General features: G+C 40.9%; 2 protein-coding genes and 1 long non-coding RNA gene across 3 annotated transcripts in view; 2 read left to right on the top strand and 1 right to left on the bottom strand.

Moving 5' to 3' along the window:
- LOC117822858 overlaps positions 1 to 7,680 on the top strand; it is a 17,569-nt gene extending 9,889 nt beyond the window's left edge. Inside the window, exons 2-3 of the long non-coding RNA XR_004633264.1 lie at positions 4,295 to 4,362; positions 6,305 to 7,680. This is a non-coding gene — a long non-coding RNA (uncharacterized LOC117822858). The remainder of the gene's footprint in view (positions 1 to 4,294; positions 4,363 to 6,304) is intronic.
- A 35,010-nt stretch (positions 7,681 to 42,690) lies between these two features.
- Positions 42,691 to 55,179, top strand: LOC117822302 (melanocortin receptor 5-like). Its single transcript, XM_034696970.1, has 5 exons — positions 42,691 to 42,751; positions 44,329 to 44,558; positions 45,063 to 45,169; positions 48,777 to 48,965; positions 51,134 to 55,179. The coding sequence occupies exons 1-5, from the start codon at positions 42,718 to 42,720 to the stop codon at positions 51,702 to 51,704; spliced, it is 1,131 nt and encodes a 376-aa protein (XP_034552861.1). The 5' UTR covers positions 42,691 to 42,717; the 3' UTR covers positions 51,705 to 55,179.
- A 1,643-nt stretch (positions 55,180 to 56,822) lies between these two features.
- Positions 56,823 to 71,044, bottom strand: mc2r (melanocortin 2 receptor). Its single transcript, XM_034696969.1, has 3 exons — positions 70,944 to 71,044; positions 59,828 to 60,726; positions 56,823 to 58,184 (listed from the first exon to the last, which is right to left on the bottom strand). The coding sequence occupies exons 2-3, from the start codon at positions 60,220 to 60,222 to the stop codon at positions 57,626 to 57,628; spliced, it is 954 nt and encodes a 317-aa protein (XP_034552860.1). The 5' UTR covers positions 60,223 to 60,726; positions 70,944 to 71,044; the 3' UTR covers positions 56,823 to 57,625.
- Between the last annotated feature and the right edge of the window lie 1,045 nt (positions 71,045 to 72,089).

Below are 72,089 nucleotides of genomic sequence, written 5' to 3'. Positions count from 1 at the left end.
CCTCACGTATAGTCACAAGCTGTGGGCCTTGACTGAAAGAATGAGATCGCGGATGCAAGCCGCTGAAATGAGCGTCCAGTCTTAGAGAGAAGGTCAGGAGCTCGGAGTAGAGAAGTTGCTCCTTCACATCGAAAGGAGTCAGCTGAGGTGGTTCGGGCATTCGATGAGGATGCTTACCGGATGCTTACCTTTAGGGGTGTTCAGGGCACATCCAACTGGGAGAATTCCCCCGGGTAGACTCAGAACTCATTGGCGAAACTACATATCCTACCTGGCCTGGCAGTATCTCCAGATTCCCAAGGAGGAGCTATAAAGTGTTGCTGGAGAGAGAGGGATGCCTGGGTCAATCTGCTTGGACTGCTGCCTCTGTGACCCAACCCCGGATAAGCGGAAGAGATCGATGGATGGATGGGTGGGTTGTATTCACTTTCTTATCTTTGTCCTTTGTGCCATGGTGATGGATGGTGTGTATAATCATAACCAGTATAAAGAAACGAAAGCACAAACCAAAGGCCTCGTCACATGAGGGTGATGGCTGTGTTTTTTCAGGCCTGTATCTGGGATGAGCATCATGGGAGCATATTTTTCATTTCATGTTCATTAGTTTCTCATGTCAGCTGAACACAGAAGAGGAGTCTCACTGTGTAACATCATGTCCTGTGAATACACAGCTCAATGCCTCCTTTTTTCCACCCGAGCCACCATTTAGTCTCACCAGGAGCATCAGGCAGGATATGAAGCATCTTACTAATAAGCAAAATTACATGTGCTTCACATGCAGGTTATGAAACTGAAGATGTCAGCTCTTTCATATTTGTTGGCGTCTTTGTTACGTCTTTTTTACCAACCAACTAATTACAGCGGGAGCACAGCAGATAAAAGAGTCCTGCCTTTTTTTTAATCAGTGGAGTACTCAGACCTTTTCAGCACATTGTAGCCCTGCACACTTCACTTTCAAGAAGGATCACCAAGAAATAAACAATGAACCTGATTCACCAAAATGAATTCACCTGTCATGCTCTTGGTTCATGCTCTGTTATTATCTCAGGCGCAGGATGGACTTAAGGGTCAGCAGGAGCTCAGTCTTTGGGGAACTAGAGGTCGCCAGTTCAAGTACCGCCCAGGCTAAGTTGGGAAATTGGGTTGGTTACTGCAAAGGTGCTAGTTCACTTCCTGACCTGGAACCTCCATCCCTCCATTGGTGCATTTTCTCAGGGCCCTGTTTGTGCATGTTGGAGTGTGTTGTACAATGTTTTAACATGATGAAAACAATGAATCTCCCCTGTGACCTCAGTCTGTGGCTGCGACCTCCCTTTGGTTATTTGCAGAAATCAGATAAGTCCCTTCAGAGGGCGCTACGTCTGAGGTGTCAGGATTTAAAATAAACAAGTTGGATTCTTGATTAGTTTAATATATGGTTATTAATACATTTCATAGGTATCAAATCTGCCTCAGTACATTTTACAACCATGACAGAATCAGCAGCATCAAATCTTGGCCTATGTATGACACGTGTACTTGCAAAGAGGTCTTTATAACATGAAGATGAGGGTGTGCAGTAAAATTAAGGAGGCATTTCTTGAGATATTTATCAATCATTTTGCATCAATAAATCAAATACTCAGCTGGAAAAAAGCTGATTATCACAGATCAGCTCTTCAGCTCAACACATGAGCACAAGATGAGTCTTCAGCTATTCTCTGGATACAATGTGCATGCTTTGCAAATAGAGATCATGTGAATCATCAAAGATTAAATGTCAGTGTCAACTTACGCCTCGTTTTGCACATTTAGTATTTTCAGTGCTCAGAGCGCATAAACACGTGGAATAAGCTATTTTTTGTTGTTGTGCATGTGTTTCTGGAATGCTGCAGTGCCCATTAGTTTGACATTTCTATCGCAGATCCATCATTGGGGCGGGTCTTCATATTTCAGCTTTATCAACGGCAGAGGTCCGTACGTGTGGGTGAAACTAACCAAAAGTGTTTTCGAAGGTACCATTACCAGGTTTAGAGCTGATGATACAAAAGGATTTCGATCAATTGTTTTTACATCTTCTAAGCAAATATAGGGCAAAAAGATTATTTTAAAACAGACTTAAAGTTAGTTAGAGAAAGAGCAAGGACAACTTTTATATAGGCAACAATAACCAACAATAAACAAGCAAAGTTCTGAAATTGAGGGTGTAGGTTCAGCTTCTGCACAGAAAGCAACAGCCTCTGTCGGTATCAGCAGCAGCTGCAGAAGTTCTTCAAATAAATCCCCTGCCCCTATTCTATTAAAAAACTATAAACCTTCATGCAGCAGTCTTCCAGATTCACCGGTCCTGAAGCTGATCCAAGGAACTTTTGGAGAAGGCCGTCATGCTGAATTGGCCATCAGCTGCTCGTAAAACCAGATAAACTTAACCCATTGTGAAGCATAGGAAAGTTAGTCAAATGCTAAGTGACAGCTCTGTCTTGCAATCAAAGATGTGACTGTAGTTTTAGATCGGACCAAAAAAGCTGGATTGCATCCCAAGGAAAGGAAACACTACAAAACTTTGAGTTTGCTAATTAGCCTCCAGCCCTCCGTATTGTGACAACTCATTTACTCAGGAGAAACAAATGACTTCACTGACATAAAAGAATAATTCATGAACAATCACTCTGACTTATTTCTGAAGCCAGGCCTGAGGGTGAAACATTGCTTTAATTAGTGTGAGAAGAGCTGCAGTCTGTCGACACACCTAATTAATTTTTTGTTTCCCACACAGTCTGCCTGTCTTCTCTCTGCTTTAACTTTACAGCCAGATCTTTAAAAGGTGCAGCTGCTCAGGTTTCCTCATCTGTGGTGAAACTCACTGTGAATGGAAAGGTGACCTTAATGAGACTTTAACAGAGATAACTGATGGTTTATAAAGTGCTGAAAGGTTCAGAGCCATAATACATCAGAGATATTCAGATGCAGAAGGAACCATCCAAGGCTGAGACTAACATGTTCACAGCTGCCAAAGTATAATAAATATATTTGAATGACAATTTTAAATGTACAACACTACTGTAAATTCTGTTTTAGCTTTATTCGAGAGCTTGTCTTTTACTCTCTTGAAAACGCTCTTTGTCAGTTGCATAAACATAAACTAAATATCTATTCAGTCTGGCTTGAGGTTTTTTTTTTGTTTTTTTTATTGATTTTAAAGCTCTTTTTTTATTGATTTATTTATTTTTAACTACTTGTTTTTTTAATTATTTTTCTAATCAGTTTTATTGATATTTTAGTGCATTTATTTATATTCAACTTTTATCCTAACTCGATTTTCATTTTTTATTTAAATTTTTTTATTTTAATAAGGTTTTTCAAATTTGAAGTGCATAGACAGAAATAGAGTATTTACTTACTGTTAATATATCTAAAAAAAAGAAAAAAGAAAACTACTGTAAGAAAAAGGTTATGATGGAATAAATACAGAAAATAGATAATAAAAAAAATATAGAATTTGAAATTAAATGTATTTGATTTTAAACAAGAAATGTTACCAAACTAGACAACGAGAGACAAACATAGAAACATAAATGTATTTATATTATTATTGTTTTTTTTGATGCCTTAACTTAGCTAATTAGTCTTGCATTATTCTCTTATTCAAAATCCATTTTTCTTTTTTAATCTGTAGTTTGTTTCCCCCTTATTTTACTTCTACTGCTTTCTTGTTATTCAATCACTGTAAAACACTTTGAATTGCATTTGATTTGTATAACAGGTGCCTTATAATATAAAGCTTGATTGATTGATTGATTGATTGATTGATTGATTGATTGATTGATTGATTGATTGATTGATTGATTGATTGATTGATTGATTGATTGATTGATTGATCGATTGATAGATACTCAGGCTGCTTGAGTGGCAGGGGCCATAAATTAAAAGGTGCACCTCCTTTACAACCTCTGATACTCACAGTTTAGAGATAATTTAAACAAACTGAGGTAGAAGTAATAGGATTGAGGTTTGGTGTCCACCTTAATTTCCTGCTTTCTGGTGAATATTTATGCAACAATCCATGGTGGAAATTAAATTATGTGAAAGAAAAACACAAAAAGATTGACTCATAATTAAAATAAAATTCAATTGAACCTCCTGCATGAAGCTTCTAAGATTTAAAGATCTTTTATTTTTTCACGAGGTCATTTTGAAACTGAAAAGTTCAATAAAAATCTAATTATAGACTCTAAACTGATTGAACACTTAAATAACAAAAGATATATAATTGTTGATGTGCTATAGAATAAACTTGAGCTCCTTTGTCTTGTAGATTTTCTGGGCCATTAATGCAGACGACCTGCTGTTGTGAACCGGACTCCAGCTGCGACATCTGTTAGTGTGAGTCTCATCTTTATTACCATTGTTATTAGAATTACATTTATCAGTCTTTGCCAATTTATCAACATATTGGTTGTCCATATTAATATTAAACTGATCTGTGGATTATCAGACTTTGATATTCCTGCAAACCTCACACACACATTTATCATTATTTCTGCTATTGTGGCCATATATCACTTATATCTGTTGTTGTTTTTGTTGCTCTGTTTATTTGTCTCTATCCATCTACAGGGTGTCCGCATCTTCCTCTATCCCGCCTACTAACTATGGCACAGTCTTACAGATGGCCGTTCAAAATGAGTCTGGTGTTGCTCAACAAAAAGTGCAGTCTAGACACTCTTTCTGTAAAATGTCTGGAGTTAATGTTTGTTATGATTTAGAGCTAACACAAACTTTTACATCCTTGGACTTAAGCTCCACATGACTCAATAAGCTTTAGAATGCACAGAGGTGATAACAGAGCGGTGTGAAGTAGGGATGTACATTTTAAGTATTTTCCGTGATCGATTTTTGGAAATGTTAACGATCAATTATCGATTAATTGATAAAAAAAAAACCATTATTATTCTTACGTCAAAAACATGGCCAAATAGGTTGTTTTCCCCCTAAATTATATTTTCTACAGCAACAAAATGCATATAACTGACGGGATTGAATACTGGTACATGTTTGACACGCAGAATATCAACGATCAGGCTCATAGAAATATTCTCCGCGGACATAATCTTATAAAGTGAAGGCTCATAATACTAACAGAAAAGTACTTCAGACTCAGTGTCCAGTTTTCTGTCTCATGTCTGAAAGATGGGACTGGATCTTATCCGGCCTTGATGTTGGGACTTTGTTAGTAATAGAACATAGAGTACGGTCTAGACCTGCTCTGTTTGGAAAGAGTCTGAAGATAAGCTTTTTGTGAAGGACAAAGGCTACTAATCAGGCTGCTAATGAATGGAATGACTTCCCTCAGCAGCTCAGTTGGAATAAGGTCAGAAAGACAGCTTGACAGAAACTCTTAAAGTTGATTTAGGATGGTTAAATGTTGAAAAACATTCAAGGTAAGTATCAGGTTTTAGAGCTGCTTTCAGTGTTTCAGTGTTTGAAATGACATCCAAAGCTAGAGGTTACTATTTGTGTCTCCAATCTTTGGGTTGATCCGTTACAGAAGCTCTTGAGGTCACTGCTGCCGAGGGTTGCAGCATGACATGGCTCATTCAGAAGACATTTACCGGTCATTAGTTTTGTCATCATACATCATTTCTCTGGGTTTTTATGTCTTGCATTGTTTTACAAACTCTTACTGTTAACTTTAACCATCATATAATTTTTTATGGTTTGGAGCCGGAAGTGTAGAGCTGATATTTATTTCCATTTGATCACTGCTCTCAGCTGGTGAGGAAGGAGACGCGTAGGCTGCAACACTGGCTGGCACAAACTCTGCACATCAACACGGGTAGTGTTTGCTCAACAAAAGTTGCAGCATACAAATCATACACATTTTATTCAACCATAATCTTGTACCATTACAATTTTGTAGGATTTAAAAGGTTGCATGCCAGAATCTCATCTCATCTCTCCTCTCCTCTCCTCTCCTCTCCTCTCCTCTCCTCTCCTCTCCTCTCCTCTCCTCTCCTCTCCTCCCCTCCTCCCCTCCTCCCCTCCTCCTCCCCTCCTCTCCTCCTCTCCTCTCCTCTCCTCTCCTCTCCTCCTCTCCTCTCCTCTCCTCTCTCTCCTCTCCTCTCCTCTCCTCCTCTCCTCTCCTCTCCTCTGCATTTACAGAGAGATTCTTCAGTGTCAGACAAACAGCACTGCCTTCAGTCAAACTGAGAGTACAGACAGTGGTGGTTTTCATTATCAGACTGCAGCAGAGCCTCAATGAGAAATGAGTGCATGTTATAGAGATCTTCTGTTTGTGTTACAGCATGTATTTCCTGATCCACAGAACAGTTCTGAGGACGGCTTCTCTTTCTTCTGGCAGCGAGACCTCAGGTCAGTGTAGTCATTACAGCCAAACACTGAAGGAGTGTGTGCTTCTCTGAGTGGAGTCCTGCAGGCAACAGATGCAGAAGTCACCCCGCGTCCTCGCTGAAATGAGTGGTGAGATATGGGATCACAGGAATTCAAACTAAGCAATGTTTAGCCAAAAGAACAAAAGGTTAGAAACATCCGGAGCAGCCCGAGGCTCCCTGCCACAGACCGAGGTCGGGTCATTGTTTTGGCTCAGGTAAAAGATTTAAAATTTTCATGGAGTTGATTTTACTGTCCTCGAAGAAGAGCTGACCAACAGTCCTGTGAAGTGGATTCTGAAATGGCTTTTGAAGGATACGCTGTGACGCTTTAAAGCACCACTTTTTTGTGTACTTGATGACTTTGTAGTGGGCACAGACACGGCACCTACATCATTTGCGGCGGGAAAGTGTTGCACTTTCAGAGCAGACCACTTAACTTCCCCAGGTGTGAATAGACATTTTCAGCAGGTACAGATGAAAAAATATCTCCTGGTTTTTAGTAGATCTCAGCACGTTCATAGCAGAGAAACTTCTTTCTTAACGAACAATTCCACTAGATCTGTCTCCACTCCATCAAAGCACTGGATCTGATAGGTTTCTATTCTTATCAATGTGTTAACTTCCACTGGATCCACTCTGTTGCGTTTTCTTTTTATTTGTGCTTTTGTGTATTTGTGTTTATGTGTATGTGTGTTGGTTAGTGCATACTTTATGATGTACTATATCCCCTGCATAAGTCAGCCCCCCGGCCGGACCACCGCTGTCAAAAACAGTCTGGATCTCCTCCTGGCTGTTTCCTATCAGTGTTTGTCATTGAAAACCTTTAGCAGCAGCTGAGTTAGATGATCACAGAAGTCATAAAGACATATCCTCTGGGTATCATGACTTTTCTGAACTGCGTCCAAATCCATCCCCAAGTCGATGACATTCTTCAGCCTGATCCATCAGTTTCATCAGCCTCAGCTGAAGTCAGAGGCCGTCACCTCCACCACTACTCGCTGCTGTGAGGGAATTAAACTGGCTGCAGCTCAAAACAGATGCTCTTTCATTAAAAAGTCCTCCTGAAAAGTTGAAGCTCCAAAGACCTCCTGGCGGGACTTAATTACCACATCATCTGTTCCAACAAATAACTCCATTAGCTTCATTTAATTGTTTCCCCTGATTGAAATTTAGAATTAAACGATTGTTTGTATGTGCATGTTTATCAAACTGGGATCTCAGCTGTGCTGGTGACGTGGGGAGCTGTGGGCACATCTGTGTGCAGCTTGATCAGATTAAACGATTGTATGAAGAAAGACACACTTTGAAAACTAAAATGGGAATTATTTTTGAATTAAAAATTTAAATGTGGGCGTCCTGACTGAATAAATCTCAGCTTTATATTTACTGTGGGTGTATTTTCTGAATACAACAACATTAACAGGATGATACTCTTTGACATATGGGTGATTTCCTCAGTCTGACTTTCAGTTGCATTATTACCCGGCTCTCTTACTGATCATCCAGCTGTGTAAGATGCTTGATTCTGATTGGTCAAAACCCCTTGACATTGGTTATTAACTTTACCTAACACGAACAACACCAGATCTCAGAGAAGAAGGAGAGCTGAATGAGGACAGTTTCATGTTAAATTGACTGCAACAGGCAGATAAGAATCCACCTCTGTGGAATTACTGGGAACAGTTTTTACAAACTGTACATAAATAGTTTAAAATCAATAAAATAATCTTTAAATTCAAATATTTTGACAACTTGTATCTTAAGTAAGTTGCTGGGTAATTAGCTTCACGTCTGGGTCTTGTCTCACCCTGTCGAGATTCTATTTCCCATAACCTCCTCCATACATTATCCCTTACTTAATAAACAGTGCACATGAGCAACATCATGCCATGATTTAATCACCTTTACTCCGATACATTTGTACACCAAAGGGTTAATTACAGCCCATTTGTATAGAGACAAGACATGTGCATTCTAATGAGGCGTTTAATATGAAATGTAATGCAGAATGGGCTCCAGATGATTGCTTGTTATCTATGGTTTGTTTGAACCCAGAGGGCAGGAAAATGACAAATCATGAGAATGGCAGTCATTTGTTGAATTAAATGTTGTTCATGAGAACCGGAGCTGCAGGCATCGATCTAACTTCTAATTGTTTCATTTCAGTTTTATATCATAAAGCTGGAGCATCCAGCCACCAATTGAGCTCTAGCTACTTGGTGTAAATCCTGCATGGATCTTTCTCATCTGCATAATAAGGATACGCTGCTTTCTCTATAATCTGCGCTGTTGGCATTCTGTTGGTGGTAAACAGACGAGGCCTTGGAACCAACCCACTGGGGACTTATCATCATATATGACAGCTCAGCTGTAATTCCTGCTGCATGATATTATGAGTTTATGTTTAATAGGCTCTGCGGATGCATCTATATCAATGCATTTACACACTAAATGTCATTGCTTGTTTGTTTCCTCTGTGTTTTGGATCTTAGTTGTTATTTTGCTGAGCGTCTCATGTCTTGTGTGTATTTTTATCCATGTTTCAGCTGTTTAATTTTGTACTTCTGATTCTTCCTTACCTTGTGTTTCCCTCCGCTTTGATTGCACCCTGATTAGTTCCACCTGTGTCTCGTATCACACCTGAGTTGGATTACCCTCAGTGGATTTAGTCTGTGTCCTTCCTTCTTGGTCAGTTCATTAAGCATCTTCCCTGAGTTTCTTCCCCTAAGTTAACCCACGTTCCTAGATTCTTGGGCTTTTGTCTTTTGGATTTTTGTTGAATTTTAAATTGTGCCCTTGGACTTTAAAAAAAAGCACATATTTGTTTTTAGTCTGCATTTTTGGTTCCCTTTCTTTGTGTTTTGGCTTTATATCAGCACTACTAGTAAGCAAACATATCCACAGTATTAACTAATGAGTAAAAAAGAATAATGCAGACTTGAGTAAAAGACAGTCTAATTACCTTTTGTTTTATTTTCATCCTGCTACATGTCGGTTCACTGGTGTTCCATCAAATAATTCTTCGTTCCTACGCTAGCTTCCTGCTAAGCCTCTCTGTGCATGCATAGAGCCCAGAATCCTGGGCACTTGACACCACTGAGAGTATGATTTTATAGAGGACAACAGTCAATCAAAATACGCTTGAGCTGAAACCTCAATGGAGGATTACGAAATAGAGTATCAGAACATGCGCCCCTTACTCTGACGATGCAAATGGAGAGCGTAGTGTTGTGATATGAAGTGATTTAGTACTTGAGGCATTTTTTAAAAGGTGATATTTGTGTATTGAGATACACGTCTCCTGAAGTCTTACATAAAGTATTCATGTTCTCACAGCACACTTAACCCTGTTTGTGACAAGAGAAGCATCAATGAATGTCACTCTGCTGTTGATTTGCAGTACTGTAGCATTTTTTGAACGAGCAGCATCACTCAAGAGAACATCAGTCACATTTTATAAGGGACATCAGCCCCACCTGATGCTCACTGCGAATTTTCCTGAAGACTTCCTGTTGTGTGCTCTCCAAGTGACAACCGCCTGGTCAAGAGAAATGAATCTTTATAACACCAAATCACAACAACTGTTATCCTAAGACTCTTTCCAAACAGTGCCGGTCTAGACCGTACTCTATGTTCTATTATTAACAAAGACCCAACATCAAGACAGGATAAGATCCAGTCCCATCTTACAGACAGGACTCAGTCTGATCTCATCTTAATCCACCATGAGCAGAGCACTTTGCAGCATTTAGCAAGTTACAGCGGCAAGGACAAACTTCGTTTAACAGGCAGAAACCTTGAGCAGAACCAGACTCATGTTAGACACACATCTGCTGAGACCATGTTGGAGAGAGGGATAGAGGGAGATGAAGACAGAGAGAACATAGTGGTGAGACGGATAGTAGTAGTTGTAGCAGCTGGAGACTGGAATGTCCACGGCAGGACAGTCTATGGCAGAGATCCAGAGGAACCTACAAGACAAGGAAGCTCTTGGACTCCAGAAAGGTCTCTGGTTAGTAACTTTGTCATGGAGAGTTAAAGTAAGTGATGGGAGAGAGGGGGAGTCAGGACAGGCAGTCTAATGGCCCAATTCCAACAGATCTGTGCCCGGTCGGTCTCCAATCAGCACAGCACTGGATCTGATAGGTTTCTCTTCTAGTCAATGTGTTAACTTCCACTGAATCCACTCCCTTGCATTTCGGCTCCGTCTCTCGGCAGGTCGGGCCCTCGGGATCAGATACACACGACGCATCAATCTCAACAGAGCAGATGGAGCTGGACAGGAAGTCAGGCACCAACAAAAAAAAGTGATGAAAACATCTGGTTAATATTCAGAATTAAACACTCTGTGTTAATCGTATATCGTTTTTAACTTAACTACAACAACAAACCGTCATGATGAGCGGAGTCAGGCCTAGAATCAAAAGGTCAGAGGTTTTTAGAGGACCATAAAGACAACATGGATGAGGAGAGGAGAGGAGAATCCTTGATTCAGTTATTACCGCGGGAAAACCTCGGTCACATGACTCCAGCTGTCAGGCGGTCCTGCTCTGTGTAGCGTTCTGAAAACACAACCGGTGGGTGTTGACGGACGAGAGAGCATGAAGCCGGACCGCAGCGGATCGGAGATGGACCAGACACGCATCTGGTGGAAGTCTCATGTAAGCCTCTAGCAGCATAACTAAGAGCTTGTCCAAGCCTGACCCAGCTCCAACTGTAAGCTTTATCAAATTATTCTATATAAGGAACTCAAACTTATTCTTCAAAAGGGACAAATCTTAAGTCAATGCCAGAGGAAAATCATCTAAGGTGTACAATCGATACAGAGAATTGCACATTGAGTTTAAACCAGCAGGTACTTTGATAGATGAATTCAAAGTGAGGAGATTTAGTTACAGTATGTTTGTTCCAACTTTAATCAACTTTCAGTATTGAGTTTCATATCATCAGACTCTCTGCAGCCTGTTGCAAAGAAAGAGTGATTATAGACGAGAGCTTTTCAAAGTTTGTACTTGGTTTGACTTCCACTGCAGATAACGAATGCCTATGCCGTGTTGACTCTTTGGAAACACGTCTTATCATCATTAATGATTTGGTGTGTTCTTCGTCCTCTCTGAGCTTTTTTTTTATCTGTGTTCTCAATATTCCCCTGAAGACTCTGTGTTCTTCATGCTCGGGTTAACAGTCTGCTGTGCTGTTTCTTGATCCCTTCAGCCAGCTCCAGGGGTTCGTTATGAAGTTGTCCTGACTGTAAACTGCCGTCATTTCAAGGACATGCAATCAAGACATCCAAGCCGTCATGCTGCCCTAAGACACAATTTGTTCAAAGTGTTATTTCTTTGTGTGCCCTAGACACAGACAAGAAAAAAATAATTTATGCGTGTCCGCTCTGTAGATTCTCATCAGCTGACATGATTTGCATTTGCAGAGAATCTTTAGAATAACAGAGTATGGTTTAATAAGACATGCCTACTTTATTCAGTTAATGCTGTTATATTTAAGAAGAATGCCGTGCAAAATACCATAAAAGATTTCTACTTTTTAAAGTTGTAGCCGTCATTCTAAGCCTACACTCCTCCCCTCTCTTCTAAGCTTTCCCTGCAGAGCGTCATCTGTTGAGGCTTTTTCAATACAGCGAGTGCAGTGACAGTGAAGAGAACAATAATGAAGAAGTTACTCTCAGGGTGGATCAGAATGAGAGTGATCAGAAAGGAGGTGAGAGTGATCAGCTGAAATGACTCAGAGAGATCGGGAGGAAGGTAGTGGTCGGTTGAATACCCCAGTATTAAAGGTGTGGCTGATCTGGCTGATTGATCGGAGGTGGACAGCTCTAAGCACAGATGTTTACACCTGGCTGGATCGGCATCTCCAATGAATCTGCAGTAATCACTCGTGATGGTATCTTATTTTCAAGCTTCATGACCTTCATTAGTCTTTAACAATAATGAGAACTGACTGTGAATCACGTGCAGTGGGAGAACTAGGATCTAATTCAGACCAGGGTCTAAATTTAGCTCTGGGGTAGTTGATCTCTGCAATGCTGACTGTGTCTGACCGCAGTGTTTTTAATTCATCTGCTGTCCACAATAAAATTTCACACAACTGTGATTCACTTAGTTTAATAACTCCTGAGCATTTGTATCCTCTGAGCCTGACGGTGTGAATGCTTCTCTGTCAGCTCCCGGTGTTACAGTCTGAAGAGTGACCCTGTAAACTGGAGACCTTCAGCTGAATGTGTCAGTTTTTGTTGAAGGAGTCCTTGGGAATGCATCCAAGTTTAGTTTTTATTCAAATGTTAAAATATCCTCATTAGGTAAGTATTTAATGATCATCTTAAGACGTTTATGAGGGATGCATCCGGCTGAAAGTCTACAGTTAACAGGGTCGCTCTTTAAACTGAAACACTGGTTGTTCTCTACCATGGTTATAAAAAAATTGCAATTGTAAAAGCTGTGTTGAAATGGCTTTGCTACTCACAAATCAAAAACAGCACAAGAGGAATCTCCTCGATGCTAACAGGCTAATTGTTGTGTTGCACATTACTGCCCTCTACTGGCCAGGCAGTGTAGTGCAATTCCTTTTCTTTTTTCTGTACGTCACCGGCTTTATTTGCATAATCAATTTTGTGTCTGGATAAAGCACCTTAAGTGGTACCTTAATCCACCATTAGCATTGCACCCCGCAGTATTTAGAAAGTTACAGTGGCGAGGAAAAACTTCCTTTTAACAGAAACCTCGAGCAGAACCAGACTCATGTTAGACAGCCATCTGCCTTGACCGCGTTGGGTCTGGAAAGAGGGATAGAAAAGAATAAGAGAGAGAGGGAGTGGTGATAGTGATGAGACGAGTAGTAGTAGCTGTTGCTGCTGGAGTCTGGAACATCAACACCAGGAGGCCGTCAACGGCAGCTCAGAGGAACCTACGAGACAAGGGAGCTCAGGGACTCCAGAAAGGTCTATGGGTAGTAACTTTAATGGGAGAGGAAGAGTTAAAGTAAGTGATGAGGGGGTTGGGGGGAAGAGGGTGAGATAGGATCCCAGTGTGTCAATTATGATGATATTTAAAAGAAAGAAATCAATGTAGGAAACTGTCAGATTCACGTTATCAAACCTGTTTAATTACAGCCCGCTTGTCACATCACCTGCCTGTGTTATGAAAGCATGCAAGGACGTAGATGATGTATTACATCCGGTTATGCAGATGGGTCAGATTGTGTTGTTTATGCAGGAAGAAACAGTGCGTGAAAAAACAAACAGATCAGCTTTATCTCTACTCGTTGCATCTCTGATCTGCCCTGAGAGTGACTTCTTCATAAATGTCCTCTTCACTGATGCTGCGGTCGCTTCATTGAAAAAGGCTCAACAGACAACGCTCTGTAGAGAAAGTTTAGAGGAATCTGATTGTGATTTTCTGAGTTTACAAAACAGAACATCCTCTAAAGTTGTTTTAAACTCCTAGGGCCTGACCTACTAAGATCTCAAATAACGAGCGCAAACTAAAACATTGCACATGCTATTTCTGGGCGTGTTGCGGGTGATCTATTATGACTGCGTGCGCAAATGATAACAAGTGCAAAAGTGGTGCGGACCGCCCTAATTTAATGACGATTTTGCGTGTGCTATCGGCTGTCACCATGATGAGTAAGAGGGAGCAGAGTGGCTGCCAACGAAAAATGAAGTTTAAAGCCATGGAGTTGGAGGTCTTTGCGGAGGAGGCAAATAAACACATTGGTGAACTCCAGCAGAGTTGATCTGCCGATGCAATAAAATATTGGAAACATTTAATTAGTTCAAAATGAATTTGCTTTGTGCGTCTCGTTGAATATAGAATGGGAAAGAATTGTGATTTCATTATTTGAAAGTGGTTTAGTAAGTTGTCCGTCATGACCGTGCAGCAACAAAGAAATCAGACGGATGGGTTACAGGCCATTGATCAGGAGGTGAGAGCGGTTGCACACTCGGGCTATCGTCAGTGCTGTGTCTTGACTGACAATGGCCGTCAATGCCCAGACAACAGTCGGGAGGTCATTCAGTGGCAGTCCTTCAACTGGGCAGCCGGCGAAAGAAGAGGGAGGGGAGAGCACAGGAGATGAACGTTCATTACGCACAGGTGGACACTGGGAGACCCCGACACTAACTGCGATGGTGCGCTGGAATGATCCAGATGCAAGAAAATGCAGTGTTGCAAGGAGTTTCTCCATAGGAGACATGGCTCCTTTTTGTGACTGGCTCCAAATCAGCCCTTAGGTCATCCAGCAGCTTAAAAATGGCATATCTGGATAGACGATATGTCTCCACTATTTTTTATTTCTGACAGTCCAAATATGTTGACACGCGCACGGAAGATTCTCTCTCTCCGTCGTCTGTCATTGCACCCTTGCCTCCTTCTTGACAGAGTGACCACAGCCATTTGTGCGTCACACTGAGCCAGTTTGCACTGCCTTTCAAACGTGCTAAATGTACATGCAAAAACGCTGCCCGCTATCTGTTTCAGGTTTGATAAATCACATTGCATGTGCTTAATGATTACATTTGCATCTCCTCCTCCCAGTATTTTGCGCGTTCTGATAATCTGTATGTGTTCTGCATATTCATGAAGGCAAACATGGATAGCAAGTGCTATTTTGCTTATTTGACAGACGCAATCCTCTGTGCTCTCGATTAGTACATCAGCTTTGTGTGCGCTATCAAGTTTGCACGTGTATTTATACATGCAAACCTTTAGTAGATCGGGCCCTTAGTGAATACTACATAATCCGTTCCTTCTTGAAAGCAGAAGGGTAAGACATCCCAACAATAAGTGTCTGGTACTCACTTAGCATGCAAAGTATACTGCAGAGGTGATTCCTAACATTTCCTCTGTCTTCTCCTTGGAAGCTTGACATCACTCATTGTGACTGAAGTGCTTTAAAACCTCTCTTCTGATGTGTATTAAGAAGCGAGTACCCACTCTCACAGCCAGCTTTCACACTGAGCCCAGGGTTTTAGATGATTGAATAATGTTTTTTGTTGGATGTGACTTGAATAGGCTCTGATGTTAACAACAATGTTCAGTTTCTGTCCCTGCAATTAGATTAAAACCCTGTCCTGACTTTGTTTGATTGCACATTTATATTGTTTATGTGTAGAAGAGAGCAAAAGAAGGCATCTAAGGACAAAAGAGAGACATCAAGCTTTTAATCGCAGAGAAACTGCAACATGTGGCAAGTGTGCTGGTTGTTCTGATACACAATATAAAGCCAATTAGGTTTGTAATGATTCTCTCACTAAAAAGCAAGACTGAATAAAAAAATCATGACTGTATCTCCATCGTGTAATTGCTCAAGTTGTTGTTTGGAGTTTAAAGAACAAACAGATTAGAGAGAGCTCTGGCTGAAGATTGCACTCTAATCTCTGTGCCACCTGGGATGCTCACACATGGTTATTGTAGCCTCATATGAAACTTAATTAAATGCATGTGTTGGCTTATGAAAGGAGGGGGTGTACACTTTAGCCAATGCAGGAGCCGCATCATCTCATCTAGTGCTAACATACTGTTGCAAATGTAACACAGGACTTTCACCAGATCTATGTCCGGTCCATCTCTGATCCGCTGCAGTCCGGCTCCATGCTTCCTCATCCGTCAACACCCACCGGTTGCGTTTTCAGAAGAACGGAGCAGGACCGCCGGAAATCTGGGGTCATGTGACCGAGGTTTCCCTGCCGTAGTTACTGCAATAATTCATATCTGACTCATCTCCTCATCCATGTTGTCTTTCTGGTCCTCTGAAAACCTCTGACCTGTTGACTCCAGGCCTGGCTCCGCATATTGTGACGGTTTGTTGTTGTAGTTAAGTGAAATACGATCTGGTGATAACACAGAGGGCCCGATCTACTAAAGGTTTGCGTGTATAAAAACATGTGCAAACTTGATAGCGTGCGCAAAGCTGACATACTAACCGGGAGCACCGAGGATTGCGTCTGTTAAATGAGCAAAATAGCACTCGCAAATCATTTAGCGTGTTTGCCTTCATGAATATGCAGAATACATGTAGATCATCAGAATGCGCAAAATACTGGGAGGAGATGCAAATGTAATCATTGTGCACACGCAATGTGATCTATCAAACCTGAAGCAGATGTGCGCTGTTTTTGCGTCTATATTTAGCACATTTGAAAGGCAGGTGCAAACTGGCACATTGTTACGCACACTTGGCTGCGGTCACTGTAACACTCATCATCCCATCGCTTTACAACATGCCTGCAAAAGCGGTGCTTACAAGCATTACTAAATGTTTTAGTCAATCAAACCAAGATAACAAAATAATAATAATAAAACAACACAAATTCAAAGCAGTTCAGCACCACGGATAGTGACCGCATCATTCTGACACCCACTTTAACTTTTTCAACTAATGAGAGCACAGTAGGTCACTGTATCAACAGCTATAAAGATTAGTCAAATTGGCACAGCGGCCCACATGTTCACATATAAACAAAAAATCAATATGAAGTACTCGGCCTACTCACCACTGTTTGGACGAGCCTTTAGCTCCGCGGACTTGTCCACGATGCACTGTATGTCCATTTTCTTTGATCTGTCATTCTCAATAAATAACATGACATGTCCACTCAGTCTCTCCTGTCCCATCGTGCTCATCAAGGGGTTTTAGTTAGTTTTAACGTGAATGAGCGCTCACTGAGCTGCGCCAGGCAGCTCTGCGTAACTCCTCATCTCGTGCTTGCAGCAGTGTGTTGGGGCGAATTGAGTCAAACATGTTCCCAGTTCCATTTAAGCTTGTGAATCTTTGGGACAGTTGCTGGATGATGATATCAGGCATTGAAAACGTTCACCCGAAAGTTCCTCCCTGGGACAGTGAGGCGACGGTCTTCATCCGAGTGACGCCTAACTTTTCTAGAGCAAGAGTTGCAGACTAAGCCTCATCAAATTGCTCTCTAAACTCCATCAGAACACTGATTGCATTTTGGAGTAGAGTAGATGCGTTTATTTCATTGGCAGATCTTCTGTTTTTTCTCACAGCATTCACCTTTTCACAGATGGCCTCCCAAATCGCGTTTCTAACGCTTAGATGTCTCTGCTGGAGTTCACCGATGTGTTTATTTCCCTCCTCCACAAAAACCTCCAACTCCATGTCTTCAAACTTCATTTATCGCTTAAGACCACTCTGTTCTTTCAAACTCTCCATGGTGACAGCCGATAGCACACGCAAAATCCTCGTAAAATAGGGAGGTCTGCACCACTTTTGCACTCGTTATCATTTGCGCACGCAGTCTTAGTAGATCACCCGCAACACGCCCAGAAATAGCACGTGCATAATTATTATTTGCACACGCAAATTAGCGCTGGTTATTTGGGATCTTAGTAGATCAGGCCCAGAGTGTTTTATTCTGGAAATGAACCAGATGTTTTCATTTTGTTTAGTGCCTGACTTCCTGTCCCGCTCCATCTGCTCTGTTGAGATTGATGCTGGCAGGAATCGAAGTCTTGTGTATCTGATCTGTTGCAGATCCAGTGTGCAGGATCAGAGACGGAGCCAGAACGCAATGGAGTGAATCCAGTGGAAGTTAACACATTGACTAGAATAGAAACCTATCAGATCCGGTGGCGTGACGGATCAGAGACGGACCGGACATGGATCTGGTGGAATTTGGCCATAAGAGAGAATGAGAAAGATGTGAGTGGAGTTGTCGTTTCTCTAAAGATAACAGACCTTTCCCAAAGTAGACGGGGTGTTGAAGGTTTCAGACTCTGAGGACTCAAATTAGCATCATTTCTTTGAAGATTGAAGCAAATAAGGCTGAAAGAAAACATAGATTTACAGTGACTGAAAAGAGAACAAGAATGAATGACTGAACAAATCGTGTGCCTGTAGGAGAGAATCCATTCAGAAGAAAATCAATGTGTTGATATCAGGACAATTAATGTCATCTTCTATTGTCCTGAGTGTCCTCTTTACGTTGACAGGACACTCGTTCCTTGGCATTTCCCCACAATGTTACCTTTGTTAGTTTTAAAGAGGCTTATTGTTGAAGGAAAGACAATCACAGGATGAGCAATAAATGCTCGTGAAGACAGAGAATATTTTCATTCAAACAGGTCGATCTTGTGTTACTGCAAATATTTACTGCAGACCCAGACAACTACTGTGAGCACAAACATTAAAGAGGAACAGCAGTATAGGAGATATACTGAACCTCTGAAGGAACTCAGTGACCAGGACAGATAATGAACTAACAAACAGAACACACACAAACATTTCTTTGTCCGGGAAAATGTGCGCTTCATTGTGTTATTTAAAGAGAAACTGTGACTGTCTGGACTATCTGTCTGCTTTGCTTTCATTGAAGTCTCCTTCACTGCATGGAGATAAAACAGCCAATGCAGAGGGTGAAGAAGTCTAAGCCTCCAAGCAATTCTTTAACAGCCAGCTCACCTGTCTAGTAGTTCATCTTACAGAACACTGAGAAAGATGTTTATTTTATGGAGAGTATATGTCATGTTTGGTTTTACAGGCAGGAGGTACAGATGCATACAGGCAGTCACCTGGAATTAATCGTACGTTTGTTGCTTACAGGCAGTTGGTGTCGAGCAGACAGACAAACTGGATATAGGAAAGAGACTGGTCAGGGATTTAAATACAAAAACATCTCATTCCAAACCGTTTTGAACTTCTTTACTTATTTTTATTGTTATTTTTATTTAGTGTTTGTTTCTTATTGTATTCTTACTCTCTATTGATTTTGAAAAGCAAACTCAGGACCATAGACTGTATAAAATATGGACGTAGTATCCGTGACGTCACCCATCTGTTTCTGAAGCGCTGTTTTGAGGCCAATCGTCAGCGGGAGCCATATTGCTGCTGTTGAGCCAGTGTGACGTAAAGAGGCGGGCTTTGAGCCTCCTAGCCAACAGCTATAGTCTTCCCGCCTGTCAATCAAGTCAGCTGTGCCACTCATTGGAAAACTCGTAATTTCAATATCTTCGAAATTGCCACATTAGAAAAAAATTCACTTCCCTAACATTGTGTGCCGATCGAGAAATGAGCTATCCAGACTACATTAATCTTTTGTACCAGGCAGTAAACATGTTAATTTCTGCTGTAAAGATCAGCTTTTTTGAATTTGTGTGTATGTGGTTTCCGGTACTTCTGGAGCCAGCCTCAAGCGGATCCTCGATGAACTTCAGTTTTTAGCACTTCCGCATTGGCTTCATATTTTTAGACAGGAGGTTACCACTTGCCCTAGGACCTACTTTTTTAGTCTCTCTCTTTACTCTTACTCCATCTTAATTTTTTAATTTATTTATTTATTATCTAGTTCAAATTTAAGTAAATTCTTAAGTATATACTGTCTTATTTTAAATGATTATAGACACATATATACATCATTTATTCAGTTAATAACTTGTTTTAAGTTGTATTTATTTATTAATTTATTTGGTTTATTTCATTATTTATTTAGTTATTAATTCAATCTCATTCCAGTGATTTTTATGTATTACCTCTAATTATTTTAATATTTTATTCTGTTGTACTTTGCTGTATGTACTTTAATTGTAGCATGTTAGTTTCTTTTACTGGTTTCAGTTTTAGTGTTTTATTATCTTATCAATGTGTTGATATATTGGTGAGCTTAACCTACAGCGTTTCCTCAGTTCATCAGCAACTTTTTATTTTATTTTATTTTATTATTATTATTATTATTATTATTATTATTATTATTATTATTATTGTTATCAGGGTCTTCTTTTTTTCTATTTTATTACTCCTATTATTATTTGTTTGTACAGCATTTTGTGTTACAGTAACATTGTAAGAAAGGTGCTTACAAATAAAGTCTAATTGATTAATTAATACTCTGATATTCTTACTTTATTGTGGAGAACCAGCTGTAGTGATAGTATTTCCCCCGGGATAAGTGGTTCTGATTCTGGCTCATTAAACCACATCACTAGCCTTCTTACGCTGGCCTTCCTCTAGGTCCGTCTCCGTTGTGACAGCTGGAGTCATGAGACCAAGGATTTCCTGCAGTAATTAATGAATCAACAGATTTCTGTCTGCATGATAAGCATCTCCTCATCCATACTGTATTTGCTGGCCTCTGAAAACTCCATACCTTAGATTAAATCCTCTCCATGTAATTGAGTTAGAAGATGTGCTTCAGTGCTTATTTCATCCCAGCAAATCCCATGAATGCATGTATTCATGTCAGTTTCCTGTCCCCCTTTTATTAGGAATATTTTGCTAAAAGTCATCCCTGAAAATTTCGACAAAAATACCACACAAATTTCTTACCCCCTGTTTCCTGTTGCAATTTTTTAGACCCTGCACTCGTTTGGGAGGTAAGTGCTGAGATTTCTTGAGGTTATCCAAAAGCCACTTTTATTATCCTCCAGATTTTTAGTGTGACTCTGGTTTGTCCAACCATTTGAATTTATTTTAATGAGATGTCCAAGAAAGGCGGGGTGTCCCTAATTAGTGTTGCCCAAAAATAGCGCCTTAGATTTGGGACTTTGAGACCTCCATGTGGTTTGGATAACTGAAATGTTTGAGTCAGATTCTTGGTTGCCATTTCATTTTGAAATAAGCTTATGCAATTTATCAAACATGGATATGGGATTACAGATAGGTCACATCTGATATGGGTAGAGAAGCTTAGATTCATGCGTACACTTTCAATGTCAAGGGGATTTAACTGCAAAGATATTTGATGCCATCTTTCGGGCTTTTAACCCCACTGAACAGTTTGACTGGGAGATTTCCCCACCTTCATCCATCACCATGATTATGTCTGCACTCACTTTGTATCCGCAAAAGATCCAATGTTTAGAAAATAAGGTTTTAAGTGAAGGATTTGGGTTGCAGGTTAGTCTGGATACAAAAGAACATTATCTGCATACAATGATAGCTTTCCATTTAACTGTTTGTCCCTTTTTTTTATTGTTGTCTCTAGCGAGCTGTGCTATTGGTCCAATACAGACATTAAATCCTCTGGAAATGTAAATGGAATATTTAAAATTAACATAGAGTATCAAAATTAAATGTGTAATTAAGCTTCAACAAAAATCTGAGTGAAGATAAACATCCATAACTATGAAAAAACTCTGTTGAAAAACTGTTTACAGTTCAAAGCATTTCTCAGGACTGTGTAGGTGTGGCCTAACTCTTTGATTGACAGGTCAAGACAGAGTTCACAGCCTGCATGTTTGACTGACTGACTCTGAATATAAAGACATAAAAACTCCAGAATCTGAAAATTATTTATTGTAAATGGTCTCTGAGTGCTGGGTTACAAAATACTTCAGAATCAGGACTTATATACCAACCTATAATTTATTAGTTTCTGGTCTAATAACCGGTCCTGGGGAAAGTTAGCAAACCGGTCCTGGGGAAAGTTAGTGAACTGGTCCTGGGGAAAGTTAGTGAACTGATCCTGGGGAAAGTTAGTGAACTGGTCCTGGGGAAAGTTAGTGAACTGGTCCTGGGGAAAGTTAGTGAACTGATCCTGGGGAAAGTTAGTGAACCTGTCCTGGGGAAAGTTAGTGAACTGGTCCTGGGGAAAGTTAGTGAACTGATCCTGGGGAAAGTTAGCAAACCGGTCCTGGGGAAAGTTAGTGAACCCGTCCTGGGGAAAGTTAGTGAACCCGTCCTGGGGAAAGTTAGTGAACCGGTCATGAGGGAAATGAGCAGGGCATGTGCGGCACTGCTTTAGCCACTCGGCCGTGGCTCAACTCAATCGTGTCCTAAAGTTTCCCCAAATCCACCGCAGTTAGGAAAATAGAAGAATGACAACAAGCTGTCATCTTCAGCGGTGGATGTGCAGACAGAGACACACAAGCACAGCGGGGCAAAGAGCAAAGAGACAAATGGTCTCTGAGTGCTGGGTTAAAAAATACTTCAGAATCAGGACTTAAATACCAACCTTAAATTTATTAGTTTCATCACTCTGTAGTCTCAGGGCATTAGGATCATGGGACGCCGGGAGCAGCGGAGGCTGAAGTGTAGTATGTGCACACAGAGGAGCATGGCTGCGGGTGTCAGACTGAGCTGTTGTCTAAACTCTGAGCTGTTTGGGGAAAGTTAGTGAGCCGGTCCTGGGGAAAGTTAGTGAACTGATCCTGGAGAAAGTTAGTAAACTGGTCCTGAGGAAGTTTGTGAACCGGTCCTGGGGAAAGTTAGTGAACTGGTCCTGGGGAAAATTAGTGAACCCGTCCTGGGGAAAGTTAGTGAACTGGTCCTGAGGAAAGTTGGTGAACCGGTCCTGGGGAAAGTTAGTGAACCTGTCCTGGGGAAAGTTAGTGAACTGGTCCTGAGGAAAGTTGGTGAACTGGTCCTGGGGAAAGTTAGTGAACCTGTCCTGGGGAAAATTAGTGAACCTGTCCTGGGGAAAGTTAGTGACCTGGTCCTGGGTAAAGTTAGTGAACCTGTCCTGGGGAAAGTTAGTGAACCCGTCCTGGGGAAAGTTAGTGAACCGGTCCTGGGGAAAGTTAGTGAACCGGTCCTGGTGACAGTTAGTGAACTGGTCCTGGGGAAATTTAGTGAACTGGTCCTGGGGAAAGTTAGTGAACCCGTCCTGGGGAAAGTTAGTGAACCCGTCATGAGGGAAATGAGCAGAGCATGTGCAGCACTGCTTTAGCCACTCAGCCGTGGCTCAACTCAACCGTGTCCTAAAGTTTCCCCAAATTCACCACAGTTAGGAAAATAGAAGAATGACAACAAGCTGTCATCTTCAGCGGTGGATGTGCAGACAGGGACACATGAGCACAGCGGTGCAAAGAGCAAAGAGACAGCTATACAGACAGATTACAGGCAGTATGTGATTGGCAAAAAAGCTAACAACTAAGACAACACTGAGGGGAGCTTGCTGAGACGTCAGGAGACATTCTGAGCAGGAGCGGAGTAGTTTTGTTGAAAATGTGTACACGTGACTCAGTGTTTCATTTATAATTGATTGGATATTTATTACGTAATAAATATCAGGTTAAACCAGCCCCCTTAAAACCCAGTGTGAAAAAAGGACACATATTTCAAGGGTACTCTTTATTTATCAAAAGATGGTATCATAACTTCTCCCATCTTCCTTCTGTGAGTCATTATACCTGGACTTCTTATCAGCTGCCTGTACTCTTTCCTGTCCTCTGTGTGTTACACTTTCTCTTTACAATTCATAACAGCACCTAAAATACATTATGAGACACCACATGACGCTGCTGTTACATGACTCCCTTTTGTCTGTTTTCTCCTGTAGGTCTGATGACCTCTTTGTACCACAAATCAAAGCTCCTGTGTGTAGCTCATGGTTCTGATGGAAAACTGGTTAAGAGCATGGGGATGTAGAGATGCAGATAGTCTTTGTCTGGAGGACACAAAAATAGCTTTTGTTTGATAAATGTATGTTGAGAAAATCTTCCATTATCTCTTATTTGCTGTAAAGATGTAGAACATTTTACTCAGGATTTACTGATGCTGGCTGCAAGATTCACTCACCAGCAAGAATCAGAGGAGTATTTGTTTCCACTTAAAGCACTTCTCCTAAAGACGTGTTTTGTCTGCTGACTGTCTTTTTTCTGAAATACAAAAGATTTTATTTCTTCCTCTGAGCAGAATACATTATTTCCTCTTCTTCCCCCTCTTCCTCTTTATCTAATCTGTTTGCTTTTATCTGCTTGCTGCTAGCATTGTTTGAAAGTTCAGGATGATGTGCAGCAGTGATTTCAGACAAGCAGTCAAATTTCATAATAAAAGCCTGTCTTAATGTTGATCCGTGTTAAACTTTCCATCTATTTGATTGGATCATTGTGCAACCAATCATTGGATTGATCTATATTAGGGGTGGGAATCGCTGGGTGACTCAAGATACGTGATACTTGTCCCACGATAACGATAATGTCACGATACTGTCATTATCAATATATCCCAAAAGAATGATGTAATGATGTATCACGATATCCAATTCAATCAATCAGAAGAGTTTTCAGCGTGTCTGGCAGTCTGGTTCATATAAAGGAATTATGGCGGGATCATCTTGGGTGATATCCAGTCCTTGAATAGTATTGGCTCAACAGGTACACTGAACTAAATCAGTTTCGACAAACCATCCATCAGTTTTTTTCTTCACTACAGAAGACTTTTTACAGTTAAATCAACAGATTTGTCATAATTTCCCAGAGATTTGAAATCCTTTTTAGTCTGCACTCTGAAAAGTCCTCCGTGTGATGTGTCACATTTAAGTGCAGTGTTGTTTTTTACACCATGTTTGTTGTTGCCTGCAAAGTTAGAACAGAATTTGTTATGAGCCCCCTTCACACTGTCTCCCCAGACACATTAACAGTGCTCCTACAAAATAAAAGCATAAAAGAGATGTCATTTTTTTACTTAAACCTGCTTACTTTACCTGAAATCAATCAATATGACATGAAGAAAATAAATCAACCTGAAATAGCCAGACTCTTATTCCTTCAGCAAAGAAATATTCACCTGAAACAAATGAGTAAATCACAAATAAGAAGGCTGATTATTGATCACTGCTCAGTTGCTCCAGCTCCTCGCCCACACACCTCATCAGGCCCTGCTTCTTGCTGTTTCTTCCTCTGCAATGTCTGTACCTGTTGAATTTCTCTATCAATTGCAGAAGCTGTGAAGTTGAAGCTTGACTTAACAGGTATACAAACAGCTGGACTTCATAATGGTATAAAGTATCAATAAACAGGAGGTTAAAAAAACTCATTTACAGGAAGGGTGTTACTGTGCAGCACCTCATAATCCCGCGTCTCCTGAAGTGTTCTGTGCCTGATGTGGACTCTGATATCAACGCGTTAGGACGATTATCTTAACCTACATCCTGATGTTTTCCTGAACCCAGCATTTTCCTTTTGTACCCAAACAAAGGGTTTAAGTAAAGCTTATGTTTAGGGCTAGAATAGTGTGTCAGTGTTTGAGTTTGGATTTACAAGGAACACATCGGTCCCTCTGCTGAAAGAGGAACAGAAAACACACACCTACTTCAGGGGTTTAATGTGTTTTTAGTTAGTTCTAAAAAGACCGTCCACCAGCCATTTCCTCTGTGGAGGCGTCTGCAGATTCAGGACTGCAATCCTAATGGCCAAATTCCACCAGATCCATGTCCAATCCCTCTCTGATCCATCACGGCTCCAAATCTGATCAGCAGGTCGGATCCCTCCTGTTCAGATACAAAAGACTTCTATTTTTGCCGGATGCCGGCGCACGACGCATCAATCTTAGCAGAGCAGATGGATCGGGACAGGAAGTCAGGCACCAAAACAAAATAAAAACATCCGGTTAACTTTCAGAATAAAACTCTCTGTGTTATCACCAGATCATATTTACTTAACTGCAACAACAAACCGTCATGATGAGCGGAGCCAGGCCTGGAGTCAACAGATCAGAGGTTTTCAGAGGACCATGAAGACAACATGGATGAGGAGAGGAGGAGGAGAATCCTTGATTCAGTGATTACAGCAGGAAAACCTTGGTCACATGACTCCAGCTGTCCGGCAGTGATGCTTCTTGCTGCATTCTGAAAACACAACCAGTGGGTGATGACGGAAAAAGAGCACAGAGACGGACCGGACACGGATCTGGTGGAAGTCCCAGGTAAGCCGCTTGTTGTTTGTTATAGCACTACCTGATGCATTGGATTGCTTAGAACTGTATTTTTAGTGTCTGATCTAACTGTAGCTACAACACAAGGGTCCTTGAGATGTGGTTCCAGAATTGCAGCCGTGAAACTGCAGACATCAACAAATTTGATGAAAAGTGATGAACTAATAAATCATTGTTATAGTGGTTTAAATAAAAAGCATTCAAGGAGAGTAAAAAGGTTTTAAGATGAAGATGAGATCATATCAGAGAAAATAGAAAAGGTAGGATTAAGAAAATTAGAATAATAAATAAAAAAGGAAATAATGAAAAAAATAGTTAAATAAATAAATTGAAATTAATTATCTAAATAAATAACTACAAATACTTAAAATAAAGAGCAGTAGTTTTTTTTCTTCTAATCTACAGTAAAGAAATATTTAAGTCAATCTAGTTCCTCAGCTGATTACAAACAAACATCTCTTCTTCAAATCAGTCTCTGACTCGAGTAATTCAGCTGCCAAATAATCTACAGCATTGTGATATTGTTAGTCTGTGCTGCAGTATTCTACAGAGAGAAGGTTGTGTTAATGCATGCAATATTCAAGTCAGGTATTTGTTCCCCCTAACATTTTCTGTTATTTAAGTGTGATATTGATTTATTTCGGCGTGGAGCTACAACCAGCCAATGCTAAAAAAATATTTGCTCTAAGGTCAGATCATTAAATCCTCTCCTCCTCTCACTACTCATCACATCTGACTTTACTGCTAATCCAAATCAGCACAAAGTTTCATCTTAAAGCCTTTTTATTCTGGGATGGAGCTCCTCGCTGATAGACTCTTTTTATGAAGGAGGCTCTTTTTGGCTGCAGCTTCCGTCAGCCCACTGAAGGAGGGAGAGCTAAAATTTGCTTGCATGTCGGCATGTCAGATCTGAAAGGGGAGTCATCCCCCCCACGCTCCTCCTCTCTCTCTCTCTCTCTCTCTCTCTATCTCTCTTTCTCTCTCTTTCTCTCTTTCTCATTCTGTCTCACACATACACACACTCAGCATCTCCACTCTCACAATGCGTAAATCCACCGCTCTGATGCTGCACAGAGGCACCAGTCAGTCCATCTGAGGCGCCCGTGGGAAGGATTTGAGTCACAGCTCCTGCAAGAGGTGAGTCATTCTTATCTCTGTTTTAGACATGATTGATTTCTTTCACCAACTCAGAACAACATTTTACATTTATTTTAAAACTGACACTTAAGGAGAGCTGGTGTCAGACTGAAGGGTCTAAACTGTGCATGATTTGAAATTGGCATCATCGCACTTTATTATTTGTGTCCTCTGAGGTGTCAGAGTGTGATAGATGAGTCGAAACTTCACATTTGTTGATGCTCAGATACAGTTTGCTGGGTTACAAGCGTCTGCATGTTATTTACAGGGACATTTTGTGGGATTTGATGCTTCACCTTAAAAATACATCAAGATTAATGTCTGATAGCTTCAAATGAACTTTTGAATGTGATAAGAAATATGAGAATTCAATCTTACTGACTCTACATCTTAAGGGCAAACACTTTTAATTGGCTCATCTTAAACCTTACCTCATTAGCAGCTCTGCTCTGCCCCTGTCCAAACCTTCTTAATCAAAGCTTTGCAGCAGGTGCATTCAGAACAAAAAGCAATCCTAACACATGAAACTTTGCCCACAGCACAGTCCTCTTCAAAAATGTCCCAATATGCATTGTGCTTCTGATTTGTTTTGAATGTACAGGATTGATTCCTCTGCACGGATAGAGGTTCAATCTTTTAAAGGCTTCCTGTGAACTGCTTCCATACAGACGGGTCCAGATGCTGCATGGTCTTGTGGCGTTCTGCCAGATATGCATTTGCTGTAGCAGAAGTTACCAAAGCCCTGAATATGTCAGAATAAAACATCAGTCTCCCTGTTTGAGGTAGAGGAATACTGTAAGTTGGCTGTATTTTTAGCACTGAGTTGGTGGCAGTGAAAGCATATTTCATGTTAGCAGAGAGTGCCACACTGTGAGGCACAAAACTGAATAAAGGGCAAGTGAAAGCTGAGATTTCACTGCTTCATTATCATTAAGAAAACCTCAGAGATATCGTGTTTGTCATTAGAAGTGTTGCTATACTAAATATCTCTTTTTCTCAAAAATTACTCACTACTGTGGCAAATGAGCAGCAACGAGCATCCCTCAGTGTGACACGCAGATAACACATCTCCTGCTGGGGAAACAAAAACCCGCTTCCAAGTATCAGTTCATTAGACTTCTGTCATTTGCTCTACATAATGAAAAGTTCCTTCCAACTCCCCTGACTGATTCTCTCTGACATATGCAGAGGCAGAAATATGTGGCATTGCAAGCCGCTTCATCAAAGCTCATGTAAATAGTGACTCAACAGGTTCGGCTGGCTTTCACAAAACATAATTGGAAAACAGCTGCTCGGCCATACGTGCACGCAGCACACAGAGCGATACTGGTGCTCATGCTCTGGGAAGGAGAGCTGTCTCTTTTGTGGTTGTTTTTTGCCATCCTGAGATCGTTATTGTATTTCTATTAGCAGTGAATAGATGTGATGAAGAACCTCCATTTTTCTGGGATTTAATTTGGTGGATTTGGCAAAAAAAAAGAGTTTTGTGTTAACGAGATAACGAACCCAAAGAGTGCATGATCGGCCCCTGGTGCATCTGTTTGTTTTTTCTGGTGGAAGGTAATTTCACATTTGCTGTTGATGTTGCTTTTGAGATGCTTAACCTTGCAAATGTGGATACCACAGAATCAGATTTTCAACAGGAGACTTTAAAAGCTGAATTTAATGCCTCTATATTTCTGTCAAGCAGCATGCACCAGTGATTCAAAGAGAAAGAAGAGTTTTGTAGGAAGTCCTGTTACATTTGCATTAGACTCTATGTCTGCAGTCCAAGAGGGATTTGGCCATGATTTGTATGGTAATGATGGTGTTATTTTTTAGGATGTGGGAGAGGGGGAAAAGAGCCATTTAACTCAGTGTTTGTGATGGTGTTGCTATAACAACCTTTGAAGGAGCGCTCATGACCATGGTGTTTCCTATCGTTTGTGTTATTGTCATTAGAATCGGGGCCCATCTTGAGATCCGCCGCAGATTGAGATCGGATCAACGTGCTCTGTTAGCTGTAGATTGGCCTCCCTCTGTGAGTGAGTGGATGCTTAACAGGATCCGCTCTCCGCTTTACTTGCAGCGTTCAGATCCTGACTCATGAGAGGCGTGAAGCAAGGCAGCGTTTTAGAGCCTAAAGCTCTGAAACCACGAAAGTCTATGAAGAGGTTTCATGTGGAGCTACACAAAAATGGAAAGGTTGTCAGTCAATTTAAAGAAGATACAGATAATACATGAGTGTTAAATGAAGTAAAATGAACTCATCATTTGTGTGATCAAGGCCAACATCTGTACATCAAAGTTAATCATCATTTACTGCACTTACTTTTCACACCAGTACAAACTCAGTAACATGAGTTTAGAGAGAAATCATCAGTATCCCTCAGGCTCGTCATTATGATGTTTTAACACACTTCAACTGGATCCAGAAGAGGTTGAAAGGAGGTTTTATTGTCCAACGAGATTACAGGCTGTCTTGAGGTGGAAGGTGACGGAGGAGAGGCTGAAGAGGGGAAGCCAAGGTGAAGGCAAAGGTGGAATTGTGATGGATGCTTGTAGGATGGCAGAGAGGTGGCAGGAGGCACACATTTAAATCATCTGGCAGTGTGGATGAGCAGAATCAAAGTTCAAGTGCTGCAGCAGGTGATTAGTAGATGAGTACAAGGTGTGCATGCAGGGAGCTCAGGTGCCTGGAAGCCACACCCGGCCTCTGAAAGAAATATAAAAAACCAATAGTGCACAGAAAAAAACACTAAAAATAGATGAAGGATAACTGTCTGAAGCTTTCTTAGCACCGTAAACCTCTGTCCTTAGAGCATTATTATCCAATCTTTTTGTTTATGCCCTTAGAAACCCAGTTTTTTTAATAAAGAAAACAATTTTAATTGTAATAATGATTAAACAGTTCACTGTATATTAATAAGGAAACCTTGCCTCCATCTTCATCCTATTGTGAGATGTGAAGCCAAAATACTGCCTGGATAGTAGGGATGTAAATTTTAAGTATTCTCTGTGATCGATCTTTGGAAATCAATTATTGATAAATCAATAAAAAAAATTAAGTTTTCTTATCTAAAAATCAATGCTAAATATGTTGTTTAACACGCTGAATATCAACGATCAGGCTCATAAAAATATTCTCCGCAGACATAAAGTGAAGGCTCAAGCTACTAATTGTGGTATATCTGCAAAAAGAGGACTGGACAGAAAAGTACTTAAAACTCACAGTGTCCTACTCGTTCTTATTGAGAAAGATTAGCATGTGTACGTGGTCAGGTGTTAGCAGAACTGGCAGAAAAGCCCAGACTGCTCTGATGTTGCTGGTCTGCATATATAGTGTATTAACACTTCCCACCAGTCTATTGGTATTGTATCTAAAGGTGGAGAACTGTCCTGTTTAAAGTAGTCAGCCTTCATGTCCGTGTCGTTGTTGGCAGCAGTTGCGTATTGATCCTCTTTAAAAAGCGCACATGGAGACCTGACATGCAGCCGCCAGCTGAGCATCTTCACTGTGCGCAACACCTTAACTCCCTGATAGCTGAGGGTAATATGAGACCACATGATGTTTGTTCCACGTGAAGGAAAATTGACAACAAAATTGCATGTTTCAAGTAATTTCTTAACAATCAATGAATCGATATGCGGTTAATTGTTTACATTTCTACTCGATAGTGATCATATATCGCACTGGTGGAGTTAAGACATGCACAGAGAGATCTTGATGTAATTAAATTTCCTGCTTTGATCCATGCTCCATCTGTTGCGTTAGAGGAGGCTTGCCTCGTGATGTTTACTGCAGCCAGCCACTAGGGGGAGCTCTAACAGTTTTGGCTGTTGTTCTGTCTGTCCGTTGTTTGATACAGTTTATAGATAAAACAGGTGCATTTAATAGAGCAAGATTACAAGATAATATTTTCAAACAAAGTCCTTATTTTTTATGTTGTGTCTTTTTAAATTAAATAAATCTGATCACATGTGTAAATAACCTGGAGTCTGGTACAGAGCCAACCTTAACCAGTGACGTTCTCCCTAGCCTGGCTCCTCTCTGACACTGTGACCCTGCAGCAGTCGTAACCATTATCTGAAAACCAGCGTCATAACTCTTCCTCAGTTGTTGAATAACTTGGCCCAGTTTAAGGCCACTCTGTTCCAGACTATCAATGTGTCTCTTCATCCTCAGTGGTGGTGAAGGACAGGTTGCCTCAGTCATGAGTGGCACCATCCAATGTTATGAACAAATATTACCAAGCAAGATCATAACAAAACCCCACTTTTCTGGCGTATGTCTGGGTCAACAGAGGAGTGCATGAACTGGATTCAATTTTTAAAACCACTGTAACCTTATTAACCGAGGGACAAATATCACTGAGATTAAATTTTGATTTCAAGACAGTCCCAGCCAAAATCCTAGGCAGCAGCAGAGTTTAAAAAATGTCTGACAAAGAGCAGCCTTTCATAAAAATACAATAAATAGTGTCCGATGTCTATAAAACAGCAAATGTTTGCCTAGATGGAGAGCTATAAGCCTCTAAGCATTGGCAGTATGCTAATGGTTGTCAGCTACACCATAGGGCTCAGACGGTACCCACAAGGACTGAGGAAGGAAGAAGGAACAACAGCACATCAGGGAATCTCCGGCTACTCAAACCTGGCCTTCATCAAGACCTCCTAAAAGTCTCTGAGAAACTCACAAGGATTTTCAACTAACACAACTTCCTGGTTCATTTCAAGCCCTCCAACACACAGAGACAGAAACCTCAGCACAAACAGAGCATTGTAGTTGGTGCAACGAAGACTGCAGGGAACTGTACATTGGTGTAACTAAGCAACCTCTCCACAGACGTGAGAGCCAGCTCCTCAGGCCAGGACTCTACATTTCAGGCACAACAGACACTCCTCTAAGGACAGCAAGGTTCAGCTTTTGACTGTTGGTTTGAAGGAGGTGTCAAGGAAGTTATCTATGTGACAGCTCTTAGCATACTGATGACTCTTAGAGGCTTATATTTTCTAGCTATGATCAGAAGCCTTTTGGGGGGAGGTGAAACATCTTCATAAACTCTACCATGCCCAGTTGCCTTTGCCTGATCAAGCTTTAAATCACAACGACCTGGGTGACTGAGAACCCTGCCTCCAAATTGTTTGGCATTTTATTAAAACCACCAAGTGAGACCCGTTCCTTTCGCTTCATCTCTTTTTTGTAATTCGTTCTAAGTAAATTTAATCGCCTGACCTTTGGGACAGACTGTAAGAATAAGTCCTGGGATGGAAGAGTTCAAGTTCCTGTACTCTCCTCCATAAGTGGGTGACATTGTAAAAACACGGTGAAATTATGAATTCAATCTCTATCTAAATTATAAGAGTGTAGACAAATAATCTCGTGTTTGCTACATTTCTGTTTCACTGAAGAACCGAGTGCCTCTATATTAAATGCTAGGAGGCACTTATAAAGGCTGCTGTGTAAAATGAAGCACAAATTTTCATGTGTTAATATCTGTTGGTGGATTGCACTGACTTTATTCACCTCTGTATCTGTAAGAGGCATTGGCCGGTGGATAGCCTCTCAGATTGTCTGCCGCATTGATGTTGCAGGGTTTTAATAAACTGTGGCTTGGTTTATATAAGAGAGAGAGGGAGAGCCCTTTTAAAAAGCTTGGCTGGACATTTTGGCTGCACGGTGTGGGCCCTTTAGGAAATTCGCCAAATCTCCCTGAGGTGATGCAGACGTGGGAGGAAGTCGTGGTGAGCCTTTCCTCGTCTCCTGGCATCACTCGAACGTCTGCACAAAGCCAGGAGCCATTTAATGATGTCAGAAGACGGAGGAGACGAAACGCTTGCTATCTCTTGGCCCTGTGTTGAAATATTTAAAAAAGCATCTTTGTATCAGCAGCTGACGTCTACCTAAGGGCTGAGAGCGCAGCTATGCATCTCTGCATAACAAGTTTCTATCTGACTGGTGCAATGAAGCTGCTTTTAAATTATTTAAACAACAAACAGACTTCAAACAAGGGTCTTGTTGATCAGCCGGTGCACAAGATCACACGACTTAATTTTGATTTATTTTACAAGATTTAGAACAAGATGTTGAGGCCGACTGCAGGATAGCATATAACTCCTCATGGAGCCTATAGACACTGGCTTTGGTGGTGGTGTAGGAAAGCTGTAGGGTGTGATGAAAGGTGGACATCTGAAGAACTGAACCTGGACACTGATGATAGGAGCGATTTAAAGTTTAGCAGCAGCATGATGATTGGTTGAGGGAGGATAACAGTCGAGGGGAGACAGAAAAGGCAAAAGAGAAATACGGAGTGATAGCCTCTTTCTGGCCCAGCGGCAACCTCGAGTCTTAAATTATTAAGCCCACGCGGAAGTGCTAAAAGCTGCAGGTCATGGAGCATCCACTAGAGGCTGGCTTCAGAAACACAGGAAACCACATACACACCCATTCAAAGAGATGATCTTTACAGCAGAAAAAACATGTATACAGCCTGGTTCAAAAAACTGTTTAGGTCTGAAGAGCTAATTTCTCTATCAAGACACACTGTGCAGGGGGATTTTTTAATAACTCTTTTTATATTAAAATTACGAGTTTTACCAAAATAAGGGCATGCCTAACTTGATTGACAGGCAGGCTGTTAGCTGTTAGCGAAAAGGCTAAAGGCCCGCCTCTTTACCTCACACTACCTTGGACGAAGTTAGGTTGAGTACAGCATTTCCAATATGGCACCCACTGACGATCAGCTTCAAAACAATGCTTCAGGAACAGATGGGACACGGATACTACGTCCATTTATTATACAGTCTATGGTTCTGTTTTTCGTTTACAAAAGAGAAAACAGTGAAGAGGCGAGCGCAAACAGCTTTTGTTGTCCCTGAAACATGATAACTTCCCACTGTGTTCTGGTGCTGTTATCTTTTGGCACAGCTGTGACTTTTCCTCACAACAAAAAGAACACTTGTGAGAAAATTTCAAAGACTTACTGAAATAACAAAGTGCATCGTGGAGGAATGGACCTTCAAGCAAAGGGATTTGAACAAGCTTTTGGGTGGGTGTGTCCTTCAACATTGTCCTTATAGGATGAAAGAGCCTCACGTCAGGTTCAGGCCAAGTCTTGTGAAGTTATTGCAATAAGTCGGTCAGGGATCATTCCAACATCAGTGCATCTCATTAATGTGATACTTTACCGGCCAAATATATCTCCTTTATAAGAAGTTTAAATACATGTGTTTGATCAAATACTAGGTGGTAAAGGAAGGTACACAAAGCCAACAATATCTGATCCTGCAGTTAGTTTTTGAGTGACGTTATGCAGAGAAAATCAAACTGATAAGGACTGATCAAATTGTTATCCAAAACAAAAATGCACAACCATTCTTCTGCAGGTGGATGTCTAATGCTTTTATCAATAATTGATACTCATTGATCTAACATCTGTAGTTTAAATCCGCTCATGCAGCTGTCAGGATGTCATCTGATAACTGTGTAAAGACTACAATCTTTCATTATGGCTGTTTTGCAATATCTCCACTGAGTGAGTTCTTCTACAGAACTCTGCAAAGTTTTACTCAACATTTAAGCATCTCACTGATGTGATGCCTCTCTGTCCTTATGTGAAGAGATGTTATGACTTCTTACTGAGATTCTGTCGCTGATTCCGAGTAAACGCTTGAAACACAAGACAGTTTGATCAACACTGACGAGAACATACTAACTCCTTTGTGGAAGTCAGAATATCTCATTTCAAGTACTCCTCTTTTTCCTCTCCACACATATTAAGAGCAGAAATTAGGCAGCTCGACGGCGTTCATGAATACTGAAGACGTACACTCACTTTTCATGTCCAGGAAAACCTTCTAGGTGAACTCTTGTACAACTCTGTCACATTAGAAACAATGCACAAACTCATATTATCATTCACAAAACAAAAGATTAATTAAAACAGACACAATTTGAGACACTGTGGTCAGAGATCAAGGTCTTAAACTCTGCAAAAGAAGGAACAGAAATCATCTTTAGAGTCCATTTAGTCCGAAATAGGTTTAGCAATGAAATGTTACTGCTTGAGATTACCTCTCTTTTAACATTGGCTGTATATTATTATGGACAGCATGGATCCATCCCCTCCCATTATGAAAGTGAAGCCAAAATATGTCATCAGTGGGAGCTGACATATTGGGCTGGTAGAGCCGAGGCATGGGCAGAAGCTACCTGGATGGTAGAGCTCTCGGACTGACATATAACTCACGGATATAACGTCAAAGACCCCCAAGGGTCAATGGTCAACAGAGCTGTCAATCAATAATGTGTTTAACATCAGGTAACTCATTAAAACTAAACTTATCTGAAAAATGCACACATGGACATGAATCAACATGAGAATAAGTACTGTCAGCCATCCGCAAACTGAAAGGAATCTATGTTGCCCCCGTCTCCTCCTGCTGCTGTATCAAATCATGATCCATCCATCCTCCTGTACTGTTCCACCTGCTTCTACAATATCTGTTGAAAACAAGGCCAAACTCTAATCTCCCCATACCAAACCTCACAGATTTAAGCAACCAGGCCATTAAATGCACTGCAACACCTATCTCATCCCACTCCCCTCAGGACACCGAGGTGTAGAAGGGCCCGCCTTGGGAAAAACCTGATCCCTGCTGCTACAGCGGCCCTGAACCAAAGGCCTCACTGAACAATCCAGAGTGAAGACTTTATTTGTTTGAATGTTGATGTTGTTTTAGTTTCCTGTGGCCTGTTGCACCAGCTCTGCAGAAGTTGAGTCCATAGACTGTATAAATAATGGACATAGTACCCGTGACGTCATTCATCTGTTTTTGAAGCGCTGTTTTGAGGCCATTCATCAGCGAAACGAGTTAGTTTGTAACTGATGTTGTTTCATTGTTTGGTTTCACCTCGGAGACATAAGGTTCGTCTTGACTACTGGACCGTAACGTCCAAATTAATCAAAATATTGTTGCAGATAGCGGCTTGGCCAATCAGTGAACAGCTTTTTTGGATGGGGTGCTAACTCCTGTTAGCCTCACTGCCTCTAACAGCTAATCATAACTCTCATAATTCCCTTTAATCGACAAACAGCAGCATACAGGTTAGTTAAATATGACAAATCATGTTGATATGTTGATAATTAATCTAAAGTGTGAAATAACAACAGTGACATCTAGTGGTGTTATTGTCAACTACAAAATACGGTACATTAGTATAACAGTACTATATATATAATATTGTGCAGATATCAGTAGTTATCTCCGCTCGTGGGAAACGAGGTGTGAGCTTGTTGTCACCACATTACAGCTGGTTGAACCCTCTTCTCCTCCTCATCCTACAAATGATCCCATCTTTGAAAACAGTGCACTTCGACAAGCGGTCTGTCACTAAGGACTTTACACCAACTCTAGGTGTCAAATTTAAGATGTAACTTACACAAACGTTGGAATTATCTCAGCTGGTGCAACGCCCAAAACATTAGTAGAATGTAAACTTAATCCTAAATTAGAAATTACATTCAAACTAGGTTATGTTTGAACTTATGTGCAGCTGGTGAACTCAATACTGGTCTTGTCATGTGTGTTCTGTGGAACAAAGAAGGTACCATGGTGAAGAATTTCCCCAAGGGGATAATAAAGTCTAAAGTCTAGAAGTAACCTCTACGAAAGAAACAATGTCTGAGAAAAATGATTTGACATTTATTTTATTTTTCTTGTATGACTCAAGTTTCACCCTTTTAAAGAGTCTCAAGGCCATCTTAATTCTTCCAGACGTACACTTCATTATAGCACAACTGATTTATGTCTTGAAGGGTACACTGTCTTATTCAAATGATTAAAATATTTTCTGCAAATTTCAGAATATTTGCCACCTACTGAGAAGAATCTTTGATCTTTTCTTTGTTCCTGAAAAATGTGCTCTTTTAGTTTTCTGTAGGGCTCTCTGAGAAAAGGTATTTAGTCTTGTGTATATTCTTCTTGGCAGTGACATTTCTTGTTCTGCCAGTGAAAGATGAATATTTAAAGAAGCATTTGTGGTGTTATTGAGCTAGCTCTTTGCACACTTTATTTATTTATTTTTAAATATTTGAAATGTAACAGACGTAATCAAAGGAGAATACAGACAAATAAAAGAAAATATAGATATTAATTATAATGTTACAATAAGTAGTCCCGGTGGCTGCAGGTCACTCTCTCAGCAGCTGAAGGGTTTTAAACGTGTATTATAAAGCGTATTGGAGTATTTATGCAAATATCTCAGTCTCACAGGTTGTTGTTTTGGTGTGATTAGTATTTCAAAGTGATAAGAGTTGATTACATCTGTTGCTTTGTGCATAAATAGCAAGGTCCCACTCGGTGCATGAATAATGTAAAACTCAGTGGTTCAAACAAAAGGAAAGAACTTCAGTTTAAACCAAAGCTTTTTATGTCGTTGTTGTTGTTCTGATTTCAAATGACCATTGAATTATATTTAAAACCTGAAACATGCGTATAATTTATATGTGTGGGTTTATTAGCGCCTACATCAAAATAAGCTTAACTGGCTCTTAAATTTCAACAGTACAGGACTATAAATCACGTCTGCAGAGCTCTTTAAATCGTAGGATCATCAGCTTCCAGTTCATAAGCATCCAGATGTCTCTCCTGATTCTTTGATGAAGGCAGTGGTCTAGCTGTTGTCTGTTTTGTAACAGTGGCAGCAGATCCCCATCAATAACCAAACCTCCTGAGACTGCCAGCACAGAGTGGAGATTTAGAGAGCCTGAGGACACAGAGAGACAGGTGGATGGACGGGGAGTGGAGGATCACACAGGCTAAATTCACAGGAGTGGTGTTATTACAGCAGGCAGTGGAACACATATTCAGTCTCAGAAATGACACATTGAAACACAGATTTGTGAATGAGTGGGATGATGAGCAGCAGAGTGCAGGGTGGTAAGGTACGTAATTGACTGAGATCACAATTCATACATCTTTGTAGCCGAACATCACGTGCTGCACGTGCCTCCGTCTCTGACATCACACCTTCAAACAGCATCGTAAGCCCGTTCATCTGCATGTAACCACACACAGCAGAGAGTGCAGGTGGCGGCACTGTGCACATTAATCCAGTGTTGAAGCATTTGTCATAATGTGGTTGTGTTTATCAAACACACACACAGCTCCTGCAGGCCTTATCTGCGCTATTAATGAGCCACTCTTGTTTTGTTGGTGATGACTCTGCAGCTAATAGAGATGAATTTGCTGTCCCTGTTAAAGCTTAGATTCTTTTCTTCTGCCACATTCTGAAAATCCAACATTATTTCTCGAAGAGGTTTTCATTCCAAACCATTGGAGGAAGATTTGAGAATAGACAGGTGTTTTAAAGTCCTGCCAGCTGTGTTTGTTCAGTCACATGAAAGCTGAAACTGTACTTGCTGTTGATTTGTAGATTTATGGCAGCGTGAAGCTCTCTAATAAAACAAACAGACCTCATCTGTCTTATTTATAGCTGACATCCTGTAAATTGTAATAGTTTAACTCAAAGTCTGGGCCTGATTGTGTCCTTTATTGCATCTACTGCATCTGCAGTATTTGCATTCAATCATCCCAGCATGTGTAAATCATGAGACATCGTGCTCCTGGGTGTAGACCAATCTGTCGGACTACAGGAAGTTAATAAGTCACCAATGCTGTGTTGGTGTCTCTGCGGGTTTGAATGCCAGCTGTTCTCAGAAGGGATCAGTTTTCTATCTTTACATTTACCTTCTGTGTAACTTTACCTTTCATTACAACATTGACGACATCAGGAGCTTTCAGCTGCTCTAACAGTCAGGACAAACAAAATACTGTGAGAGCGAACACTTTACATAGATTGACTGGCTGCACAGAGGACTGAGATATTCCTCAGAAGTGGATCAAGAATATTAAAAATCTCTGAGTGACCTGTAGATTGCATCTTGTTGCTCATCACCAGATGACCAATTTAATGATATTGTAGACAACATTTTTCTCTGGCTACTGATGTAATCAAGAAGCTGCATGCCATCATTACACTCCATTTGCAGTAGCAATAAATAATTGATTAATATTGCTTTACACTTCATCATAGTGGCAGATAGAGTCACATCTTTTCTCTCCACATGTAATCAGGCAGGTATTTTAATAGATGTCTCATATGATAACTCTACATAAAGATTATCTGATTTTTAATCCAGCTACACATACTGCTGTCACAAGCAGCAGACACTGAGTTACCACACAGCAAAAATGGTCATAACTCAAATTAACTCACCTCATTTATATCTATATAGCACCTTTCATATATTCAAGCATACAGCCAAAAGTGCTTCACAAAAAAACAGAGACAGAAAACAACAGCAATAGGTAAAATGATACAAGACAGAGGAAAGTAATGTGAAATAATAGCAAATACAAATAAAATAATTACAATAAAATCAATCAAATGAACACAGATAAATACCAGAGAATGTAATTAAAATAATTACAATAAAATAAATATCAGAAAAAATAATAATGATGATAATAATAATAATAATAAAGTAAGATAGAATAAAATAAAAAATAAAAATGATGCTAAAACACTGGTACTAATGGTAATAATGCAGTCAAGGGCTAATAAGAAATTACTCCAGCCAAATTAAAAAGGTAATTCTTAAAAAAACAGATGTTAAGTTTAAGGAACTGACTTTCAATATCAGAAGGAGGCATAAATAGAAGTTTATAAGACAAGTTTAAATATTTTTTAATTGTAAGCAGGTCCAGACTGTAGTCTTTGGAGTTAGAGTTGTGGGGATTCTATCGAATCAACTACATGACAGCACTTACTCACTTTGAAGAACATCCCTCTTTACTATTTTTAATGTTCCTTATGTTTATTTAAGCTTGAACAGCAATGTCAATTCATAATTTGAGTTATTTTATGTATTTAAGTTAAGGTTAAAATATGTTTACATTATTTATACAGAGAACAATTTACATACCAGTTTACAAAACGTTTTATTTGTGTATTTATGATGTTCTGAATTATATCTACTGCATCTTGTAGTTGTGACCAACACATGTTGAAAGTACTTCTGTGGTTCTAGTTACCTTTACCTGAATCTTGGTCATCCTAGCCTCTGATTGGTTGGTTATGTGTCATGTGATTGAGTGACAAGGAAGTGTTGATGTTATGCTCTTGAGAAAGTTATGCAACTTCATCCAAACATCGAACCCTCACGTTAGACCTTTATATTTACTTTTTTTGTCTGAAATTTGATCATTTTGTTTCACCTCTGAACTGAAATTGAAGAATTAAATCAACAAAACTTTAAGGGTCACTCTAATCCATTAGACAAAATTACATTCTGCTGCAAATTCAATAATGCTGACGTCAATTCAATTTCTGACTCTAACTATATGTTAAGCATCAGGTAATCATTTCCTGCTGCAGTTTTTAAAGGAACTATGAGGAGTTTTTCGCCAGCTGAGAAACAGACTGAAACCGACACTGATGCCTCTTTTTGACCTTCAAAAGCAAACAAAACCATAAACAACAACACTGGTACCTTCTCTGTTGTCATTTTTAATGCCTTAAACCACTCAGAGGGGGTAGGTGTCAGACCACAAGATTGACATTTGGCTTTAGAAACACCCTTTTTCATCTGTTTTCATGGCAAATATCACATTGAGTGATACTTCTGGCAGTTAAAAGACAGCAGGGTGAGGTCTTGTTGAAAACACTACTTTTGCATGTACAGAACAAGAGATAAGAGGTATCACTTTGTCCACAATGGGGCACCAAAATTGATATAAATCGAAAGTTCCTCAGCAGCTTTAACTTCAACATCACAAAAAGAAGTTTCAGTTTCTGCCTTGACATTTCTCTGCTCACGTGGATGTCTCTGAATATCACCTCGTCTTTAATTATTTCACATCAGAAAACAAAACACAGACAGAGACGTGTAAGAATGACAGAAATAACTGTGTATGCACGTGTGTGTCTGTGTGAGTGTAACGCAGTGAACAGAAGCATAATGTCTCATTTTGGCACCTCTTGAAACCTGAAGCTTCTCTGCTTGTTGCATAAAATATTAAATGTAGATCATCTTGCATATAATTCTTCAGTGTGTGTATTTTTGACACATGATCATTAATCTTCTCTCCTGCTTTCTCAGAGGATCTAATGAAGGAAACATCAACAAGCAGGATAATAAATACAGACATCGTTTCAGTCTCTTAATCAGGTTACAGAGGTCTCATGAGGAATGTTGTATGATATTGATATTAATAGATAATAAACTTAGGTTAGCTAATGCGAACTGTTACTGTGCTCTGCAGAGACTCACCATATGAAGTGAATTAATAAATGGAATTGCTTCTGTCAGTGACAGTTTGAAGGATGTTCGCACTTCAAGAGGTTAAAAGCAATGAAATGGCAAAATAAATTATGCTTTTCAGTCACTGTAATTGCTTTCCCTCTTTGAAAAGCTTAAGATGACCGCTGTATTGATTAACACATGGAAAAATGTATTCCAATTATGTTCATGTCATTTTTATTTCCTGCAATTATTTTGTTCAAAGTGCAAACATCACAGCGGTAAACTGTGTTGATTCAAACCTGGCTTTCTCATTCTTCCTCACAGCGAAGGCTAATTATGGTGTCTGCTCGTGGAGTCGCTTTATATTGGGGTAATCTCATTCTGCCGGGATGAGACAGAGCCCCGTCCAAAGAGGGGCGGTGGAGGGGAAAATGGAGAATAAAGTTTAGGGCTGAGGCTTGCATGAATGGTTTTATTTGTCATCAGCGTGTCGGCTTCTCTCTGTTCTTTGATTCAGCCTGGATGTTTTCTTAACAACTTTCTGATGCAGCCTCATCCTCCAAATGCCTCATTTACCCCAGGATCCTGAGGATTTCATCAGACAGAGTGAGGAGGTTTACAATGCATAAGCAACTGAGATCGTGTCATTTGACAAAGCCCCAGGGTCTGTTTGTCAGGTCATGAGTTAAGAAGAAGTTGCCTGCAGCAGAAGTTAAAGTTGCAGTCAAATACCATCAGATGAGTCCAGGGACTTAACACTGTGTCCCATTCAGCGTCTGTACATGCTTAACATCAGGGCCTCTTATTCATTGTCTTCAGAACCAAAGCAGAATGCTCAAAACACATTTATGACCATATTTGAAGCTGGCACATCTCTCTTAATGATGCACATGTGGTGTTATTTGCTTGGAAATTTTATTGCATGCATAATTAATAATGTAATTTCCCAAGAATTCTCTTAGTGAACAACAGATTACTGATAACAGAACTCATCTGACTTGAGTAGTGTACACGGCTGTTGCAGTTGATTATTTGTACAGCGTGAAATGACAGGAGGAACATGTATTATGCAGGGTCAGTCAGGAGTGGAATGGGTTGGGTGTTTTTCAGATTTCCAAAGCATCAGAATTACACAAAGAAGCAAAGCAGACACACTGATCAGGTTTCTTCCATAACTCACAGTTAACCATTTTGTCTGACGCCTTCCCTGCATAAGCATTTTTAGACTTTTACAATGACTAGAAACCGCTTCTGCCCAAATTAGATTGACTCACCATGCACCATAAAGACCAGGAGAGAAGATGTCTGTGAAGGTTCTCAGTCATCCAGGTCATGGTAATTCAAAGCTTGATCCGTAAGGCAACTGGACTGGTAAAAAATCTTGAAGACGTTTCACCTCTCCTCCGAAAGGCTTCTTCAGTTCTGACCAGACTGGGGAAGAGCTAGAAAACATATCCCTCTAACAGTCGTGGGTGTGTTCAGGCCTTCATCAAGACCTCCACAGTTCCAACAGAGAGGAGAACAGCAACAAACGACGAAGCATTGTTATCCCATACCTATCTGGGGTTTCTGAGAAACTCAGGAGGATCTTCAATAAGCACAACATCACGGTTCATTTCAAGCCCTCCAACACACAGAGACAGAAACTGTTTCATCCCAAGGACAAAACACAACAGCACAAAAGGAGTAATGTAGTGTATGCCATACAGTGTAACAAAGACTGCAGGGAACATAGGGGAATCAAAAGTTGTACATCTGAACCTCAAGGGCAAGGGACACTCCTTTGAAGACAGCAACAATCAGATCTTGGACGGAGAAGAGCGCTGGTATGAAAGAGGGGTCAAGGATGTTAAACCTGAACACCCTACTCTTAACAGAGGTGGTGGTCTAAGACATCATTAGTCTCCAACATACAACGCTGTCTTGAATTCTCTCTCAAAACAAGTAAGGCCACACTCTCACCAGAGAGCATGTGACTCTAAAGATCCACAGCCGACCCATCACCCTAACGACTGCCGGAAACTAGGTTAATGACCCTACTTAGGACCCTTTGTGACTACCTAAACACACCCACGACTGTTAGAGGCTTATATTTTCTAGCTCTTCCCCAGTCTGGTCAACTTCAAAATGATGGTTTCTTATGAACCGTGTTTTGACCTGCTGGGGAATACGGATGAAAATTAACCTTATGGCTAGCTCTGGCATATTTGCATGGATGTGACGCTGAAATGTTCATTAATATGCACTGCCACTTTAGATAAATGAATCAATAAATCAATGAATCTATAAATAAAAAGACATCCACCCACTGAACCCCACTAACCTCTGCCTGTTCACTGCTGCCTGAATGAAACACATACATTAACAAACACACACTTTTTTACTCTTTTTATGTCACTATTTTATTTTATTTTATTTTATTTTATTTTATTTTATTTTATTTTATTTTATTTTATTTTATTTCATTTTATTTCATTTTACTTATTTCTTCTTTGCTTAGTCCTTTGCCTCCCTCCACCTCCTTCCACGACAGCTGAGATCCTTCTATGGAAAGAAAAAGGTGAACAAACCCTGAACTATAGGTCAGAAGTGAAGAAGCCTTTCGTGGGAGAGGTGAAACGTCTTCAAGAATTTTTAGTCCAGCTGCCTTAGGGATCAAGCTTTGGACTGGAAGAGAAGTTTGCCTAAAGTTAGCAAAATCTGCCCACCAGAAGCTTTGAGGCAAAATAATTTACAGGTTACATGAATAGTTATTGTCCTGTCATCACTGTGAGGTTTCCAGGAAACCAGCAAAGCTTTAACCAGGCAAATACCCCCTCACCTTATGTGATTCGAGCCTTGTTGAAGTTTTTAAGGAGGGGAACATTGATTTTTGTAATGCAGATTATATCCCTCTTCTGTTTCCTCTGCAGCCTGCTTCAACGATGTCACCCAGGAAAGAGCATTAGTGATCCGGACCAGAGCCACAGCAGGCATGAACGCGTCTGATCCATTCGCCTATGAAGAGGAGGCGATGCAGGATAACTCCACCTGGGATCACTCCTACTACCACCAGAACTACACCCTGTCTCCTCCGCTGCTGTCAGACAGGACCAGCACATCCAAACCAGCAGCATGCGAGCAGGTCCACATTGCCGTGGAGGTAAGAACAGTTCGTGTTTCATTTGTGTTGTTTTTGACACAAATTTGAATATATTAAATATGAGTCAGCCTTTCAATGCTGTTTGTGCACTCTGGTTTGTTTACCTGCACAAAACCTGCTCAATGTTACCAGTTTATTACTCTTCAGAGTCGTATTACTCATGTCCGGCTGAGGTAAAAATACAGGTTGTCACTTCAGGTGATCAAACGTAGACACTTAGCAACAAACACACTCTTCTTCATCACATTTAGATGTGAGAGTACCTCATACTCTGGGCTTGACACTGAATGCTTACCCACCAAACGCAGGTGGATTTCAGCAGGGGCGTGGAACAAAGTCAATTTGGATTACTTTTTTTTGCCTTTTATGGACTCAAAGATTTAACTATGAATGTTATCAGCGGGTCAATCAAAAGTTAAACTAGCTATTATTAGTTGCAGTCTTTTGCCTCTGTAAACAAAGAATGTAAAATAACCTGTTACCCCCTTATCCTGCTCCCCTCAGGTCTTTCTGATCCTCGGTATCATCTCCCTGCTAGAGAACATCCTGGTCATCACGGCCATCGTGAAGAACAAGAACCTCCACTCACCCATGTACTTCTTCGTCTGCAGGTAAATGTTGAAACTAGAATATGATACAGAAGAACTGATGAGGCCTGAAGTTTAGTTTTAGATGGGCTTCTCTCTGCAGGGTTAGAACAAAGAGTAGTTTTGTTAAATTTTAAAATGCCACCTGTTTGTGTCATGTCGGACCAAATGTGAACATGCAAACATGCAAACATGCTTACAAAGACAAAGATCTACAAGTGCCCAAGTTCAGTCTTACATACCTGCAAGCATGGGCATTGTTAGACCCTCTTTAGGGATCAGACACACACTACAGAGAGACAGACATAGAGCAACAGGGAGCAGAGGGTTTCAGAAGCATTCAGCTGATATTTACAGATAGTGCTCAGGCATGTGTGCATCTTATGACAGTGTGTGAGAAGGTGGACAGTTCTACTACTGAAATATCAGGTAACAGGAGCTAAATACTAAATTCTGAATGGCTTGTTTATATAGGGGGAAAATTATCCTCTTATAAAAATTTCAGAGGTTTAAAAACTGCTAAAGGTTTTAGGTTATTTTAGGAGATAAAACAGATTCAGATTCAGAATACTTTATTAGTCCCAGAAGGACAATTCAGTTTTACAGTCAACTCGTCCATAGTACAAAATATGTATATATGATACAGTAAAGGAAATAAATAATACATCGTGACATCACAACAACCACAACCAGTAACCGTACAGCAGAACGGGATGCGGAGTGATTCTCGGTTTATTCTGCATTTTGTGCATTTAGCAGCCTTATGGCAGAAGGAATAAAATTATTTGCATAGCGGTTTGTTTTCAGCACCGGCACATAATACCGCTGACCTGAGAGCAGGATTGCAAATTCACAAGTATGTGATCAGGTTGGGTTAAAATTCAGTTTGCTTTCTGGACCACCCGCATTGTCCAAAGGGAGCAGAGGTCCTTAAGCTGGACTCCAGTGATTTTAGAGCACAATCCAAGTATGCCATTCAGACACTTATTGTCTTTCACAGGAAAACAACCAAACCAGCATATACAAGAATAAGTGAAGATACTCTCAATAACATGTATGATTTTTAAAGTGGTGAGAAAAGGACCTAAAAAATAAACCATCTTAGATTTATTTCAATTATTTTGTGGAGCAAAACACACGTTCATTTGTGTTATTTTTGTGAATAGAGATCTCATATGTGGAAATATAATTGTTAGAAAAAAGAAACTCTTCATTTCACAGTCTCTGTTCAGGCTGAGCCTCCTCAAAAATCTGATCCTGAAATTGCCCCTGCCTGCAAGTATAGCTGATTTCAGGGACATATAACAAGTCAAAACCCCTGAGTGTGTTTTGCTAATTCTTGAAACTTGAATTGAACACTAAAAAATGACTTAAATTATGTAATAGAATAGAATGAGTGAAATGCCACTTTGAGCCTGGGGTTGGAGAAGAGTTTCCCTCATTTCATCTGATAAGCTTGTGCACCCTGCTTTGGGGTTATACATAATTGTGGCTAATACCAAATTGTGGTTGACCTGTTTTCTCTAAATGATGTCCCTGACCTAGAGACATGTCACTTTATAACATGGACTGGATTTCAGGTCGTGTTTTTTGATGACTCAACTTGAAAGAACCTGTGTTTTGACATTTAAAGTAATGAGCTGTGACTGTTTGGATCAGGGCCATGTGCGTTAAAACAGTCAGTCCCCTCAAGACAAAAGGAAAAGATGCTCAGTTGACGCCATCAGCCTGTTTCGGAGACAGAGCAGACATTCAGGTCACTGCGAACGCTTTGATGCTGCTGTGAATGATTTCTCTGAGACGTTCAAGTCTCTGCTGACAGTGACAGAGACATGGGAAGGGTTACTGCAGGATAAGAGCATCGCAGTCTTTTATCTGAAAACACAACTGGCTCAGGGGAAATAGATTTCCTCTCTGCTTTCTGTAACATTCAGCTTTGTATTAAGTTGGATACAATTACACTCAAGTGCTTCAAGATCAAGTCGAATGAGGACGTTTGCTAAGTCGTCATGACAGAAATGAGATGAGAACAAGTAAAGGAAACAAATGAAGCCTCAGTGTCTCCTAATACAACACTCACTGTTACTCTATGTTTAGCTCTTTTTATACTGCCAGGATATTTAATACTCTGTTACCTTCAATGTGACTGACTCAGAGGCGTAATGGTGAGACAGAGGCGAGACAGATGTTACAGAGGCGAGCTGTTGGAGCAGGCAGTGTAGAACAACGCTATGGATGTGTTGAGCTCCTGCCGTGTTTCCTCTCTGGGACACCAATATTTCTCTCTTGCAGGATCAGTATGAAAGTACAAAGGTGTGATGACGGCAGAATTGCAATCTGAAAGGGCTTTTGTTTGAGTCTAGGTGTGACATTTCATGAGGAGTGAATAAATGTCATACCACAACAATTTATGGTAACCACCACTGAATGAATATTAATATGGACGGCATATATCAATGATACTCCCATCGTGAGATGTGAAGCACAAATACCATCATGATTGAAGCCAGGGCATGTGCAGAAGCAGGCTGGTGGAGCCAAAGCACCCTTTCTGCAAACCAGAACTCACATCACAGCAGCAGTCTATTTGAAGTTCAGTGACTCGTGCATTAGCGCTCTACTACTCTGATACAGAACTCTGCAGGAGCCTCATTTGTTAACATCTGTTAATCAATCTCCTTTTTATCATCAAATAACTAATTCAAACTAATCTTCTAATAAAAATGAACATAAGAGTGCATGATGAGAAGCAACAATAATGACAGAAACCATGTTTGGAAAAAATCTCATTATAATTAAATTTTATAGATTGACCTATGTTATCATATCATATCACATCATATCATATCATATCATATATTATTTTATATTATATTATTTTATATTATGTTATACTCTCTTTTATTATATTATGTCATACTATATTATATATTATATAAAAACTGATTGTGTTATAATTATATAGAACTTTTTACTTTTCTCTCTCTTTCTGTCTCTCTCTCTCTCTCTCTCTCTCTCTCTCTGTCTCTCTCTGTCTCTCTCTCTCTCTCTCTCACTCTCTCACTCTCTCTCTCTCTCTCTCTCTCTCTCTCTCTCTCTCTCTCTCTCTGTATACGGACATACAGTATCTGTCTATATATCCATATATATTTATTACATTGCATATTGCACCTATACTGTCTCACAGTGCACCCTTAATTTTTGTCTTTTAATATCACCCTGGAATGAATCTTTATTCTTATTTTATTGATGTATTCTTTTATTTTTATTTTTATTTTTATTTTTACTCTAAACCTTTTGGGTTCACAGTCTGTGAGCACTTGTGGCATTGATTCTGATATAGTGTATGGTCAGAAGAGTGCCTGTGTAAATATTGATGTGGATTGTTAAATGTGTTAAAGGGATAGTTCGTTTTTTTTAGGGTTGGGTTTTATGAAGTACTTGTCAATAGTAAGTGTGTTAGCAACAGGTGATAATGTGACAACAACGTCATACAGGCCTGCTTCATTATATTTTCTGTGAACTACTAAAAGGGTCTCTGGATTCACTGAGTGCAGTCATTTCAACAGACACATAAATATTGACGAACATGGATGTGTGAAGTTAAACCTGCCTGCTTTGGTTGTTGCAGTCTCGCCGTAGCGGACATGCTGGTGAGTGTGTCCAACGCCTGGGAGACCATCATTATTTACCTCCTCAACAACCGGCAGTTGGTGGTGGAGGACCACTTCATCCGGCAGATGGATAACGTGTTCGACTCCATGATCTGCATCTCAGTGGTGGCATCGATGTGTAGCCTGCTCGCCATCGCTGTAGACAGGTATTGATGGAGGGGGAGAGGGGGGATGTGTGCAGACAGATAGATAGACACACACACACACACACACACTAACACAATGAAGTCAACTTACGAAATGTCCTCTCATGAGATCCAGAGCTTATAATCACATGGCTCCATGACACACAAGCACTCTTTTATACAATGACTTACATAATGTCATCTAACAGCACAGGCTGTGTGACATAACTCACAACGGACTTACATTTATTTAGTTCCAATGACTCCAAACACAGAGGGAATATTCAGGCGGCGTCCTTTGAAGGAAGATCAATAATTGATTGCAGATTGATTATTCCTGCATTAAAGATTTTAGGACGAATTTTACATCCATTCGTCCTAAAACATAAAGCCTCTCTCTTATATCTGTTCACTTTCATGACATCTCCTGTTTCATTTCTGCTGCTAATAAAGAACATAGCCTGGAGCAGAAGAGGACACACACCAATTACCATTACAGCCATTACTTATCCAATAAAGGTGGAGACACATTGGTAGCATGACTGTATTACACAGCAAGTCTGTGTCATGTTTATTTCATGCAAGTAAACACAAAATTAAGTAAATGTCACCGGTTCACTTCTGCGTTGTGTTGTGTGAGTAGAAAGCTGTGACACCAGGATTCCGCAGCTCCGTTTATTCCTGGCACAATATACAAACAGACCTCCACGTAAATTTGCAGCCTGCACCAGCTCCTACACAAACAAAATCACAGCATCACATCCTTTGCACTTAACTTAGCAAAGCCTGCCGTGCACGTTAGCTAGCTCTAAAAACATTACAAGAAAATAAAAGTCTATACATGACATTAGAATTAACTCCGGTTACCTACACACAGTAAACCACATTATAAAATATTTGGGAACATAAGTACACACAAAACAATTAGATTAATAATAATAATAATAATAAAATTACGATGATAACTTAGGCTAAACAATAGACACCCACCTCTCCCGCAGGGAAACCATACAAAGGGGAGAGGGAAGGCGGGAAAACAAATATAAAGAAATAGCCACAGAAGAAGAAATTCACAGGAAGGAGGGGCTGCACATCAACACACACATCAACAAAGTCCGAGGTCATACAAGTTATTAAACATCAGGTATTTATTGTGTAATTATAAAAGAATCGAACTGAAATATACAGGGACATAACTGGCCCTGTTACATAAATACACATCATTTGTGCGCCAGTATGAGTACAAGTTCTGACCTCAAGCGAGAAATTAAAAGACTCTGGGGTTTGGCAATCAGACGTCCTGATCCTGCATCAGAAATGACTGATCATAACTTCATCAAATTATGTTTTGGTTTGGTTTCATGACAGGACAGACCTGACAGAGCATGATGATCTATTATTTTGGTGTCACTTCAAACAGTTTCTGACATGCAAAATCTGTTCATTTCCGATTCCCTCACCGCCGTCAGTCAGCTTTCAGCAGATGTGAGACTCGCAAATGCAGTAAATTAAACTGCCACAGGAGATGGATGAAGATGCACTTTGCAGTAGAAACATTTGTTGAAGTCCCTCCAAGAAATCCTGGCACTGATCACAGCCGAGCCTCATCTAGCTAACAGGTTATCAAAGCTGGCGCTGGTGAACCGCAAATGGCTGCAAGCGGCAGTGACATTAATCAGGACACAGTCCCAGGCGAAGCTGGTGGGTGATGTTGTGATCACAGTGTTTGAGTTGGAGCATATTTTTAAGGGCAGCTATTCACAGGTTGTGTTAAATGAAACCATTTAACACCAGAGAGGAAAACATTTGATTTGGCTTTGGTCTGAAAACAGCTTGAGACCTCCAGTCAAGATGAAATCTAAAATATAAACCCTTTAATATAACTGCTTTTAAATTCACACACAGGGTTCATTCTTTGCACATTACCTTAGGACATTGTTTCTGCAGCTTTGTAGAAAACTGTTGAGCACTGGAGGAGGATGAAATGAGACAGAAACACATAAATAAACATAAATTAGCATAAATAAAAAAGCAAATCCTGAAGCTGTGTAATTTCCACAGGGATGTATTTCCACTTCTTTAGACGTCCTCTGCCAATCACTCATTTGTGCAAATCCTTAAATGCAAGTATAGGCGGCTAGAAAATCACAAGCTACATGAGAAGTCAAGCCTTTCCTTTGCCTCTGCAGGTACGTCACTATCTTCTACGCTCTGAGGTATCACAACATCATGACAGTGAGGAGAGCCGGCTGCATCATTGGAGGAATCTGGACCTTCTGCACAGGCTGCGGGATCGTCTTCATCATCTATTCAGACACCACCCCCGTCATCATCTGCCTGGTCTCCATGTTCTTTGCCATGCTGCTCATCATGGCGTCCCTCTACAGCCACATGTTCATGCTGGCTCGTTCGCACGTGAAGCGCATTGCCGCCTTGCCCGGATACAACTCCATCCACCAGCGCGCCAGCATGAAGGGAGCCATCACACTCACCATCCTGCTGGGGATCTTCATCGTCTGCTGGGCCCCCTTCTTCCTCCACCTCATCCTGATGATCTCGTGTCCACGGAACCTCTACTGCGTGTGCTTCATGTCCCACTTTAACATGTACCTCATCCTCATCATGTGCAACTCAGTGATCGACCCTCTGATCTACGCCTTCAGGAGTCAGGAGATGAGGAAGACTTTTAAGGAGATCATCTGCTGTTACAGCCTGAGGAACGCCTGCACCAACATCTGTGCTCTCACGGGTAAGTACTGAGAGACGCAGGGGAGTGTCAGGATGAACAGACTGCCTCCTAAACAGGAGAGACACCATAGAAGAACACTGTTTGAGAACTGGTTCACTGCACCCGTCTGCCAGTACAGCATACAGTCAAGCACATTTTGTTCTACTGCCCAGCGCAGACTGAAAAGAAGACACTCGCAGGATGTAGGAAAGTTAAACTACTGTATCTGGCATGTACACAGGGTGGTTGGCTTATAAGGTACATTATGTGAACACAGCCGGGACAATTTCAAATCAGGATTCATGCGCAACTGGGTCAGATAAGAATCTTTCATTGTTGCTCACAAGTCTTTATCCTCCTTTTTTATCCTCCTGCTTTGGCCTTGTGTTTTATATGAAAAGGCTTTTATTATCCCTCATTCCCTCCGTCATTACGTATTTAGTCGTTTCGTAAGAATACTTCTGTACTGAAATCATGAAGACCAGGGTCTTTAAGTTATGTAATATCTGTGAAACCCTCATCTTATACTCACTGAGTGAATGAATGTTCATAACCAAGCTGTGGTTTGTCTTGTCAGAGAGTGTAAGACCAAGAAGGGATCTTTATTCCCCCGGTTGCTGTTGAGTTATGTCAGAAAAAAGGAAAAGAAAGAGTTTATATGACCCAAGTGATGAAAAATGAAGCTAATGAGGAAGACTAGTTCCTTTAAGGCCCACTTGAGGCTGTCTGCAAAAGAACAATCCCCATCCTGTCTCATGCTGCCATTTTTACTGCAAAATGAAACATGTTTACAGCTGAACTAAAAAAAACAGCATGAGGTGTGTGTCTCAGATATAAAGGCTTTGCATCATTAGGGGCACAGCTGAGTTCATGAACAGGTGAGAGTGTTTTAGCTGTTTACAAGGAAGCTTACATCAAACTTCCACCAAATCCATGCCCGGTCTGACTCCGTGCTCTCTCGTCCATCAACACTCATCGGTTGTGTTTTCAGAATGCAGACAGAGCAGGTGTTGGAATATGGTGGTAAGCGTGTTAGTAGTATTGTAGAAGAATGACAGAAACCAGGTTGGCAACAGGTAAACTGTGATAATTATTAAACAACATGAGATTACAGAAAATATCTACTCTTGTGCGATCTCCCTCTCATGCCTCTATCTGTCAGCCCCTCTCTAAGAACAATCCCAAGCCTGTTGTAACCATAGACTGTGTATAGAATGGACGTCATCTCGCTCTGCATCTGGCCAAAAAGTCTAGTGTATCTGATCCGGAGGGCTCCAACCTACCGGCTCAGAGACACAGCCGAAACGAACGGAGCGGATCCAGTGGAAGTTAACAGAAGTCAGAAGTTGACTAGAATAGATACCTATGAGATCTGGTGCCGTGACTGATCAGACTTTGGTTGAGCAAGCATCCCCAATATGTTGCCTGCTATTGTTGGGCTCTAAAATGTCCCTTCAAACACCAATGGGTGACGTCCATTTTTCTACAATCTGTGCCATAACCAAAAGCAGAAAGGACAGAAGGATTCAAAAGATGACTCATCGAAATCAGGGACAAATCCATAGAAAAGGAAACAGTGTTCAGAAAATGCCTAAATCTTCAGTTTTGAGACACCAAGTTTGAAAGAAATAAGGGGCCACACCTGAAGGGGTTTTGAGGCTTGGTAGTTGACTGATCAGGGATTTTAATTTTTATTGCAGAATGTGCAAATTTGAGAGGTAGTCTTAAGGCCCATTTTCCCCTAAAATCTTTTTAGGAGCTTCAAACATTTGCAGGGTGTGCAGTTCCTGATGTTACCTTTGATTGTTGCTTTTATAGTCATGCAATTGTGCACGAAAAGTACGGCAAGTGATGTCAACATGCAAAATTACTAAAGGGAGATTTTAGGCGAAAGATGGTTAAGCTCTGATGAGCCCTAGTGTTCTCCTTCAGCCTGATAACAGCACTGTGTGAAAAAAGATGATCCCAAATCAAACCAGCAAATCTGACAACATGTAAACGATTTTTGTCCAAGTTTTACGTCGCTGACAGACGCCCTGCTAATCTGAGCAACGGATAAAACTCTGCTCTTACATGTCACGCAAAATGTGCTGAATGCATCAAACTCATCTGCAAAAACTCACATTGTTGAAAGGAAAGTCAGCCCTCTTCTTAAACTGGATTCTCAAAGACAATCTTGTGTTGACATCAAAGAGGAAAGGAAGCACAAAACCAAGCCAACCCTCAGTCAGAGGTTCATCTTTGAGGCGTTCACGTTCCTCCTGATGAACCTGACAGAGTCTCTGCTTTCTTGTTTGCACCTCCAGCAACCTGAGACAGCTGCAACACACACTCCTCGTGGAGATCTTCAGACATGTGTAATCTTGTTTGTCATGCGTCGGTGGGAAAAGGAAGCTGCTATTGAACTTTTGGATTACATCAACTACAGAAAGACAATTTCCTGCGGCTGCTGTATGCCTGCATCCCCCTGCTGTGTGACAATTACCGAGCACTTTCCTCAAATCTGACAATGCTCAGCCGCATTATAATATCTGCTCTGCTCCGACTTCAATGCAGTCTTATTTCTGTCCCGTCCATCTTCTATCTTATAATCATAGCTGTTCTATTCTTCCTGTACCCCCGCTGATCTCTGCATACCGCCTCCCTGCCGACAGCCTGTTTTTAACTCCTGTATGTAAAGATGACACAAGGTTACACTTGAACTATAGGAAAATGAATGTACAAACAGCTTTATTGTGCTCTTTGTTTGAGTGTTAGCGCTGCCTACCTCCCGAGAAGCTCAACAGAAGCTTCATCACAAAGTGCAACCATCTGCTGAAAGTGTTTCCTAATGAAATTTGATGCATCATTCTTCTGTGGTTCTTACTTAACATTTGATCTCCTGTGTTAAATATTATTTATTGCAAAAAAGAGTACACCTTTGTATTATTTCATCTACAAACTGACCCTTTGGACTTTTATGCATTAGCCAAAAGATTTACAAACAGGTTCATCTCTGTGTTGTGTTGTGATCACCTTGCTGTATCTTCTACTGATGTTTATTGTGAGTTCTTTGCTGTTGTGCGATCAAAAGAAGAGCATAAGAACATAAAACTCCTGCATGGTAAAGTGATTTTGATAAAACGCAGTGAGATGTGTATTTCTCCCTCTAAAGGTTTGTATATCAGGAAAGAGATGGATCCATTATGCTCACTGTAAATTAGCCTCCATCCTGAAATGTCAGCGGCATCACACCCATGACTCATTGTTATTGTTGATTGTAAAGTAGTTTGTTTATGTTCCCACAGAAATACAAGCGAAAGCACTGACACTGGACAGAGGTAAACACCACCCGCTCATTACCTGCTGCGCTTCTGTACAGTGAGACAATAGAAACATCTGTGGGGACTGTTGTTATGTTTGTTAAAAGCAGAGTGATGGCATGCAAAAGTACAAATGTGAGCTTCCGTTACCTGTGTTGCTTTAAATGCTTATTCCTGTGTGCCTGAATAAAAGCAAACAATCAAACAGAGGGTGTTCTCATTTTATTGTTTGCATCAGAAGCACAGACACGCCGTCTCCTTATCCATTCATAAAAATATGACATTTCGCTGCAGTATAAAAGGCTCTGGGAGTTATGTGTCCATCTGATTGTGCTGCATATGGCCAATTTCCAACTGGATTTCAAAGGATTGACACTGTAAGTGAAATGAGATTGCATCAAAATCCTGAGAGATAAAGAAGTGCGAGGAAGGCGTGGATATTTAAGATAACCAGCGAGGCACAGAGAAGACTGACAGGAGGCTATCTCCTAATAAATAAACATACTCAGAGAAATTCAGTTTGACAGACACCCACGTGTTTGTTCAGTTCGAAGGAAACTAAATATCGTGCTGGCAGCAGCCTTGATGAGCCCAGAATTGCACACCAGGTGCAAAGTGTACCTGAAGTAATTATCCAACCACAGGATGGCCATGACAGCTGTTCCACAAGCAGCACAGGTTCATGTCGACCAAATCTCAAGCCCAATTTGTCAAATAGCAGCAGCTTGGTCGGTGGCCGTGGAGCTGGAAGAATAAAGTTAAGGTTACCAATCAAGCCTCAGTCTGGCACCGGCAGGGCTCGACTGTCGAGGTCGAATGAGAGTGCAGTATGTGGTTAAAGTTTACAAGTCGAAAAGTCAAGCTGGCCATGAAAATACAACAACAACAATAACAGCCAGTTACATTTTCAAAATGAAACTAATGTCCTGACATTCGGCTGTGCAACCATTTAATGATGCTCATATTTCAGCACTAAACTTTTTGCTTAGATTTAGAAAAAACATTGTGTACTAGGTTAAAAGACAACTGACATTTCTGCCCTATGGGTACATACATTGTTGTGTGAATTGTAGTGGTGGACAAAGTAAACGTCTTTATTACTTAAGTCAAAGTATAGATCCTCTTGGTCAAACATTACTCCAATACAACAAGTGAAAGTAGTCAGATGATGACTTGAGTGCAGTAAAGAAAGCATGGGTGTACATTCTGCTACATTCTGTTTATCTAGAAAACATGATTTCATATCTAAAAAGTATACCATGAAATATAAACTAAGTTACTACAAGCACAGACAAGTTTCAAATGTTCATCTGGAATAAAACAAGTGTGTTAGCTACAGACCTCCAAATGCTTTCTCAGGTTAGATGGTGATGTTTTGTAGGATGTGATGAAGTTTGTGTGGTAAACAGATCAGATATTTACAACAATACCAATCATTCTTTATTTCAAAAACCTTGGTTTAAAATATGTCTGCTCAGGTATGAATCATCATCCTTCTTGCTCATAGCCATCATTACCAGGACTAAATGAACGGACAGATCTGAAGAACGTTTGATCTGCATTTGATCTACGCTCAACCGAGGTACGGCTACACCATTGAGACAAATCAAACACAAGTACACAAACAGTTTACGGTCTTTGGGATCTGATTTCAGAAAAGAAAATTCATCAGCTGACTTCAAAGCTAAAGTAGTCAGTATCTAGAGCCCTGATGAAATGTAGAGGAGTCAAAAGTATGATATTTGTCTTTCAAATGTAGTGGAGTAAAAGTTATAAGTTCACCCAAAAATAATACTCAAGTAAATTTACTCTATTACTGTCCACCACTGATGAGTTGTAACCAAGCGGCAACCTCTGGTCTTAAAATATGTAGACCATTCAGAAGTGCTAAAAACTGCAGTTCATGGCGCGTCCGCTTGAGGCTGGCAGCAGAAACACCAAATAGCTTCCTAAAACCTAGAATTTGTTTCAGTCAGGATTTGAAAGTGCTTCTCAGTCTCCCGCTATTGAACTGTGCCCTCTTTCTGTTTTGGGTCCTAGAATTGCAAAACCTGACAACATGGTCCATTTTAACATGCAGTCAATGCTTAAAACTGAGGAGGAGGCACTTACAGTTAGTGTTGACTTTGGTGGCTATAAGCAGGACCGCTTGTATCTTTGCTAATTTCACCCTGTGCATGTGCAAGTTGTGACTTTTAGCAAGACATCTCAACCTGTTGTCTTTTCACAAACAAATGTGTCTCTCATTGAGATTCTTTACCTCAAAAAAGGCGTCCCTGGCTGAATGAAGGCAAACATGTCTTCCGACACCTACCCCTCGCCAATGGTTTAAGATATTATTACAGAACTTTATTGAAGTCGTCTTTATGCTGATGTTCTTGTTTGCTGTTTTAGGTCAAATGGAAGCATTGATAATATTTCCGTTTGTTTCTTAACCAGCTAAAAACTCCTCACAGGGCTTTAATTGAAAGTTAGCTTCTTAAACATCAGTCTCGCTCTGTATTTGTCCTTGGTTTGTTTGTCCAATCCGTTGCTTCAAACCACCATCTCATGCTGGATTCTTCTTTAAGGATGGGTCATGATTTTTGAGTATTTGAACAGTCATTACTTTAAAAAAATTCAGAAAGTTGCCTGGTTATAAAGATCTTTCTTTAGGAGCACTGTCTCCACTCTGAACAGAACAGCATCTTCCTGAAGGTGTGTCTGAGCTCGATGCTGCGGAAGGCGTAGATGGCCGGATCGATGAGGGCGTGGCTCATCATCAGCACCACATGCAGCTGAAACAGCGACCGGTAACACTCACAGTACGGGTTCAGAGGACAAACCATGATGATGGTGAGGTGAAGGAAGAATGGAGCCCAACACACCACGAACGTCCCGAACAGGATGGTGAGCGTCAGCGCCCCTCTCATGCTGCCCCTCCACCACTGACGACGGCACTTCCTCACCTCGCCACCGCACGGCAGAGCAGCGATCTTTCTGGCGTGGCTGCGTGCCAGCATGAACATGTAGACGTATAGGAAGCAGATAATCACCAAGGAGACAAAGAAGAAGACGACAAAGCATATCATGATAAACTTGGAGGCAAAGAACTGAACCATGAGCACGGCACACACGCCACATGTGGTCCAGATGACGCCTAAGATGACTCCCGCACGCCGCATTGTCATGATGTTGTGATACTGCAGAGCATGGAAGATGGTGATGTAACTGAAAGAGAGGACAGATATTTGATCAGCTGCTTGATCCGTCTTTTGGTCCACATGTAGGTGCTTGACAGCTGAAATCAAATGTTGTCAACCCTTTTATTGGGTCTAATTTATTTGTCTGCTTTGTGGTTATTCTGCTATTCAATCGATCTTTATTTATATAGCGCCAAATCACAACAAATGTTATCTGCAGACTCTTTCCAAACAGAGCAGGTCTAGACCGTACTGTATGTTCTATTATTAACAAAGACCCAACATCAAGACCGGATAAGATCCAGTCCCATCTTACAGACAGGACTCAGTCTGATCTCATCTTAATCCACCATGAGCAGAGCACTATGCAGCATTTAGCAAGTGACAGTGGCAAGGACAAACTTCCTTTAACAGGCAGAAACCTCCAGCAGGACCAGACTCATGTTACATCATGACACACATCTACTGAGACCGTGTTAGAGAGAGGGATAGAGGGAGATGAAGAGAGAGAGAGATGATAGGGGTGAGACGGATAGTAGTAGTTGTAGCAGCTGGAGTCTGGCACGTTCACAGCAGCAGAGATCCAGAGGAACCTACGAGATACGGGAGCTCAGGGACTCCAGAACAGTCTATGGTTAGTGACTTTAATGGGACAAGGAGATAGAAAGACAGGATCCCAATGTGTCAGTTCCCCCGGCAGTCTAAGCCTACAGCAGCATAACTAAGAGCTGGTCCAAGCCTGAGCCAACTCTAACTATAAGCTTTATCAAAAAGGAAAGGTTGAAGACTACTCTTAAAAGTAGAGAGGGTGTCTGCCTCCCGGACCCTGACTGGTAGATGATTCCAAAGGAGAGGTGCCTGATAACTGAAGGCTCTACCTCCTATACTACTTTTAGAGACTTTAGCAGGCCTGCATGTTGGGAGCATTGTGTTCTAGAGGGGCAATAGGGCACTATGAGCTCTTTATGACACGAAGGTGCCTGACCATTCAGAGCCTTTGTAGGTCTATCTCAGAATAAGTCTTAATGAAATATTAAAGAGAGGCTCAAAAAGAGAATTTACGAGTTCTCACACAATGCTTATTTTCTCCTGTCTAACAAAATCAGTTTTACTGAGTTTCTCATTTATAAAAACATCACACTCATTGTGATTGATTACAGACGAGCACCAACCAACAATATCTGAAGTCTTGATCTGAAAAAAGTGTCTGCCTTTGTGGAGAAAAGGCAGAGGAGCGTAGTGAGATAGTGACTTCAGTGAACATGACTTGCAGAAAGTACTGCCTTTAATAAGCTGCAGATGTTTGAGCTAGAACTCAGGGAAAAGTTCTGACTCCCAACTTTGAATTATCCCCAGAGTCCTAGTTTGTGGGACCTGATGCTTTGAATTTAAATATAAGCAGAGGATAATTGGTTATGGGACCCACAATCCACAAAGAAACAGTTCAAAACATTCGGCTCAGCTGTAAACAGATCAAACAAATCACTTTGTTTTACAACCTACAGTTATGCTTTCTTTTACAGTCAGTGGAGCCGCTTTCTCCTCTTTGATTTAAAAAGAAACAAAATAGCTGAGAGCATTATCATGTCTTTCAGATGGGGATTCTCTGGGACTAGTGTGCTGGGGTGGAATAACTAGCAATAGTATAAATTAATTTCTGTGCATACACACCGGTCCACAGCGATAGCCATGAAGCTGAAAATGGAGCCCACAAATGACATGCACAGCAGGGAGTCCATCACGTCATCCAGCTTTGTCTCAGAGGAACCCGTCTTCATCAGGTGTCCGTTGTCAGCGAGCATAATCATCATGTTCTCACAGGTTTTGGAGAGGCTAGCGATGGTGTTGAAGGCTGCCAGGCTGCAGATAAAGCAGTACATAGGCGAGTGGAGGTTTCTGTTTCGTATGACGGCTACAACGACGAGCAGGTTCTCAGCCAGGCTCACCACACCGATGGCAAAGAAGATGGGGAAGGGGACTTTCACCTCAGGGCAGTCTGACTGGTTCATTCTGGTGGTAATGTTCATGCTCAGCCAAAATGGTGTCCTTAACTTAAAGGTAGTCATGTAACATTTGAAATATAAGGTTTTGAGATCTCCCACAGTGTTTGTACAATTCTTGAGATGACTTGCAGCTAATGATTGTGTCTTAATTTTTCAACCCCTCCTTAGTATTCCTTTCTGTGCAAAGTTCATCTTATTGACTGGCACTGACCTGAAGTTCAATCTAACTTAAATATGTGTTGTTGCTTTACGCAGGAACACAAGACTGGCTCTCTGCAGTCGGTTTGTCGTCATCACAAACGTCCTTATGTTCAGCTGAAGTGAGCCATGTCATCATTCTGCTTCTCTTCTCTTCTTGACGTGTGAGACAAGCAGTATTTTTCTTTGTGAGGCTTTATTTCCCCTTCAGACGGAGAGAGTTTGTTGGGGTTTACACACCACCTCTAAATGCCAGAGTTGTTTACATGAGACGGGCGTGCTGCTGTAAGGATGCTTGTCTTATGAACCATGTCGATCCGATCCTGTCTGCTTCTCTAGATCTTGATGAGTGTTGTCTGGTTGCGTCACCTGAGGAAACACAAGCAAGACCATTAAGACTGAGTTATAGTCCCCCAGCTTCTATTAAATATAAGCCCCAGTTACAATACATCCTCTTTCAGTGTCTCCCCAGCTGAACACGATGTTCGTCACGTCACTTTTGTCCATTACAAATAGAGATCATCTCGGATGAGTAGTGTGGCCTTTTGTCCGAGGTCTCACGGCTCATTCTGCCCTTAAACTTGAAAATACTCAATTGCACGGTGATCTCCTGGTTATAAAACATTTCAAAGAGAACATCATGATCATTCAAATCTTGTTTCAGCCGGGCTTTAAACTGAACTTCTGCTAAGCTGTGGACTCAGCAGGATTATAATGATTAAACCAAGCTTTTATCATTGACCCTGCGAACCTCTCCTCCTTTTCAATCCAAAAGTAATGTGAGTGATTTGGGAATTATTTGAGGTGCTCAAATAATCCAATTCATAAAACCTTCAATAACTCTGTAACTTTGTGCTCATCATGACCTTTTATGACCTGGGTTTAGAATAATTTCTCATTGGAGAAGTCGATTAAAAGCAGAAATGAAAAGCTGATGCTGCTGTGCTTTCATATTCATCTCCCATAATGAAACTGTTGTGGCCTCCTGCAGCAGAACGCCTCCTTAAAGCTGGGGTTGGTAGTCAGATTTAGATACACTTTTTGTTATACTGGTTAAAATGATCTTTATGTCCTGATGGTAATCAATACATAATGTGTTCTTAAAAAAGAACGAAATCACCGTTTTTGGGGTCCAAAATTTTAAACCATTCAAATCCCATCCTGCTGTTCTGCCCGCCTCCTGCGCGTACATTTCCCCGGCGTGCACTCTGAGTCCCCGTCCCCTGCCTCTGCTTCCCCTGACTCTACTGACTGCCCCTCTCGCTCGACCTCGGGCCTGTCCCCTCTGACCCGATGAGGTGCTCTGCTCAGGACTGTAGTCCGGATCAGAGTCTAAAAAGCTCTCACCACGGGGGCTCTGACAAGCAGAAGAATTAATGACATTTAGTAAGTCCTACAGAAAATGTAGATGTACTGTAGCGTCCGTCCGGACGCTGTAGGGATGAAGAGCCGATTCGTGAACACGTTGATCTTTAATAACCGGTCACTGTCAGCAGTGATCACGCCAACCAACAAAACAACAATCAATGTTTGAATGAATGAAGAACTTCTCCTCTTCTCTCTCCTCTCTCCCGCTTGCACACTCTACACCTCTCCTGATGCCTTCACTGACTGTCAACACTGTAGGAATTAAGAGCATCTACACTGAACACGTTTAACAAACAGTAGAGCTGTTACAGTATTATATGTGTTCTAACTTTTCTCCTGATATCGTGTCACCTGTACAACTGGATAATGCTAGCATTACAGCTGTGAGTACTAACAGCAGCCATATTTATTTGTGTTTTTAACTTTCACTATGAAAATGTTTTGGTGAGGACCGGTTTTGAATCAGTCACGATCACATGGTCGCAAGTCAGCGGCGCTCCTGTATGTAAGTGGGGGGTGGGCGTCATTTTGGAGAAGCTCCAAAAGGGGGGAGGAGTTAGACGGAGTCCTGAGGAAATGCTACAGTCAAATTCCAGCTTTAAGGTGCATTTCGACCAAGAGTTCTGAGGTCTTTTAGCCCCAAGAACTACTTACCCCGGAACTAAAAGGTTCCTGTGCCCCCATTGTTGTCTGTGTTTTGACCGCGGGCTGAAGTCCTGGGTAGATTGTGCAAATCAGACCAGTGACGTATGGAGGAAAAAAAGAAGAAGCAGACGGACAGGCAGGTATCATTATGAGCAACACAACAGTTAGCTTGTTAGCATGGAAGAGACTGACACAAGACCACAAACACTGACACATTCAGCTGAAGGTCTCCAGTTTACAGGGTCACTTTTAAAACCGTAACACTGGGAGAGACGTATTCGCGGTGGGCTGAGAGAAGACTACTGCTACAAGCTCCTAAATCAAGTGAATCACAGCTTCTTCTTTTGAAAAGTACACACATACAAAAAAGATAGAACAAATAAAAAACAAATGAAAGAAAGAGATATCAAGTGAATCACACGTGTGTGATGTTATTGTGGACGATGGGTGGAATAAAAACACTGCAGTCAATCTACTAATCAGACATTTCAGCATTGCAGGCCCCCCCCCCCCCGAAAGTCCCGGGACCTTTGAAAAGTGCTACCCCCCTAGAAGGGGCTTTTCAGAGGGGAGATTAACTACCCCTGAACTAAATTTAGACCGTGGGTCCACCAGTCGAGACGCACGTAGTTCTGGGGTAAAGTTCCTCAGGTCAAAAAACGCCTTTAGTTTAGTTTTTGGGTTTAAAGCTCCTGTAAGGAACTTTCAGTTTGCGAAGGTTTTGGAGCCCCCTGTGGACAATGCTGTTCATCTTATTTCAAGCTTTGCTGTGTGCTCCATTAGCCTCCTCCTGGATGCAGAAGCTTTTTGCATTCATGTCTTCCTCTACAGCCTTTATTTATATACATGGCAGCAGACACACTAACAAAAGATGTTGCCACTTGTGACCATGTTTCTCCACCTGTCTGCACTCCTGCCGAGTCGGGCAACCGTTTCCTGATAGAATAACACGTCGATGCCTGCAGTATGAGAAGTGGTGAACACACGGCTATTTTTAGTTGACTCTCCAAGTTATGAACTGAGCTTTAAGAGGATAGGACAGCTGATAGAGAAGGAAACTGGGAGTTGGAAGTGACATGCACCAAGGGGCTGCAGGTTGGAATCCAGCCCAGGCTGCCCCCCTTGAGGACTATAGTCTCTGTTAATGTGGTGTGCAACTTAACCACCAGGCAAAACTGGCGCCCCTAAAGGGAGCACTATGGAACAATCCTGAAGACGATAAAAAGATTGTACATCTGCAGGCTGTTTACTTTAAAGCCCTGATGGCTGCGGAACAAGCCCTGGATGCTGACATCGTTCAGTGATACCCTACAGGACAGAACTTCATGACGAAGATGAGGTGAAACATCCTTTTTCTCTATTATTTTTATTTTTTACTGATTTTTAATCCCCTTATGTTAGTGTGTATTGAATCTTGTGACACAGTCAGATTTCCTGGTGAAATCTGATGTAAGTGCAGATGTTTACGAATATTCAGTAAAGAAAAAACTTTAAATTCCAACCATAGCTGTCTTTTGAATGTTTGCCAATGGAAACATGCGCACAGGGTTTCTTTAATAGACAAATTCTACCAAGCAGAAACTTCTCAGCTGGCCAGATTGACTTAAACATCACAAACTAAACGTTAATCAGGGTGAATGATATACTTGATTTTGTGACATTCAACTTCTCACACACACATATGGCAGAAGCTGCTACACAAAGGGCCTATGGGTGCTGAAAAGTCCCATTCACGTGCACTTGCATGCCACTGGTTAGGTCATCAGGGTTCAGTGCCTTTCCCAAGGACACTCTGACATGAGGACTGTGTGATAGATAGATTTTTTTGTTAAATAAACTGATCAGATACAAATAAGCTCATGGATATTTAGTGACCAAGAAGTGAATTAATTGTTAAATGTCATAAGAACAACTGCAATATTCCAAGCGGCAACCTCTGGTCTCAAACTATGGAGCCCATGCGGAAGTGTTATAAATTGCAATTCATTGAGAATCCGCTTGAGGCTGGCTGCAGAAACACCGGAAACCACATTGACATGAATGGGAAAAAGACGATCTTTGCAGCATTAATAAACATGTTTACAGCCTGGTTCAAAAAACAGCTTGGCTCTACGAAGCTAATTTCTCTATCTGCACACACTGTACAGGGGGTAAATTATTTTTTCCAACGCGACGGTTCAGAAGATATTAAGATTATGAGTTTTTGCCCAAATAAGGACATGACTGACTTGACTCCCAGATGGGAACACATAGCTGTTGGCTAGGAGGCTCAAACTCCGCCCCTTTATGTCACACTATGCCTGGTAGAGTTCCGCATTTCCAATGCGTCGATTGGCTTCAAAACAGCGCTCAAGAGCAGATGGGTGACGTCACGGATACTACATCCATTATTTATACAGTCTATGCAATATTCATAAAAAGTTAAAAAAAACTAAAAAAGTTTTAGAGTATTATGTGTTAAAAAGTCATTCAAAAGAAGAAAAAAATACTTTAAAAATGGTTTAAAAACTCTTACAATGTTCTTTATCTACATATTGAGTCTCTTAGAGATCACACTTATGATTGATTAGTCATGCCTGCCAGGACCGGAAGTGTGAGCTCAAAACGACGATTCCAGTATAGTGGGCTGTATTCGAACCGCTTACCATACCAGCATCATATTGATTTGGCCAAAATTCAGTATGTCGTATGTGTACAAGAGCAAAATCTGCAGTATGCCAAAACTACCCGGATGTCTGGAAAATGTCTCAGTCTGCATCGGACCAGTCTCTATCACGTATTGTTACCCACAATGCACAGTGCTAACGTTACGCTTCTTCTTTTTTCCGTATATAAAGGGGGAACTCAGTATTTAGGAGCTGTGAAAATGATTAAATTGCATATAATACACTTTTAACTTTTTAAATCTTAAGTGATTCTAGAGAAGCAGTTTCGCGATCAGCTTGGCCGTTGTTTACTTCTGCTTTCCGATACCAGAAATCCAGCTAAGCCTGACCCAGCACCCTGCAGACCAGATCCAACAGAACAGTCATACTCCAGACTACCTTCAAACGCAGTATGAAGTATGCTGCATGTACTGCATACTGCATTCATAGGTAGTATGCAGCAGGCGGTTTCGAAAACAGCCATAGTGTCCAAGTTTTATTAACTTATATACCCCTTTCATGTGAAATATAAGTGTTTTATGTTATTTTATTTGGAGGTATCATTGCTCATTTGTTGTGTTGTGCTTTATTCAAATGTTAGAGGTTTTAAAAGGTTTCTTTAGTGTGAATTAAGTGTTTTGTTTAGTCTGCGGGGGCAGTGTTAGCACATGTGAATGTGATTTTGAGAATTAAAATTCTCGGTGAAGCTGCCAGAGAGGAAGCATCCCGTCAGAGTTTTATATTCCTCTTTTCAGAGCACAACACACAACAGTTACTGTTTGTTTTACATTCAGCCCCCACACTCACAGAACAGCTGTCTGACTGAAGTGAGTTTCTATTTATTGTACTTTATCCTGTTGAAAACTCATCGTCTCAAACATTTAAGTCAATCCACTGATTATTTGAAATACGATTCAGTCTGAACCAGAAACAGACCAAAAACCAAAAACAGAATTGCACAGCAGCGTGTTTCTCTACTTTGAAGACAGAGTCAGTGTGATCCTTGAGTGACAGCCAATACACCCCACACCTTAGTTTAGAGTGAAAAATAAAACATTAAAAACACACAAACTCTGACAGAGGAGGCTAAACAGTGGGTGTTTCCGTCATCATCTCTGTTGTTTGGTCTCTCTGGGATTTATTGACGACATAATGACTAAGAGGAATTATCTCCACACATGGTTTAAAGGTCAGGTAAACGCACTTTCTTTGAAAAAATATGAAGAGTGATATTTTTCATGCTAGTTTGTCGAAGTGCTCACATAAGATCATTCAAAGCTGGGGTGAGGCACTTTGAACAAACCAAAAATAGTAAGCCTGATTGAAGGAATTAAACTCTAAAAGTGCAAACCTACTCTCTTCAGACATATAAACTTACTCTGCCTCTCTGATGGCGCAGGGGGAGTGTGTGGCAAAGAGCTGGAGGGAGGAACACAACTATATTTAATGCATTAAACTATCTCCATTCCTTCAGCAGCCGGGTGGTTTTAAGCTTGTTAAAGACCAAATGAGGCTAAGCAGGGACAGAGAGGAGGTTGACAGACAAACCGTCATCTCATCTTCTCTGAATCAATAATTTGACAGACTTATTTAAAGCCTGAGGCAGCCACAGAAACTGCTGGGGCTTCAAGCATTTCATTCATTGATTGTTTCAGGATGTTAAGAGAGTTTCAATAAACACAACAAAATAGTTGTTGAATAGGAAAATGACCTTCCTTAAGTTGTGTACACACCAAACGCGGATAAAATCTAATTTGCACGATTGAATGACATGTAAGGCCAATATTAAGACCATAGTCTGTATAATAAATGGATGTAGTTTCGGTGACGTCACCCATCTGTTCCTGAAGCACTGTTTTGAAGCTGATCTTCAGCGGGTGCCATATTGGAAATTCTCTACCTAACTTCGTCCAAACTAGTGTGAGGTCAAGAGGCGGGCCTTTAGCCTTTTCACTAACAGCTACAGGGTGCCAGCCTGCCAATCAAGTCAGGCATGCCCTTATTTTGGCAAAACATGTAAGTTTAACAGCTTAAAAAATAACAAGTTATAAATAAATTCACCCCGTACAGTGTGTGCTGATAGAGAAATGAGCTATTCAGACCTAAACTGTATTTTTAAACAGCCTGTAAACATTTTTATTTCTGCTGTAAAGATTGTCTTCTTTGAATGGGTGTGTATGTGAGCTTAATTGAGGAATGGACCGGTGGAGGTTCATTCATCAGGAAAATAAAGGTCAAATTGATTGTATCTCTGTGCAGTTTCTCCAATCTCTGTGACGCGACTTTCTTTTATGGGATCAGTAATAAACATGAGCTCACTGTGAGGAAAGTGTTTCTAGCTATCGGTTGGACTAGCAAGTTAGCACTGCCCTCTTTAGCAAAATAATAGCTTCATTGTTCAATGTAGTCCAGCTCCACCTCTTCTGATGACAACAGACTGGAGTCGCATTTGAAGGGAACCTCCTGCAAGACTTGCGTCTTCGGGTACATGCTAAAGGAGCCAGTATTTCACAAGAATTAAGCGACTGAACAAAAAACATTATGGTGTTTTTTATCATTACATTTTATTTGTTAACTCTCTTGTTATCTGAGATCCATGTTTAAGAGTTTAAAATGATCACTAAACATAAATACATTTTTCTCAAACTTGTTTATTCAAGAAGTTCAGGAATTTTGGTTCGAAGTCTTGGTTTGATTTCTGGGAGAAAAAATACCCGAAGCAGAGGAACTAATTGTTTATTCGCCAATAACAGCCTCCTTTCACGTGGTAATTATTTAAATGTCATCACACTTCAGGTCAAATTAACCTTCGGGGTGGAATTTGCAGGAGCCCTGCACAGTATTGATTAAATGGCAATAATCAGTCCATCAAACTCTCCGAAGAGATCAAGCGTTTCATTCATGTATTTCCTGTCACCACGGAAAAAACATGCTCATGATGTAACATCTGCGATTACAGGCAGTTGACATCCGTACACATGTGGAGATGTTCCTTCATCCACTAACCTGTCAAATCAAGCAGTTCACACACACACACACACACACACACACACACACACACACACACACACACACACACACACACACACACACACAGACACGCACTTTCAGGGTGGGAGCTGTGTGACACTCTGGTCTCATCTGCATTCCATGTTCATCCTCTGCTGCAGCAAAAGCAAATTCAGCCTTAGAGATCATTAAAGTTTCATGCAAATCTCCTCAATGACTCATTGTCTGTGTTATTCATGAGCAAAACTAAGCTGTTAACATCCGGTAACAACATGTGTGGACTCAGTTTGCTTTTAGGGTGCTAGAAATGGAATCTAAAAAAGGTAATATTGCCTTTACTGAGGTTTACTGCTGGTATTGATTAAACAACATCAATATGTAAATCACCAGAACTCTGTTGTTTGGACTAGGGGGCAAAATAAAAAAAGGAATTAACATACTCTCTGACCAGGAGGGGAATATTCGAAGTCTGAGGACACCATGTTTTTAGAAATATGATCACATTACAACCTCCACGATCAAGTTTCTATCATGCTTCAACACAAGCTGCATGTGCAAGAGGTCAAGATGTTCACCCTGACTTAACTCAAGCTTTTTTTTTAAACAATCAGTAAACAATTTCAGGGATTTTGTTTTGGTCGTGCAACTGCACTTCATACTATATCCTGCTCACCAGTCTGCATTTTTAGAGGCAGCAACTGTCCTCGCTGGGAGGGGAAAATTTCAGGGGCCAAAGCTCTTAAAGTTTCTGGAAATGTTCAGGGGTATGTGTGAAAAGGTTTCTAGATGCTGTATTCGTTTGAAGGGATTTGCTACCTTTCAACCACAAAAGCTATATCTCGGGTTAGCAAGAATTTACAGGCAATGTTTCTTACGGCCAAATTCCACCAGATCCAAGCCCGGTCCGAGCCAGGTCCGTCTCTGATCCATCAGGGCACCAGATCTGATAAGTTTCTATTCTAGTCAATGTGTTAACTTCCTCTGGATCTGCTCCATTGCGTTCCAGCTGCATCTCTGATCCGGCAGGTCAGAGTCCTCCGGATCAGATACACAAGACTTCTATTTTTGCAGGATGCTGGAGCACGACGCATCAATCTCATCAGAGAAGATGGAGCGAGACAGGAAGTCAGGCACCAAAACTAAATGAAAACATCCGGTCAATTTTCAGAATAAAACACTCTGTGTTATCACCAGATCATAATTCACTTAACTACAACAACAAACCGTCATGATGAGCCAGGCCTGGAGTCAACAGGTCAGAGGTTTTCAGAGGGCCATAAAGACAACATGGATAAAGAGAGGATTCGCAAACCTGGTTCTAGTTTTGGGCTGGTGCTCTTGCTAGTTCGGAGCTGGTTCAACTTGCAAACCGACTTGACACCAGTTTGTTTCTCGAGCCAGTGGAAGAGCCACATCATGACGGGTTTTTTCGTTGCAGGAAAATGGTGTAAACTTGTTTGGTTTGTCTTTTTGGTCACGGCAACCGCGTCCCCTCGCCCATGACGTAAGCTATTCACGGTTCTAGACCAGAAAAGAGTTGGTGCTGCTTTGGAACCTGTTTTCCTGGCCGGGAGCTGGTTCTCTCGCAGTCAAAACTCAAAAAAATGATTCTCAATTGAGCACCGGCTCCAAACCCCCCCTGAAACTGCCTCGTCGGAAAAGTATTCTGAGATTTGTCCCCTTTAAAATCTATACCAGCATCGACTCAAATATCCCACGTCTCAGGCATGTATCATTATAGTAAAATAGTGTTTTCCTGCAGCTTATTGCAGAAAGCCAGTTGTGCCGCAGCGACCACTGATCATGTGTGAAATAAGAAAATCCTACACATCACATGAAACATCTCAAACAACTCATGCACACACACACTCTCCTCATCCGCCTCTCTACCCGTCCCCTCCTCATTGCTAAAACCGACACACATCTGATCACGACACGCCTCTTTCCTCTCTTTTTAAACTTCTTTATATTTCTTTCCATCATTACTCACCAAGCTTGTCCACACATTTCTTTATACTCTGAAGATCTAACAGATGGCTTCACAAGACATGAAATGGTCTTATGCTATTAAATGTCTCTTATGATCAAATGATCTATCCTCCCCTGCTGTATAATTACGGAGACAAAGTATTTAGTATGCACAGCGGCATTAATGAGGGGCTGCATTGAATACTATTTAATTTACTCATCGTTACTCATCGTTAGTCAGAAGCAATAGGAATGTTTGTACATATATGACACACACAGTCCAGCAAGGCTACAACGATGAGTGTTATTTTTATTCTTTGTCAGAGTTATGATTGTGCACCCTGCACAGTTCCCTGAAAGAGACTGGAGTATAAAAGCCTGTTTTGTTCCCAGTTCCTTGAAATTGATCACGCATCCTAATAGAGAGGTGATGGAATAAGGCACGATGATGAGGTAGCCATCACTCAGCAGCGACCTCGCAATGAAAGATGATCAAAGCCGGATGAATCAGACAGAGATGCATAAAGTAGGAGCAGGAATGGTAATGGATGGAGCTTTAGTTATCGAGACAGTGTCAGCCTTGTAAACCACCGTCTGCCGTCTGTATATTGAGGAGCCCAAGATCTCAGCTGTTATTTCACACAGTTAAAAGCTTTCTCAGCTCTAGTTTCTCCACGTATAACCACCATTGATATGATAATCTCTTCCAAGTAAGCCATGGTCAGACACAGGCTAATAATCTGAACACTTATGTCGATACATTATGTTTTAAAGCCCTGTCCACTGAGTTTCTGCTACTTACAGCTTTATAAGAAAGCACTTGCAGTAATGTGTCCTGTTCTTTGCTCATTGACGAAATTAAACAGAGATTGAGGGCAGCAGCTGAATCCTTCATTGAATATTTAAAATGTAAAAACTTAAATTGAATGTAGTATTGTGTAAAAGCCTTACTTGTTCTTCACTTCGCTGTCCCGCTGCCTCAACAGCTTCCTCATTCAGACGGCCTTCAGGAGACAATTTGCCTTTTTTGGACATCACCTCTGAACACAGCCCAACAAAAAGAGCAGACATCTGAAGAGGATGTTTCTTCAGCGGGGTTTTATGCAGTGGATTGGGTTTATATGAGCGGGGACAGGGAACACTGTTGTTGGAACCTTGAGAGGCTACCTCACCAAGGCTGTGACGCATGTTATTCCTTATTTTTATTTCCTCTTTCAACAGTTTGTATGTTTGTCTGCCAGTGCAAGGACAAAAAGTGCTAACCCACTGTGGGTCTCTCTTTCTCAATCCAACCAGACAAAACTTCAATCAGTCAATCTTTATTTATACAGCTCGAAATCACAACAAATATTATTTGAAGACTCTTTCCAAACAGAGCAGGTCTGGACCGTACTCTATGTTCTATTATTAACAAAGACCCAACATCAAGACAGGATAAGATCCAGTCCCATCTTACAGACAGGACTCAGTCTGATCTTATCTTAATCCACCATGAGCAGAGACCTTTGCAGCATTTAGCAAGTTACAGTGGCAAGGACAAACTTCCTTTAACAGGCAGAAACCTGAGATTTAGTTAGAGAGAGGGATAGAGGGAGATGAAGAGAGAGAGAGAGAGATGATAGTGGTGAGACGGATAGTAGTAGTTGTAGCTGCTGGAGTCTGGCACGTCCACAGCAGCAGAGATCCAGAGGAACCTACGAGACAAGGGAGGTCAGGGACTCCAGAAAGGTCTATGGTTAGAAACTTTTTTGGCAAAGTTTAAAAGTTTGAAAAGTACATTTTCAAATTAACGTTTACATTTAAAGTTAATTTAAAAAATTCAAGCTGATGAATAGCGATTAAAGGAGTTATAGAGGTGAAACTTCATTACAGCTCTGAAACAAAGCAGGTACAGCTTAGACTGATGTCAGAGGGCCACCACGCCTCAAGCCAACAGAGACCTGTATGTGATTGTGTTATTCACCACAGAGCTGTGGATGAAACTAAATCAAAGAAACATAGCATAGAAAGCAACCACACATACTATCCCCCCCCCCCTCTTTGTTAATAATAGAACATAGAGTACGGTCTAGAGCTGCTCTGTTTGGAAAGAGACTT

Source organism: Notolabrus celidotus, chromosome 12 (assembly GCF_009762535.1).
Source record: "Notolabrus celidotus isolate fNotCel1 chromosome 12, fNotCel1.pri, whole genome shotgun sequence".
Classification (NCBI taxonomy): Eukaryota; Metazoa; Chordata; class Actinopteri; order Labriformes; family Labridae; genus Notolabrus; species Notolabrus celidotus.
This window is presented reverse-complemented; position numbering and strand designations above follow the sequence as displayed.

Excerpts from the sequence above, each read along its gene's own strand:
- LOC117822302 (XM_034696970.1), top strand. The coding sequence starts at position 42,718 with ATGTCTGTGAAGGTTCTCAGTCATCCAGGTCATG. Across the intron at positions 45,170-48,776 it reads ATGTACTTCTTCGTCTGCAG|TCTCGCCGTAGCGGACATGC; the intron begins GTAAATGTTGAA and ends TGGTTGTTGCAG. Across the intron at positions 48,966-51,133 it reads CTCGCCATCGCTGTAGACAG|GTACGTCACTATCTTCTACG; the intron begins GTATTGATGGAG and ends TTGCCTCTGCAG.
- mc2r (XM_034696969.1), bottom strand. The coding sequence starts at position 60,222 with ATGACTACCTTTAAGTTAAGGACACCATTTTGGCTGAGCATGAACATT. Across the intron at positions 58,185-59,827 it reads ATGGCTATCGCTGTGGACCG|TTACATCACCATCTTCCATG; the intron begins GTGTGTATGCAC and ends CCTCTCTTTCAG.